This window comes from Solanum dulcamara, chromosome 10, assembly GCF_947179165.1.
Source record: "Solanum dulcamara chromosome 10, daSolDulc1.2, whole genome shotgun sequence".
Classification (NCBI taxonomy): domain Eukaryota; kingdom Viridiplantae; phylum Streptophyta; class Magnoliopsida; order Solanales; family Solanaceae; genus Solanum; species Solanum dulcamara.
Genome location: NC_077246.1, coordinates 58283070 through 58355158, shown reverse-complemented (window position 1 = coordinate 58355158; position 72089 = coordinate 58283070). Strand labels below are relative to the sequence as shown.

At 34.8% G+C, this 72089-nt stretch overlaps 2 protein-coding genes across 2 annotated transcripts in view; one reads left to right on the top strand and one right to left on the bottom strand.

Annotated features, from left to right (window-relative positions):
* Positions 1-42889: 42889 nt before the first annotated feature.
* LOC129869827 (L-lactate dehydrogenase-like) lies at positions 42890-62355 on the bottom strand. Its single transcript, XM_055944426.1, has 3 exons — positions 62280-62355; positions 61561-61705; positions 42890-43034 (listed from the first exon to the last, which is right to left on the bottom strand). Exons 1-3 carry the CDS (start codon positions 62353-62355, stop codon positions 42890-42892), a joined length of 366 nt encoding a protein of 121 aa, XP_055800401.1.
* Positions 62356-66155: 3800 nt separating this feature from the next.
* Positions 66156-72089, top strand: part of LOC129870312 (D-aminoacyl-tRNA deacylase) — a 9472-nt gene continuing 3538 nt past the window's right edge. Inside the window, exons 1-5 of the mRNA XM_055945046.1 lie at positions 66156-66516; positions 68040-68182; positions 68356-68419; positions 69449-69501; positions 69622-69677. Coding sequence (XP_055801021.1) covers positions 66231-66516; positions 68040-68182; positions 68356-68419; positions 69449-69501; positions 69622-69677 — 602 coding nt within the window. The 5' untranslated portion in view covers positions 66156-66230. The remainder of the gene's footprint in view (positions 66517-68039; positions 68183-68355; positions 68420-69448; positions 69502-69621; positions 69678-72089) is intronic.

Genomic DNA, 72089 nt, shown 5'->3' with positions numbered 1-72089 from the left:
TATGTTTGGTTTCAGTTTGACGATGTCTAACAGATATGTACATGAGTTCCCATCTCGGGCACTAGTCACAGCCTACGGGGTTGGGTCATGACAAATATGTAATGATCATGATTTTCAAGGATCTATTGTTATGATGTATTTTATGAATGTGGATTGGTTTTGCCTTTCCTAATGTTAATGATTTATGTATTCCATATGGATTAACTAAGCACCAAGAGGACGGTATGGTGGAGTCTTGGTAAGGGATTCTCTAGTAGAAACCTCTACTCCTAAACTACATTTGCACCCGAAGTTTGACTTGATTGGCTTAGCTAGTGGATCTATATATCCCATGTTATGTTATGATACGGAGTCTGCCTTGACAAACAACCTCTCTCTTCTTGATGTGGAAGTTACATAGGATTCCATGTTATAGATCGCATGATCTTAAATGTCGGTTAAAAGTTAATATTCCACATAAGTATATGTTCTTCTTATAAGCTCTTGAGTGATGTTTTTACAATGCATTGACTATTATTAAAAGTTTTCAAGTTTTACTTCATGCTTTCAAGTTATTTGATCACGTATCACATGTTCACATTGAATATGTCTGATTATTCATGTTCATGCATGTTTCTCACATACTTAGTAAATTTCATGTCATAATACATACTTTTGCCTAAATTGTCTAATAATGTAGGATCTAACTCTTATCCTCTTGCTTGTGTCTAGTTGACCATTATCCTACTTAGCTTTAATTGGTGAGTCCTCATGTTTTGAGGGCATATCCATTATGAATTCAATTTATGTTCAAACTATAGTTCTTTCTTTGTGTTTTGGTGAGCTAGGAACCTGTCCTAAGTCCCATCTATAGTAGTATAGGCATGTCTAGACTATGAGTATGTTTGGTCTATTCGACTTTTTATCAGATTCTCTTATTTGAGATATCTACTCGAGACTTCTTCCCTCATTTATGATTCTTTGAAATATATCTTATTTACCTTATGTACGCTATGTATGATAAGAGTCTTGGTTAGAGTCCTTTAGGATTCTAATCATCGTATTACGTCTAGGGCCTAGCCTGAATCGTGACAAATTTTGTATTAGAGCACAAGATTTAATAGTCCTAGGGTGTATGATATGCCGATTCAAGTATAGTCTTATTTATCGGTGTGAAGCATGCCACATCTATGAATTGGAGGCTATAAGAAATTTAAGAAACTTCACTTCTTTCATCATTCTTGAGTCGTGCGATAGAGTTGAACTCTAATGTTTTTTATTCTAATGACTTTCTTTGTGATTACAGAAATCATGACTTCACGAAGAGCTTACGCTCGAAGGAATGTAAATGATGAGCAAGAAGATCCCCAAGTTCCCAATGATCCTTTAGCCGAATAAGTCTCCCATGCTGAGTTTCAAGCGACGAGTGCTTGCCCAAGTCGTGGCAGCACAAGCAAATAAGCAAGTGGTTGCTCCGATGAATCCAAATATGGGTACGATAGCTAGCCGAGTTCATGACTTCACTTGTATAAACCCTCCTGAGTTTCATGGTTCTGAGGTGGATGAGAATCCATAAAAGTTCACTGAGGGTATCTTCAAGATTGTTGAGATCATGGGAATTAGGCCGGTGGAGAAGGCGGACTTGACTTCATATCAACTAAATGGAGTTTCTCAGATTTGGTATGAACAGTGGAAGAGTGAAAGGGCTAGATATGCTGGCCTTATTAATTGGGAAGAGTTTAAGGGTACCTTCCTTGATTAATTCCGTCCATTAGAATTGAGGGAAGCTAATGTCCAAGAGTTTATCAATTTGAGGCAAGGTAATATGAGTGTAAGCGAATATGCAAATTCACTCAACTATCAAAATACCCTCCTTTTATAATTGTTAATTCTAGAGCTCGTATGAGATAGTTCATATCGGGTGTGTCAGACTTGGTGGTCAAGAAATGTAGAGCCGCTATGTTGATCAAGGAAATAGACATTTCAGGGATTATGACACATGCCGAACAGATTGAGGAAGATAAGCTAAAAAAGAGAGCTAGGGAGTCCAAATGTCACAGCCCAAGAGGATACCCTAGACTTGGTCGGCACTCAGAAACCATTATTGGCTCCCAAACAAACAACTTAGCCTAATCACACATTCACTTACTCAGTGGAAGACTTAATTTGATCGAAAAATACATCTTAGTGGGTTATCTCAATCAACAATCTAAATCATTCGATATCTAAAGAATAGCTTTAAGTAAAACGGTCCAAGTCAACTCAAAGGATAATAGTTTTAAAGGAACAAATCCAAGGAATAGAAACATCAACTCCAAATCTATCACTGTCTAGTCTATGAAGCCTCTATCCTATTCGACTATATGGTGCTAATCACAAGTTAATGGCTACCTCAAATAAATAGAAACTACTAAACTCCAAAGAAACAAAAACATAAATGGTATCCTCCGAATACTGGGAGGACTCACCAACAACTGGAAGTAGAATGATCCTCAATAATATGCCTGTTGATGATCCCTAACATCTGTATCTGCATCATGAAATGATGCTGTAGCACCCCCAAAAAAAAATTCTACACCAAGACTCGAACCATTCTTCATAGGCATATAGGATCGAACTCGATGAAACTAGTTGTATTTATGAGTTAGGATCAATTCCTAAGTATTTGAAGTGTATTATAGGTGTTTTAGGGTCATAAGGGATCTCTAACACCAAGCCAAGTCCAAAAAATTTCCATCTGCTAAGTTTTCGTATGAGTCCGAAAAAAGGTCAACTTTAAATGCCTATATCTCCTATTATAAAAAAATTAGGTGTCTCATGACATATAAAATTAAAGGTCTTTAAGTCTTCTTTCCAACTCTACCAAGATTGCATTATTTGGAGTTCGAAGTAACATGTTATGTTCTCTTAACCAGAAGGGTGCGTGCCAAGTTCGCGTCGCGGACTTGGTCAATCTTGGCTCAAATGTTAATTTTGGAAAAAAATGAACTATGGGGGAACAAGTTTGCATCGTGGAACTGCTCCCAATTAGTTCAAAATTTAACAAAAATTTCCAATTTCAAGTAAGGGAAACTTGGACAATTACCTAAACATATATGGACGAACTTGGATGCATTTTGGGGTATTTTTTGCAGTCTTTTTGCCTCTCTAAAATCCTAAACTTCATCCTCTTCTCTCTCAAATCATCTCTAGCATATGTTTTCTCAAACTCAAGGATTCAAACTCCCCATTTAGGACATAACATCAAGATTTTTTCAAGTTCTACTCGAAGGTATGTGGGTTTTCATCCATGGACTTTTCCACCCATGGAGCCCAAATGTTTTTTCTCAACTTAGTATTTCAATTTTAAATGATGAAATCTTATAGGATTTTACATGATGGTTCCAAATGCATAGAGTATGGTATATTTTAAGTTTATTTACTCATATATATATATGTATGTATGTATGTATGTATATTGACTCTCAATTTCAAGTGATGAGTTTTCTTATGAATTTTTATACAACGATTCCAAATGTATAGATTCATGAATATTTAAAGTTTATTACCTATATTGACTTATGTTGATGTAATGACCCGTTAGGTCATTTTGAGAACGAGTCTTCTTTCCTTCATAAAAGACTCATTCCGTACATTTAAATTGTAAATTTTAGACTATTCGATAACTTCATTTAATTAATTGATGGGTGATTTTAAATAATTAATTTAATTGATGGGCTAAAGTGTTAATTTATTTAATACTTATACCACTTTTCTTATATTTAATAAATTAGGTTAGTAGGGTTTGTCATTTTAGTACATAATTAATTTAGAAAAGAAAAAGAAGGGAATAAATAATAATAATAATAATAAAAAAAAATTATATATATATACACAATCTGATGGCATTAAGCCATCAGATGTGCGGCGGCAAACAAGAAAAAAAACCCCGCAGAAACAAGAAAAAAAAATACGGAGGAAGAAAGAAAAGAAAGGGGAAAAGAAAAATAAAGGAGAAGAGAAAAATAGGGATTTTCATTCCAAAGCGTCAAGGTAATTATTCTCATCCTTTCCATTAAATTTTCATGTGATTATGAATATATTTTTAGGGTATATTGGTGGAGAAACAATGTTGAAATAAGAAAATATGACCCTAGGGTTCTTCATATAAAATCTTGATTTGGGGGTCGAATAACGATCCGTTTTAGCTGAAATTTGACATGTGAGTTTATTTTATCATGAGTGAACATAATCGGAAAGAAAATTTTAGATTTGACTTCAATGACATAGAATGAGTTAGTTCCTGAATTTTGATATATTAAAATAGATAATTAAATATTAGGTATATTATATTTTATGAATTACATTAAATTTATAATATTGAGGAAATTAGAACCTAACCCTAGGCTTAAAATTTGGAAATATGAGAGTTGACAGGTTATTTGACGTCAACATTAAGAACTTGATTATAGATTTGAGTAGGTTTTGGGTCTAGGCTAGACATATAATAATATGGGTGTTGTTAGTTTCAAAATCTTATTGTGGTTATTTATTTGACTAGATTACATTGATTTGAAGACCCAACGAAAAGGGAAGGCTCAAGTACCGGTGTAATTGCTTGATTAATTAAGGCAAGTGAATTTCTAAACCTCAGTTTAAGCTTGTAGATGCTTGTATTTCCGTGTTATGTGTACTAGGGGGTAATGAGAATTAGACTGGGTTATTGACTATATGATTGACCTTAAAAATGGAGATGAGGGATAGAAAATTGTGATCTAATGACATGTATTGGTGGAATTGATATGTTGTGATTATGGATTTATTTTGGGCATGTGAAGTGACTATGTTGATGTGAGATAGGAAAAAAATTTGGTTGTTATCATATTATTATCGTGAATTATATGAACATGAATTGCTTGTATTGGTTCTGACATATTGTGTTGAGATTGAAAATGATATGAAACAAAAGAGGTCGGGCCACACGCTCCGTGGCAGGTATTATGAACCAAAGGGGTCGGGCCACACGCTCCGTGGCAGTATATATATTGAGGGGACGGGCCACACGCTCCGTGGCAGGTTACATGGACAGAAATGTCCCCCATGGGTTCCGGACTGTGATTCAGCGGATGTGTACCGATAGGACAGACATGCATCATTTCCTTGCATTGCATTGCACCTTTCTGATGTCTGTGAATTTGTGTTTATCCCTACATCGATATGTATATGTTGACTTGACTTGATATGATTCATTGATGAGATTATTGATGAGTATTCGTGGACTATATTGTTGTTGTTATTGTACAAGTGTAGAGTTGGGCTGATTTTATGCAGGTTGTAGTTAAGGAGGTTCGGTTGGAAGGAAAGGAGTACTTGTATCTATTAAGCTTTGCTTAGTTTTAGTTATCCACTTGCTGAGTACCGTGTTGTTTGGTACTCACCCCTTGCTTCCACACTTGTGTAGGTTGTGAGCCCGGACCTGCTTGATCTTCTAGCATTTTCTACTACATCCGAGGCTATCATTCCGAGTGTCGAGGTAGCTGTTACATTCATCTAGCGGACACCTCTTGCTCTTTTCTTATGTTTTAGTCCTATTCTAGAGACAAAGACATTGTGACTGTATTTCTTTTCATACTTCGATAATAAATTAGTGGCTTGTACACGTGACAACCAATCTTGGAGGAAGTTTGAGTTTGTTTTACTTATTTTAGGTTAAGTTAAATTTGGATTTATTTCTTTTTCTTCCGCATCTACTTTTCGTTGGGTATTAGGCTGACTTATCTCGGTAGATTGAGATGAGTGCCATCACACTCAAATTCGGGTCGTGACAGTTGATTCTTATTTACATGAAATGGATGGTTTATCAAGGTTTTTATATGAAGGTTTGAAAGGTAGTTTTAAAGTGCATATGGTGGGTTGTTTTTAAAATATTTGATTTGATGCATTTATATCACTCTCATGCATACAAGTATTCTTTAAATGTATTTGAAGGTCTTTATGAAATGAACCCACCTAGTTTCCTATGATAAAGTAAAGTTGAAATTAAGTTTCACTCCAATAAATGTTATGAAGTAAATACTTATGAATGGGAGTCTTTATGAAATGATTGATTGACGAAAGGGCTTCTTAGCCAAAGTAAGATTTCAATGTGAAAGGACAATCCTCACATTGAATCAAATAAAATGTTTAAGGTTATGATATGATATGTATAACATCCCTATAGTCCATCAATGCTTTTGAACATTTTTCCAAAAAGGAAGGTCCAATTAGCATGGTACTTGGAATTCCATCACTGATTGTAAACCTAATTTTCTTATAAATCAAGGTTCATTAGTAGAACGGTAAATAGGGCATGACAACCATGATGATATTATAAACCAAAGGTTTTAATGAGCTATTCTACCGAATGTGATATTTGAATTCTCAAGCTATATGATATGACTATTTTGAAGTATTATACTATTCCATGGTATTTGACTTAGCAGCGAATGTAGCATGTAGATGGGGATTCAACCAATGGGGTCCTTAAGTAAAGTCTCAGGTTGCATTAACTATGTGCTACCATAGAAGCCCTTGTAGGTTAGGCCTTTGTAGCCACCAAATGTTAAATAAATGAATGTAAACTGAACGGAGTTTTGAAGAATGTAAATGTAAACTCTATTTTGATTTGCGAAACCTATGAGATTCTAGGTAAGGGTTTTAGTTACTCGTGAGGAAGGTATTAGGCATCCCTCAGAGCCTATCCGAAGATAGTCCTTAAATTTAGATTTAGAAAAAATAATTAGGGATATTTATTCATTTATTTGCTTTAGAAAATGATGATAAGAAAATATTCATTGATTCGAGAAATAAAGAGAAAAATACAAGATATGCCGTACATACGTCTATAATACGAGTGGAGCAAATTTAGTAGTAATATATTCATTGTATGGTAAAAATAAATATGCTTGAAATGTATGGAGATTTTATGTATTAAAATATAGATGTATGTTTAAAATCATATGAATAGATAAGCTTACTTAAATTTATGGTAACTAATATGACTGTCAAGTATTAGAATTCATTACTTTATTTATATATGCGATATAAAAGAAAATAAAATAAATGAGTAAATGAAATAATGGATAAGTGTAGATATATGGGTATGTAATATGTAATATATATAATTTGGGTGAAACTTCAAATAAAATTAGTGATGCCTAAAAAGTTGTTAAGTTTTTTTTTTTGAAAAAAAATATTAAGCTACCCAAAATATATATAAGAAAAAATATTTAAAAGTTGACAGGAATAAAAATATCTACATTCTTATCTTCTTTGGATCAGCGCCGACTTATTAATCGGAAGATAAATTATATAAAGTGTTGTGGTTTTTTTGCTCGGATCAACTTTCATCATTTCCGAAGGGCCTAACTATCCCTACCCATCCTATGTTCATTTGTTATTATAATCCTAATTCGACCTAAAAGAAATAAAAACTAACGTCCTAAAGCGTGCCTATCGTCCAACTTAATATTCAAGAGGCATTGAATTTACTAATTGGGTAGGTTCTAGACTAAAAGGAAATGTAGGTTTTCTAATTAGACACATCGTTAAACAAAACAAATAAGACGAGCAATCAACATGTAAAGTCTCAAATAAGCCTCTAGATTAATTAATTGGCATGCTTGAAAACACAAATAGATAGTGAATAGTCTTGACAGAATGAGTGTGTGCGTCACAAATCACAAGTCAACATTAAAATAAAAAAATTAAAATTAAAAGCATATTATTAAACATACAAGAATAATTTATAACTAATTAAGAATATTCATTTAGGCCACTAGATATGATCTTACACAAATAATAAGCTGTAATATTTATTAAATCCTATATGTATGATTTTCATATAAATTAGTATGTTTGAAAGTGAATGAAACTCTATAGACATGATATTATATGAATCAGTATGTTGAAAATGAATAAAAATCTATAGGCATGATTTCAAGATAACATGACATGCTGAAAAACTAATTAAAGTTGTATGCATTGTTTAAAATAGAGTGACATGATAAATATTTGTTAGAATCCTATACATGATTTCTATATATAACATTATGCTAAAAATATATATAATGGTCTGTATATCTATTTAATCGGCATGTTAGAATTATAATACCTATAAACATGATTGTTATATGATAAAATATGCTGAAAATATTAGTAGATCTCATTGACATAATAGACTCAAAATATTATTACCGACATGATTTTTATATTCTTGAAATAATATTAAATCCTATAGACATGATTTCTACATGACATAACGTTCTAAAATTTTTATTGAAAAAACCAATAGGCATGGTATCTATTAAAGTATCATACTAAATGTTTATTAAATTGTCACACCACGGGAGGGTACCCTAGGCGTGACCGGCACTCAGAAGCCATCGCTGGCTCCCAAGCGAACCACTTGTCCTGATCACACATTTACTCATTTAGCGGAAGACTTAGTTTAAGAGAAAAAACAATTCTAAGTGGGCTAACTAAATCAAAAATTTCAACGATTCCAATCGGAAACATAGTTTGAAAGGAAACCAATCATGAGTTAAATACATCAAAATAAATCCATCACTATCTAGTCTATGAAGCCTCTATATCTACTGTCTAGGTGGTGGCAATGACAAGTCCATGTCTACCCAAAAAGAAATACTCGAAAGAAAGGTAGCAAATCTAGAGTGCCTCCGGATGCAAGGAGGACTCACCAAGTCTGATAGTAGAAGTTATTTTTAACGATGCGCCTGTTGAGAATCTCTAGCACATGTATCTGCATCATGAAATGATGCAGGCCAAATGACGTCAGTACGTGGAATGTACGAATATGTAAAATGACAGAGTGAAAAATACATCAGGGTAGAATCAATCAACTCGAAAGAAGAAATAATCCAATCAAGATATCCTAAGTCTAAACAAGAATATAATTTAGACAAGACCAATCATGTACAATTCAATCCAATCCATTCCAATCCGACTCAGAGTACTATCAAGGCCTATATGGGAGTTTCTCTTATCCGACAACTATCATTTATAAGCCAGTGATAGTACAATAAACCGAAGTTGTTGCCACGTCCGTTCATACCTTACCAGTGTAGGAACGAATCAACAATCATGGATCCATAACCAATCAAGTCCTCTCATGTTAGGACAATAATTTGGGTAACATCCGACTTAGCGGTTCAATCCTCTCCTACATTTTATGACGTAGTTATTGGGTTCGAGTTATTACTTACTTTTACCCAATTCGGTGCTCGATACTCCTCCAATGACTCAATGCTCATAAAACTCTATCTAATCAGTTCCAATCACATATTTCATGACGATAATAAATTATGTTCCTATTTTATGCCATCTACATTCATAGCTATCCCAACTCATGCGTTTTGTTCCAATCAATACATATACATAATCTTTCAAAGTCAATATGTACAGCTGCAGTTCATATATGAACTAATTCGGAAACTTAGCCGATAGAGATTCTTTGGACTCGGCTTGGTTTTTGGGATCCCTTATGACCCCAAATCACATCTCATACACTTTAAATACTTATAAATTGATCCTATATAATAAATACAATTTGAAGTCTTCGAGTTCAAGCCTATGTGCATACGAAGAATGGTTCGAGTCTTGGCAAAATATTTTGGGGTGTTACATTATCTCCCCTTTGGGATCATTTGTCCTCGAATGACTGAGGAATGAATAACAATCAATACTCGATCAAATCAATCAATCAACCAAATCAAGCAATCTAGACGATCAACTATTTAGACTCAAGAATAAGCAAATCAGTTCAAGTCAAGAGTAGGGACATTTCCTTCAACATTCTCATCATTAGGAACGAATAGAACATAGGCTTCCAACTTATAAAGTATGAATTGTTATAAAATAAACTTAGTAAATTAAGAATAAAGGAGAAAGAAATAGTAAGAGAAAAAGAGAGATTTTAAGAGAATTCAGTGTATCTTTTCATTGCAGTAAAGAGTACCTTTTCATTACACCCCTAACCTTACTTTAAAAATCAACCCCCGCCCCCTCAAATTATTTTTTTCTTAATTGACTTTTTAAATATCTATTTTACCCTTACATTATCAACTTTTATCCTTTTTTATATATATTTCTACAAAATTATAATATTTTTGTTATTTAATTTACATAAAGAATTCCACTAAAAAAAATAATTTCGTCTAAAAAAGAAAAGTGAGAAATATTGATTGAGCTTATAAGCTAATGTCGTTCTATAATGAAACAGGTAAACATAATTTTAAAAAATAATCTTAATAATTATAACAAAATTTATAATCTGATAACATTATAAACATATTTCAAAGCAAGTCATACAAAAGTAATTAATAAAAATAAAGATATATTTCATAACAATTTCTTTTCAAAATATCTATTTTATATTGTAAATAAATTTAAATTATAATTTAAAAAGTATTTTACTTATGTCAATCAAAATTTCTTTATCTATATAGATAATAGAATAGAAGAGCTAGACATAATGCATAAATGGGTCCTTTTGTCAGGACCTGTAAGTCGTTGAAAGTTGGAAAATCGGAAAACAAGGTTCAAAAGAAGTTTTTAAGAAAATTTTAGCTTTTACGACAAGCGATCCCTCCCCACGAACTCAATTCACGATCCATGAAGAGGAGTATGGGTCGTATTGCCCATCATGGTGGAACCTCAGAATTTAAGTGGGTCAGGGGTAAGGTCCACGAGAGGCACCAAGTTCAGTGGGGTAAGGTCCATGAGAGGCACCAAGTGCAGTGGTGAGCACCATGAGCCGTGGTGGCCTCCATGGTGGACACCCTCATTAGACCCTAGGCTAGACTCCTTACCACTCTCACCACCACGGGCCATAGTGGCCCTCACAGACCATGGTGGATCTCGTGGAGGGGAACCTTGCAAGACCTATCATCCAAGCAACCAAGTCCATCACCACGGCCATGACCATAGCCCGTATTGACCTTCATGGGTCGTGGTGAAGTCCTGTCCAGGTGCCCGAAATTGGTTTTAAGTTGGGGATATTTTGGTCATTTCCTATGTTTTCATTAATGAATGTGGATGGTTTTTGAAATTTTATTCTAACCTATTAACTACCCTAAACCTTCATAACCCTCTCATTCTCACCTTAACTCCCTAAATCAAAATCTTCTCTCTAAAAGTGTGCTATCTAAGTCTCCTTCTTCATCAAGTGAATTCTAAAAATTTCTTTAAGGGCAAGCTTCAATTCTCTGCAATTTAGGGCTTCTAAAGGTCAAGGTATGTGGGAATTCTACCTTGGGCCTTTTCACCCATGGAATCCCAAAGATTTCTTCTCAAAATCTCTTATGTTTCTTCTTCTAAAGCCCTAATTTCATGATTTTCATTAGGTCTTCTTAAAGATGATATGTTTTGATGATGATAGCTTAATTATGCATAATTCACATTACATGGTATGATTTAAAGATGAATTTCAAAGACTTATGTTATATGTTAGTTTCAAGCATGATTTATGAGTTATGATCATGATTTTCAGGTTATCTCAATGAAAGCTTTATGATTGATGTTCAAAGATGCTTTAAGCAAGAAGTTGTGAATGTCTTAATGATGCTCTAAGCAAAGAAGTTATCGTGTGAATGGAAATTCTCACACAATCATATTAAAGAGGTGAAAGGACAATTCTCACAAATTCATGGATTCTTTACGAATCAAGCTAGTTAATGAGCTATTCTTATGATTTTACTATGATGATGATAAATGAGCTACTCTTATGTTATCTTTATAAATATGAATTAATATTTATTATTATCTTTCCTAATGATGTTAATGACTATGTCTTTATGAAAGGTCTGTTGGGATAAAGACTTAGTACCGAGAGGACTTTAAGGTGGACCAAGGTTTATTACGGTAGCCATTGTAGCTACCAAAGCGAATTCTAGTAGCAACCTTAGTCCCTAACTACATTGCCCGCATAGGTTTAAAGATGCCGATATGGTGAAGCTAGTGAATCCACATATAGCCCAGTTAAAAAAAGTACCATAGAGTATACTCTGGTAAGGTAGCCTCCCCCTTCTCGATGTGGGGATCATCGATTTCCATATAGTAGCTCACATGGTCTTAAGTGTCGGTTAAGTTCCTATCCCACATCAGTTAAAAAAAAGTTATAAAGCTCTCATGATGATGATTTGACGCATTGATCAATTATTATGATGTTTTAATGTTTTCATGGTTTTACTCATGTTTAAGATATTGGTCTTGCATCCCATGATTCATATTAATTATCTCTTATGTTTATTGTTCATGTATACTTCTCACATACTTATTGTATTGAATTTACTAACACACACTTTTGCCTATATAGTATCAATAATGTAGGGATGGACGATCATTGTGCACCTCTTATTCGTGAGTAGAATTGATCCTAGACTAGCACTTGTGGTGAGTCCTCATGCTTTGAGGAAAAAACACTTTATTCTCATTTGCGTAATTTGACTATTTCATTCTCTTATGTTGTCATGGGTGACCTAGGAGCTTGTCTTATGCCCCCATCTAGTAGTAGATACATGTTGGATGTTTTCGAGTTTATGTTGTCTTTCATTCTATATTTTGAGACTTATGCTCTACTTTCAAACTATGCTTCTATGTCTATGCTTTATCTTATTTGGTTGTTTACCTTATGTATGCTCATAAACGATATGCTAAGAGGGTTTATTGGGGTCCTACCAGATTCTAATTATCGTGTCGCGTCTAGGACCTAGCTTGGATCGTGAAAAACTTGATATCAGAGAACAAGGTTCAAGTATCCTAAAGATTCTAACTTGTCACATCGACTAGAGTCCAGTTCCTTAGTGTGAAAAACGTCATATCTATGAATAAGAGGCTATGAGGCATCTTAGAAAAAAATACCATTTTTTTCATGATCTCATTGTGTTTTAGAGTTGAACTCTAATATTTCCTCTTTTAATGCTTTCTCTTTGTGATTACTTAATTATGCCTCCTCAAAGATACCCCGTCGGAAGAAATGTTGAAGAAGAGCAATAAGCTCCAAATAATCCTTTAAATGAACAATTGTCTCATGCGGAATTCCGAGCCGCTTTTCAAGTTCTTGCTCAAGCCATGGAGGCTCAAGTGAACCATGAGGTGGTATCTTTGTGAAACCAAATGTGGGTACGATGAGTAGTCAAATTCATGATTTCACCCGTATGAACCCTCTCAAGTTTCATGGTTCTATGGTGGATGAGGATCCATAAGAGTTCATAGAGGTTATTGGTAAGATTGTTGGTATCATGGGTGTTAGCCCATTGAAAAAGCGCACTTGGTGGCATATCAACTCAAAGGGGTTGTCCAAGTGTGGTATGAGCAATTGAGGGGTAAGAAAGGTATAGATAATGGTCCTGTCAATTGGCAGGAGTTTAAAGATGCATTTCTTGACCTATTCTTTTCGTTAGAGTTAAGGGATGCTAAGGTGCAATAGTTCATCAATTTGCACCAAGGTAGTATGAGTGTGAGGGAGTATGCCCTTAAGTTCACTAAATTGTCCAAATATGCTCCATTCATGGTTGCGAATCCAAGATCTCGTATGAACAAGTTTATTTCGGGTGTGTCCAATTTAGTGGTCAAAGAATGTAGAACCATCATGCTCATCAAGGAGATGGATATCTCAAGGCTTATGACACATGACAAAAAAATCTAGGAGAAAAAGTTAAAAAAGAGGTCTAAGAGGGAGTCAAGAGGGCTTGAACCAATGGTGGTAACTTCTCTCATGGTAGGTCCAGAAATGGTGGTCGTCCTCAATTTTGTCAAAGGTATTTTGCCCAAGATTCATCTAACACTCCATCTCCAAAATTTGATAAGGACAAGGTGCCAAACCCTAAGCCACAAGGAGGAGCTCAGAGCGGTCAAGTTGTTTCTTTATGCAAAAAGTGTGAAAAAATACCATAGGGGATAGTGCTTAACGGGATGTGGACTTGTGCTATAGGTGTGGAAAGCTGGGTCATCATTCAAGGAGGTGTAGGAGTGGTGCTATACTCCAGAATCAGACTCAGGCTATTAGTCATCTAGATCAGCGTGCTATAACTTTGGGTGGCGGTCAGAACCAAAACAAATTTCACGCTCTTCAGACTTGTTAGGGGTTAGAGGATTTCCATGATATTGTGACTAGTATGTTGAAAGTCTTTGGCTTTGATGTTTATGCATTATTAGATTCGGGTACTACTCTATGATTTGTTACTTCATATCTTGCTATGAGATTCATTGTTAGTCCGAGATCTTGCTAGAGCCCTTTTTGGTCTATACTTCTGTTGGTGATTCAGTTATGGCTAAAAGAGTCTATAGAAATTGCCTAGTTTCAATTTTCATAAAATCACCTCACTTGATCTTGTAAAGCTTGATATGACCGATTTTGATGTTATTCTTATTATAGATTGGCTTCATGCATGTACTTCTATTTGTTGTATAACACGTGTGGTTAAGTTTTTGTTTCTAGATGAGCCAGTCCTAGAATGGAAATGTAATAATTGTGTATTTAAGGGTCAATTCATCTCATTCTTTAAAGCTTGAAAAATGATTTTCATCAGTTGAAGGATTTGTTTGATAAGGTTTCATTAGACCAAGTATCTCTCCATGGGATGCTCTAGTTCTCTTTGTTAGAAAAAAGGACGGTTCTCTCCATATGTGTATTGACTACCAGCAATTGAACAATGTCACAATTAAGAATAAGTATCCTATTTCAAGGATTGATGATTTTATCAATCAACTTCAAGGATCTAGTTACTTTTAAAAGATTGATCTTCGATCTGGTTAGCATCAACTCCAAGTAAGGGAATGTGACATTCGAAAGATGGCTATTAGAACTCGGTATGACCACTTTTAATTCTTGGTTATGTCTTTTGGACTACCGAATGCCCCTGTAGCTTTCATGGATTTGATGAACAGGGTGTTTAAGAAATATTTGGATATGTTCATTATTGTATTCATTGATGATAGTTTGATCTATTCTCAGTGTAAGGAAGAGCATGCCGATAATTTGAGGATTGTATTGCAAATTCTCAAGGACCATCAGTTGTTTGAAAATTTAGTAAGTGTGAATTTAGGTTGAAGTCGGTCACTTTCCTTGGCCATATTATTTTCATGAAAGTATCACGGATGATCCTAAGAAGATCGAGGCGGTTAAGAATTATCCTAGACCGTTGTCCATTTTTGATATTCAAATTTTCTTGGGCTTAGCCAGTTATTATAGACGGTTTGTGGAAGGTTTCTCTTTCATTGCATCACCCTTGACTACTTTAAATCAAAAAAGGTAAGATTCCAATGTCCGAGGCTTGTGAGAAGAGTTTTCAAGAGTTGAAGGACAGGCTTACCTCCGCTCTGGTGTTGACTTTACTGGATGGTTTCAATGGTTTTGTTGTCTATTATGATGCTTCACGAGTTCATCTTGGTTGTGTGCTAATGCAGAATGGTAAAATGATAGCCTATGCCTCTAGGCAACTCAAGATTCATGAAAAGAATTACCCGACCCATGACTTGAAGTTGGCGGCTGTGGTATTTTCTTTAAAGTTGTGGAGACACTACTTTTATGGATCACAAAGTTTGTAATATGTCTTCACTCAAAAGGACTTGAATCTTCGATAAAAGAGATAACTTGAATTATTGAAGGATTATGATATGTGTAATATACTATCCGGGAAAGGTAAATATGGTTGCCAATATTGTTAATAGATTGTCCATGAACAATGTTCCCATATTGAGGATGAGAAGAAAGAGCTAGTTTGGGACGTTCATAAATTATCCCCTTTGGGTGTTTGTTTGATTGATTTCGAGGATGGTGGTGTGATTGTTCAAAATGAATCAGAATCGTCTCTTATGGAAGATGTTAAGGCCAAGAATATAGTGATTCTATCTTGGTGGAGTTGAAGAAGGTGGTTGGTGAAAAAGCCATTGAGGCTTTCTCCCATGGAGGAGATGATGTTTTAAGATATCAAGGCAAATTGTCTCTTCCCAATGTTGATGGTTTGAGGGAAATGATATTGTCTAAGGCTCATAGTTTACAATATTCTATTCATCTGATTTCCACAAAAACATATCGTGATTTGAGGAAAATGTATTGGTGAAATGACATGAAAAGAGATCTTGCGGAGTTTATGGCTAAGTGTCCGAATTGTCAACAAGTGAAAGTTGAGCATAAAAAATCGGGAGGTTTGGCTCAAGATATTGAGATTCCTACAGGGAAGTGGGATGTCGTGAATATGGATTTCATTACAAGTTTGCCTCGTACTCAAAGGAAACTTGATTTGATTTAGGTGTTAGTGTCATGCCCTGAGAAGATACCCTAGGCGTGACCGACATTTAGAAACCATCTCTGGACTCCGAGAGAACCACTTGGTCTCATCACTCATTCGTTCATCAGCGGAAGACTTAAGTGAAAATAAGAATACTAATGTGGGCTGGCCATCATCAACATCAAAGGAAAAAAAATCCTTAGAAGAAGTAGTTTCAAAGGAGAACTACTCCGATTACATCATCAAACTTTGTCTACGAAGCCTCTAACATTGTCAGACTGTGCCAATGACATGTCCATGGCTATCTCAAAAGAAACATAATACTCAACAATAATAAAAAGATAAAGAGTTCCTTCAAATACAAGAAGGACTCACCAAATAGCTGAAAAATAATGATATTCAATGATGAATCTATTGAGGATCTCTAACACCTGTATCTGTGTCATAAAACGATGCAGGTCGAATGATGTCAGTACGTGGAATGTACGAGTGTGTACAACGGTAGGAAAGTAAGGAGATATCAAGAAAATCCTCTTAGGAAAACTCAGCTCAGAACTCATCATCTCAACATCAATTTGTAATGCAAGTTTAAAATTAATAATAAGCAACACTTACTCAGTTGAAAGTTTCTCTAATCGACAACCATCACTTATAAGCTAGTGATGATACAATGAAGCGATGTCGTTTCCACATCCATCCAATATCTTGTCGGGGTAAAGGACGTCATCATTTTGGATCCAATCATCAAAATCCTTTTTGGGGGATTTAAGAGGCATAGCCTCCATCCTACGCTGGCTACGTATTTTTAGGGTTTGAGTCAATTAAACTCTTACCTAACTCGATGCTCGATGCTACTCCCAAAATATGTGCTCATATTAACATCATCATCTAGTCTTATTGGAATTTTATTTAAAACATCAAACTCATCTCATTACCTTTCATCAATCATTATATTTCAAGTCATTATTTACATCTCATCAAAACATCTTGCTCAAAACATCATTTATTCAAATTCATTTAAACTCAATTCTTTTGCTCTTTCAAAACTCAATAAAATACATATATAGTATTAATTCAAATCACTCTTTTTGTCAATGAATATTAAAAGCCAATATATTTACTCAAAACACGTATAAAAATATTCATGAACATCAAATCAATTAGGGTTCATGGGAAAGTAGCCACGAATAATAATTCCAATAATATGAGAGATAAAAATAATAATAATCTCAATGCATAAATCTATCTAACTCAATAGAAGAAGAATTAATTTATTTAGAATTCAAGATTAGGGTAAAACCCAATTATAACTCAATTATGATGAATTTAAATATTGGGAGCATGGATGAATTCAATCCAATCCTATGAATAGCCTTACATACCTGGAATCTGAAGCTTTAATCCGAATTGAAAAACTCAATGAACACTCTTGAACCCCTAGCTTTTTCTCCTCGCCGGAGCATTTTGTGTACTATCTAGAGTATAAGAATCACCAGAATAGTATTTCTACACTATTAAAAAACTTAACTATAGTTGAGAATATGTAAAGAAGTGTATAGAGAGAAGAGTTGCTTGAGAAACCTTGATGATTAAAATGAGGAGATAAGGTGGGTATTTATAGGTGTGGAGCAAGGACCTAATAATAAATAAAAATAATTTCAAAGGATGATCTTGAAATTTCAATGGAATATTGTGATGTAATGGATGATGTCAAATGGAGGACTATTGATGTCATCGGTGATGTCAAATGGATCTAGATCTTTCCATGCTTGGTGAGATGAACTTTCTTTTAATGAAATACCCTTTTCGGAGCTACGTTTGAACAAGATAAATTCTTTATTAGGATTTGGTGTCTTCATATGAATTGTAGCTCTAAAAGTCTAATTTTATGTCGTGTAAGAATCAACGGATTTGGAGCATCCGATAGTGAGATATGATTTTTCTTCTACAAATACTCAATTTCATCACAGCATTATGTCTTGTAAAATTTAATTTATTTGACCTACATATCCTCCAAATATTTAGATATGATCTACATGAAAGTTGTAGGTAACGATATTGGGGTTATTCAAAAATTTGAATCACCTCATATGGACCATCCTATGAAAAGGTATGCCAAAAATACAGATACAGTATCATTTTCATCGACAATTGAAACAACACATCCAACGTTTTAGGGGGTGTTACAATATCTCCCAGTTGGGATCATTCGTCCTCAAATGAAGATGAAACTAGGAGACATCAATAGCGAATATCATCAAGACATCAATTTCTCAAAAAATCTGATACTCAAATGCTCAAACAACATATACTCAAATAGTCAATGACTCAAACCAAAGTCTATCTCTCTATCAGGAGGGATTCCGGGTAGATCCTTATGAAAGACTTCAGGAAACTCATTCACAATGGGAACTGACTCAAAAGATGGAGCCTGATCATTAATAATTTTGACTCAGAGTATATGATATATACATCCCTTGGAGATTAACTTTATGGCCTTAAGGTAGGAAATAAATTTACCCCTAGTCACTACAGAACTCCCCTTCCACTCTATGATAGGCTCATTCAGAAATTGAAACTTTGCAATTCGGGTTCTACAATCAACTGAGGCATAACAAGCATAAAGCCAGTCCATGCCAAGAATCACATCAAAATCAATCATGGCCAACTCAACTAAGTCAGCCATGGTATCCCTATGATAAATTGACACAGTACAATCTCTATAGACACTCTCAGCTAAGATAGACTCACCAATAGGAGTAGACACACTGAAAGGCTCAAGAAGACACTCGAGAAGGATTTCAAATTTACTAGCCAAGTAAGGAGTCACAAAAGATAATGTAGCACCCGGATCAAGTAATGCATACACATCAAAATAAAGGACTCGGAGCATACCAGTAACAACATTGGGTGCATTCTCTTGGTCTTGGCGACTACCCATTGCATACAGATGGTTTTTCCCCCGCCTGCACCTCAAGCTGCACCTCTCTGATTACCTTTATTCTGCGTGCTGCAGAGAAAAAAACTGAGCTCTACTACCTCCATCTCCCTCTGTCTTTGAAGGACACTTATTCTAGAAGTGACCTATTTTTCCACATCCGTAGCAAGCATTGGTTCCCACACAACACTCTCCCAAATGGAGCTTCCCATATCTAGCACATAGTGGCTTTCCTCTAAAACCTTGAGCCACACATAAAATTGAAGATTGTGATGTAATGGATGATATCAAATGGAGGACTATTGATGTCATCAGTGATGTCAAATAAATCTAGATCTTTCCATGATTGGTGAGATGAACTTTCTTTTAATGGAATACCCTTTTCGGAGCTGCGTTTAAACAAGATAACTTCCTTGTTAGGATTTGGTGTCTTCATATGAATTGTATCTCTAAAAGTCTGCTTTCATATCGTTCAAGAATCAATCAATTTGGGGAATCTAATAGTGAGATATGACTTTTCTTCTACAAATACTTTATTTCGTCACAACACTATATCTTGCAAAATTTAATTTATTTGACCTACTTATCCTCTGAATCTTAAGATATGATATTCATGAAAGTTGTAGGTAAAGATATTGGGGTTATTCAGAAATTTGAATAACCTAATGTGGAACATCTTATGAAAAGGTATGCCAACAATACAGATGCAGTATTATTTTCATCGATAATTGAAATACCACATACAGCGTTTTAAGGGTGTTACAATATCTCCCCCGGGGGATCATTCATCCTTGAATGAAGATAAAACTAAGAGACATCAATAACGAATATCATCAAGACATCAATTTCTCAAAAACTTCGATACTCAAATGCTCAAACAACACATACTCAAATAGTCAATGACTCAAACTCAAGAATACTCATCGACTCAAAGCTAGAAGTAAGGAATATTACCTTGAACATTATCATCGAAAGCTATGAATAGATGAGGATATTTAGCCTTCATATCTTCTTCAGGTTTCCATGTAACCTCTTCAAAAAATTGATTTCGCTATAGGACTTTAACAGATGCCACTTCCTTAGTTCTTAATTTGCGAACTTGACGCTCAAGATTCTGAATTGGAATCTCTTCATAACTCAAACTCTCTTTCACCCCAATACTCTCATTCAGGAAAACAAGTGAAGGATCTCCCAAACACTCCTTAAGCATAGAGATGTGAAACACGGGATGAATAGCAGCTAACTTTGGGGGCAACTGCAATTCATAGGCTATATTACCAACCCTCTTCACAATCTGATAAGGACCAACGTATCAGAAACTAAGCTTTCCTTTCTTCCCAAATTTCATCACACCCTTCATGGGTGAAACTTTCAAGTATACCCAATCATACGCTTCGAACTTCAAATCTCTCCTCCTAATATCAATGTAGGATTTTTGGCAACTCTGAGCAGTCCTCAACCTCTCTTGGATGGTTTTGACCTTCTCCATAGCTTGGTGAACTAAGTCTGGTCCAATCAACTCAGCTTCACCAACTTTGAACCAACCAATTGGTGATCTACATCTCCTCCCATACAGTACTTCATAAGGAGCCATTTGAATACTCAAATGGAAGCTATTATTGTATGCAAACTCAATAAGAGGTAAGTGATCATCCCAATTACCTTTGAAGTCGATGACACATTCTCTCAACTTATCCTCCAAAGTTTGTATGGTACGCTTTTCCTGGCCGTCTATCTGTGGATGACAAGCAGTACAAAGGTTCACTCTTGAACCCAAACCCTTCTGAAATGACTTCCAAAACTGAGCAGGGAATTGAGCTCCCCTATCTGAGATGATAGACAAAGGAACTCCATGCAAGTCTAACAATCTCTCTAAGATAAAGGCATGACTTTTCTTATCTAACAAGTATACAAAATTCATTAGCAAATGAGTCCATAAACACCCATATTACTATAATCAAAGTCATGCCTTTATCATCCCATTAATTTACAGCATAACACAACATATTATGATCTATGATAGTGCCACAGAATATTTTTACGCTTATGTTGATAAACGAATACTAATTCATATCTATATACCTACATTTAAAACATGTTTCACATCTCATACGATATATACTAGAAAATACAATATGATTCCACAATCTGCATACACATATATATATATACCACCAAACTCACACATCAACCATCATGTAAACATGTACCAGTTTTACTCAAACCACTATGTTCTCATACTTTACATTAATGATAACACATAGCACTATTAAAACTATACACTACTTCTCAACTTTCATATATCATGCTATTTATAATTCCACATGTTAACACTACAATCGCATCACAATAAAATTCATATTTGTAACCTAAATTCATTAATCACGCCAACCAGTAAGAGGAGACGAAGAAACCAATCCTTGCCAATCATTTAAATTTTAATATATTGCTACTCTTTATCACATATGCATGCATACTATCATTTAATCCTAACTATTTAATGGAGGAAATAGAGGTACTCTTACCTGAGTTCCTCGCTATCGCCGCACGTTCGTTCACTCTCTTTTCTTTTCTAATAAAATTAATTATGTATTACAAATAATAAATTTCACTTTTTCATTTTAATAAATATGGGACAAGTGGTATAATTTATTAACTAAATTATTAATTTAGCCCACTAATTAAATTAGTTAACTAAATTTACCCCTCAACTAAATAACCATAGTTATCAACTAGTCCAAAATACTCATTAAAAATTTACGGGATAAGTCTTTTATGAAATAAGAAGCTCTAGTACTTAATGAGTCGTTACTCCTTTAACTTGGCTTCAACTATCATCTATAATATCTAACTTCATGTATGCATAAGTAGACACTTAACCTTGTATAAAGTTGAACAAGTAGACATACGACTACTTAAAAATTCGCGTGAAATATGTAAATTTCATTTGTGGCTCACGTAATAAGTCACTTTCATAAATATTAAACATCTAAATTAATTGGATGTTATGGAGAAATGAATTCGTATTGTAAATCTTTTTTCCTTACATGATGGAGAGTGGTTAAAGGAAGTTGTAACTCCCATACAATTTATTATGGGTCCTCTCTCTCTGCTTTTAAAAGGAGAATAGTGTACTTCATTATTCTATTCATTAAGAAACCAGAAAAAAAAGAGCGAGAAAAGAGTAAATAAAAATTAGAGTAAAGAACAATTAAGAAAGAACACCTCCGCACTTAAGTCAAGAAATAACATGACGGATTCAGGTATTTTTCTTGACTGAGTTATTGTAGTTTATTTTATGTTAAAAGTATGTAGTTCTACAATCCTGAATAATTGATAGGATTCATTATTAGATTATTTATGTTTTCATAATTATGTGAAATCCTTACATGTGGTATTAGGAGCCAAGTTGAGGAACTAATAATTTTTCATAAAAGTAATGTCATTCTTCAATTAGAAAAGATGACGATTTTGGGAATATGAACTCGGCAAGTTGTTCTTTTTTCTTTTATTTATTACTTATGATCCTTTTGGGTTAACAATGAACATGTGACTTGTTTGAATCATATATGAACTACATGTCTCTGTTTTTAATGAATGTAATGTATTATTTGGAGTATATTGTGATTGTACTTGATGGACTCATAACTCAATTTAAATACCTTTTAATTGGACTATTACATTCCTAAATGGATTATACACATAATATGCAATGACTTAAAAAAATGAAAATTACCATTTCAGTGGAATTACATATAAGAGATTTGTTAATTGCCAAAACGGTCAAATCTTTATGAATACATAATTTCAAAATAATGATTAAACTTAAATTCAATTACTCATTAGTTTTGATGCTTATAACCGATATAACTCTTATGGGTAAATTGAAGTTCTTTGGTTATAAGACATTTATGGATCACCCAAAGGTTGATTGTTTGTTTTTATAATCATTTAACATTAAAGAGATAATTTAGATGCATCGTTAGTTTTATTTATTTATTTCTAACGACCTAACCCATCGTTACTAAAATATCTGCGGTAAAGATATACAAATCTCATTCACCATAAGGTTAGGATCAATACCTTTATATGTGAGTGCATTAGTTGTGAATTAAGGCCGTGCTATGCTTCTATCTCAAAGTTGAGCTGAAAGCGTCTTTCTAATTTAGTTTTGGACTTGAATTCAAACTAAGGTCAACTTCAAACAATCATACCTCTCATCCTGTAAAGAATTAGGTATCCCATGAACTATAAAATTAAATATCTTTGAGTCTTCTTTCCAATTCGATCAAATTTAACTCATTTGGAGTTTAGAGTAACAAGTTATGCCCATTTTACTGGATATTGTCCAGGTTAGGCCGCTAGAGCGGGATTGAGGCCGCTATAGCGGGATCCATGGGCCAAAACTTAAAAGTGGCATTTTATTATTATCTCATTCTTCTCTTAAGTGCCAAAATAAATGAGGGTTAACCTAGAAACCCCCAAGAAGCTATTCTAGGCTTGGAGAGAAGGGGAGAAGAGATTTCTAGCACAAGGAAGGGTACAACCCACGGATTCAGGCCCGTCTCCATGGATTCTCCTTCCAAAATTTAAGGAGTGTGGTATATTACTTCTACAATTGCTTGGCGTCCAGCTAGGCTAGGTTTCTCTAATTGATTAGTAAATCTGTTCCATGCATTCTATATTGTAATTGACAGGAAATTTCATGCCTAGGCCTTCGGGCACGGAGTTTTGATGGCTGGATGTATTTTTATTATTGTTTAGGATAGGAATGTACCATGTGGGTATGATTATCCTATGACCAGTGATGATATTCTAGTTCTTGGTTGTAACTATAATACTGCTTGTTGATTATCTGAGTAATGTGAATCATGAAGTAAAGGGAGAAGGTAATTGATCTAGTATTGATAAATCTCTTGAATGAACCTATTAAATATATTTGGTTATAGGTTATGGTTGTTCTATATCATAGAGAGACTCTCAATAGTGATTGAGAAAAGTTATGACGTCTTCTATATATTTAATTGTTGTGGTTGAATATTTGATATATTGTTGTAATGGGTCTATAATCCCAAGGCTGTGAAATCCATAATCTTGAACCTTCTCTACCAAAAGTGATGCCTTAAATAAGGAAGGCCTGATGAAATATTGTTAATGAAGGGAAAGATAAAGTATAACTAATGAAATGACTATTGTGAACAATTACATTCAATGAACTTGTTCATTGATTGTGCAAGTATATAAACTATTCATTGTGGACTGTGATTCTGGTTGTGATTATAATTTTGGATCGGGTGTAACATATCGATACATATATTGGATAGATTGTCATGTTATAACATATATATATATAGGATCGGGTGTCATATTTTGATAAATCTACAGGATCGAGTGTCATATTTTAACACATATATAGGACCAGGTGTCACATTCCAACACATATATGGTTTGGGTATGGGTTCCATGAGAGAACCAATGTGTGACTATCATCTGTGAATTGATCTTGACTATATGTGTGATGATAGAGAAACTTATCAAATTATAATCAAGCATGCCCATCCTGCGTAATAACTAATATGGAAGGATCGGAGGTCCTAGTGTTATCATGTTGACTGTTGTAATTAAGATTTACCTTGTGAAACTGTAGAATCCTCCTGAAATGGAAAATTGATAATGTGTTCATGTATATGGCTGATTGGATTATGTTATAGATGCTAGATGTATCCGCATAATAGGTATGAGGTTGTGGGTAAATCAGTGGAAAGCGGTCAGTGTGTTTTAAATGGAGATTAATGACTTAAAAATAGTTATTATTGATGTCCTGTAGGCACATGGGTTAAAAAGAGGTTTGGCAGGTTTTCGGAGATTCTGTCTCTGGGTAGGCCGCCCTAGAGATAGGAATCTCGCTATGGCAAGGCCGCCAAAGCGGGTACGATCTCGCCTTAATGGGGCAGTAGTAGTTAGGAGGTGAGATTTAGTTCCCATAATGTTGTCCTCTTCCAAGTAAGATGTTAATTATCCTAAGGCCATATGATGGTGTGAAACTAAATATAGTAGACAGATTAGACGAAGTTAGTACTGGCCCGTAGTTTGGAAACTTCTCTATGTGATAGAAGAGCTACGCCTTGATTTGTATTAGAATTGACAGCGGACCAACAAGGAAGGATGAAAGTTAGGCTTGAACGACTCTAATGAGGTTAATGAGAATGATAAGAGTTTTGCATAAGGTTTGGCAGTGAATCTCTTAAGAGCATATTATCTTCTTGTCGATTTGTTTATATTATGCGGTGGGTATTGGGTTGATTGATGATGCCTACTAGTATGTATTATTTGTATTGATACTACTTTTCCTATGCAACTTGGCATAGTCCGGTTACAGGGTCAGTGATGTTTCATAAGTGAAAACGAAGATGATTCTCTAACAGCTTCTACTCTTCATTCTTTATGGTGGGAGTTGTGTCTTGCTTTTATTTATATTCTATATCTTTAGAAACGCTTGTACCTATTTAGACTAGTATCCTTGGGGGTGTTAACTGTTTCTTGTAATAAAGCTTGGAGTTTTAAAAATTTATTTTTTGGTGTATTTTTGACTTTTTTAGGACTTATAATGGTATTTTGTTAAACTTCCACAGGATATTTTGTAAGGGTTCTCCTATATAGGTGTTAGAGTAGGTATCCGTATGGACCGATGGGATGGGTTATGAAAAGTTGGTATCAGAGTCCATCTTATCGGTCTCTTAGTACATGAGTGAGTATGGAATAGACTCTTGTGGATTGGTGTGTTGACGTCCACATCTAATCTTCAGAAAGCTATGAAGCATTCTAGAAAGTTGTTACTTTTCTTCTCTTATTTTATGCAGTTTGTCGCTTGTGGTATGGGTTGAATCCAACTGGTATCTCCAGATTCTAATTGGTATCTCAATAAAGTAAACTTGATGCCGTTGTTGTGGCCGAAAGGACACAAATAAGAGAAATTGGAACTGAGAAGGTTTCAATTGTTTTCTGTCGTTATAATCTGTGTAAGTGCATGGATGATCAATTGAATGTCATCCATGAAGCGAACTAATTAAATAAATTGACTTGCTTGTTTTTTGTAGCCTTGAATTGTGATTATGTGTAGAGTGTTGCCTAAATAACTGCTAAGGTATGAAGTGTACTTCCCTGATATGATGTGATTATGTATATAGTGTTGCCTGAAGTACCTGCAGTATGTGAAGTGTACTGGCCTGAATGGTTAAAATTAAGTGAGACATGATTTCTTAGGTTTCTGTTAACTTATTGTCAGAAAAAGGGTTGTAACTTGGTTATGTGCAATGGTCTAGTGATAAACTATAATGTGATTAATGGATGAATTTCTGATATGTTAAATGAGAAACTCATATGAGGGAACAATATTAATTGTGCATAGACTTACCATTGGTAAAGACGGTAAGGGAAAAAAATAATATATGACTGTAGAGAAACTCTGATTTCAGGGTAGCCAGAATTGGTTGGGAACCAGGTGAGAAAAAAGGCTATTGTTGCATAATAGCAAAATTTGTTGTTGTGAAAGATCACCTTACCATATTTCATAACTAGTTTTAAATAATGTGATGCTGGATTTTGGTATGTCCATTGCTTGAGTTGATCTTGGAATTATGTTAAAGGCCTTAATGTGGTGTCCGGTGCTTATTAAGTCGATACTTGAGATTGAGAGTTTGAGTTATATTGCACTTGTGATCATGATTATTTTAACTATTAGATTGAGTTTATAGGGACTCAATGCTTTAGTTGTTGCTTGATTATATTTCTATCTGTGATAATTGTTTGAACTACTGGATTGAGTTTATGGGAACTAAATGCCTTAGTTGTTTCTAAATTGTGCTCCTATTTATCATGAGGTTATTGGTTTAATGGGGATTATGAATAGATCTTTTTGGTGTGCATGCTTGTTGATGCTAAGATAATGGGGATAAATTCTTGTGTGTTTAATGTTGGGTTCGATCTTGGAGTGAATTCCGCTGAACCTATCTAAGAGAGATTTAATCTTTGGCTAAATTGCCACCCCACAAGTCAAGAGTGATCTTAAGAAGCAGGGAAGAAGGGGGAAAAACCTTCAGGAAATTATTCCCTAAAGATTGACTTTGTAAGGGCCTCCACAGCAGGATGATCCCACCACGGCAGACCCACTAGAGCGGGATGGGGCGAGACAGAATCTCATCCCTGTCTTCCCTATTTTGCCTTGTCCCAGCCTTCTACTCTAGAATGAGTAATAGTTAATTCTCTTATTTGAGTAATTAAATCTATAGCCATTGTGTAGTATAGAAGGAAATTTAATGAGAATTTATATAACTAAGCTACAGGTCATGGTCAAAAATTCGATTATCTTAGTTGTTTAATTTGAAGTGACCTGGGTAAGAGGGTGGTATAATGATTAGGGAGACATTGATTATGATATTATTGCATACAAACAGATGAAGTTGTAATGGACACAGTAGCATGTATGGAGATGTAAAATATGTGGAGTTTGATGATAATCCTTAGGGGTTGGCAATGTAAGTGGTGATTTTATTTCCCATAGGTGTTTTATGTAGTTGTTAAATTGCTTCATGATATGAATATGTGTATATAAATTGGGAGACATGCTAGAATATACGTAAAATGATCACCTGCTGACCTATTTTGTGATGAACATGTTCTTGGTGATATAATGCTGAAATACTGAATGTAATTATGGTTGTCTATATATTGGGATTGAGTGTCACGTTCCGACATATATTTAGATTGGGTGTCATATTCTGACGCAAAGCTTAGATCGGGTGTCATATTCTGACACAAATAGGTGGTTGTAGGTCCTATGAGAGGACCCTTTATTAAAAATTCCTGCTATTGATAGGGGTGGAAATCTTATGGTATGCCTTGATAGTCCTATTATGATAGTGAATTGCTTGAGCTTTTCATTCTTCATTAATGTGTGAACATGCCAAATTTCATTTGTTTTTGGATTATGTGATGGGATGGAGAGTGTGATGTCGGGATCATTGCCGACAAATATAATTGATGCTCGATTATTGATTGTGAATGAGCATCCTTATAAACTTAATCCTAATCTATTGATTATTGTGTTAGATTTGTGATATGCCTTGTGGTTACTACTCTTTGAGTGGGGATGATGTGCTAGTTATAGCATTCGTTAGTGTATAAGTACCCGTGTAAGATTTTGCCTAAATGAGAGTTAAGGTTTCAATTAGTATAGAATCCAATGAACCTTATTAATTGGGTGGTTTAGAGATATTTGACAATCTCGAGGTGTAATGTTTGAGAAAAATTTAAGATGGTATCATGATATACGAGGGACGTAGTATCCCATAGAAATTTTTAGAATGGAATTCGGATTGGTAAAATGTCGGGTGTAGTAGTTGACGTAAAGGGGTTAGTCTGGGATATGATCCTTTCCCTAAGTTGTAGTGGTTTCTCACCATTTCTTTCATAGGAATCTTAGATCGGCTTGTTCCTTCTCCTCCGTGTTGTTGTTTGGGGATGAACGAGAGGTAAATTGGTATCTATTATAATGACCTAGCCCCTCGTTACTAAAAATATTTGTGGTAAAGGTATACAAATCTCAATAATCATAAGGTTAGGATCAATACCTTGATATATGAGTGAATTAGTTATAAATTAAGGTCGTTCTATGCTCCTATAGCAAATTTGAACTGAAAGTATCTTTCTGATTTAGTTTTGGACTTAAGTTCAAACTAAGGTCAACTTCAAACGGTTATATCTCTCAGCCTGTAATGCATTAGGTATCCCATGACCTATCAAAGTAAAGGTCTTTGAGTCTTCTTTCCAACGCTGTCCAATTTTCCTTATTTAGAGTTTGGAGTAAAACGTTATTTCCATTTTACTAGACACTATCCTAGTCAGGCCGCCAGAGCGGGATTGAGGCCGGTGTAGCGGGATCCGACAGGCTAGAACTTAAAAGTGGCATATTTTTTATTATCTCCTTCATCCCCTAAGTGCCAAAATAGATGATGGTTATCCTAGAAACCCCCAAAAGCTATTCTAGGCTTGGAGAGAAGAGGAGAAGAGATTTCTAGCGCAAGGAAGGGTACAACCCACAGACTCAGGCCCGTCTCCATGGATTCTCCTTCCAAAAGTCAAGGATCGTGCTATAATACTTTTATAATTGGTTGGCGCCCAGCTAGGCTAGGTTTCTCTAATTGATTAGTTATAAATCTGTTCCACGCATTTAATATAATAATTGACAGGATATTTCATGCCTAAGCCTTCGGACACGGAGTTTGGATGGTTGAATGTATTGTTATTGTTTAGGATAGGAATGTACCATGTGGGTATGATTATCTTGTGACTAGTGATGATAGTCTAGTTCTTGGTTGATAACTATAATATTGCTTGTTGATATGATTGATGGTTCTATGTGAATTATCTGAGTAATATGAATCATGAAGTAAGGGGAGGAAGTAATTGATCTAGTATTGATAAATCTCTTGAATGAACCTATTAAATATCTATGGTTATAGGTTATGGTTGGTCTATATCATACAGAGACTCTCAATAGTTATTGAGTAAGGTTATGACGTCTTCTATGTATTTAATTGTTGTGGTTGAATGGTTGATATGTCGTTGTAATAGGTCAACAATCTCAGGGCTGTGAAATCCATAATCTTGAACTTTCTCTACCAAAAGTGATGCCTTAAATAAGGAAGGCTTAAGAAAATATTATTAATGAAGGGAAAGATTGAATGTAACTAATGAAATGACTATTGTGAACAATTACATGCAATGAAACTATTACTTGATTGTGCAATTATGTGAACTATTCATTATGGACTGTGATTATGGTTGTGATTGGGATGTTGGATCGGGTGTCACATACCAACACATATATTGGATTGGGTGTCACTTTCCGATACATATATATAGGATTGGGTGTCACATTCATATAAATCTACAGGATCGAGTGTCATATTCTGACATATATATAGAATCGGGTGTCACATTCTGACACATATTGGTTTGGATATGGTATCTATGAGAGAACTAATGTATGACTATCATCTGTGAATTGATCTTGACTATATGTGTGATGATAGAGAAACTTATCAGATTATAACTGAGCATGCCCATCCTGTGTAATAACTAATATGAAAGGACCGAAGGTCCTAGTGTTATCATGTTGACTGTTGTAATTGAGATTTACCTTATGAAACTGTACATTTCTCCTAAAATTGTAAATTGATAGTTTGTTCATGTATATGCCTAATTGGATTATGTTATAGGTGCTAGATGTATCCTCACAGTAGGTATGAGATTGTGAGTAAATCATTGGAAAGCTGTCAGTGTGTTGTTAAGGTAGAATAATGACTTAAAGTTAGTTATTGTTGATGTCTTGTAGGCACATGGGTTAAAAAGAGGATTGGAAGGTTTTCATAGATTTTGTCTCCGGGAAAACCGCCCTGGCAGGAGGAATCCCATTGTAGCAAGGTTGCCAGAGTGGGATAGGTCTCGCCATGGCGGGACAATAGCGGTTAGAAGGTGAGATTTAGTCTCCCTAATGTTGTCCTCTTCCAAGTGAGATGCTAATTATCCTAAGGCCATGTGATGGTGTAAAACTAAATATAGTAGACGGGTTAGATGGAGTTAGTACTGGCCCATAGTTTGGAAACTTCTCTATGTGATAGAAGGTCTAGGCCTTGATCTGAATTGGCAGCAGACCAACTAGGAAGGATGAAATTTAGGCTTGAACGACTCTAATGAGGTTAATGAGAATGAGAAGATTTTTACATAAGGTTTGGCGGTGAATCTCTTAAGAGCATGTTTTCTTTTTGTCGATTCATTTATATTATGTTGTGGGTATCAGGTTGACCAATGATGCCTACTAGTACGTGTTGTTTGTATTGATACTACTCTTGGTATGCCACTTAGCATAGTTTAGTTGTAGGGTCAGTGATGTTTCATAGGTGAAGACGAAGATGAGTCTACAACAGTTTCTACTCTTTATTCCTTATGGTGGGAGTTGTGTCTTGCTTTTATTTATACTCTGTATCTTTAGAAGCTCTTGTACTTATTTAGGCTAGTATCCTTGGGGGTGTTAACTGTTTCTTGTAATAAACCTTGGAGTTTTAAATATTCAATTTTTGGTGTATTTCTGACTCTTTTAGGACTTATAATGGTATTTTGTTAAACTTCTGCATGATATTTTGTAAGGGTTCTCCTATCTAGGTGTTAGAGTAACTACCCGCACGGCCCGATGATATGAGTCGTGACATTATCCAAAGATAATGAATAGTATTAATTGTTGCATTTAAGCTTATCGAATTATGTTAAATTTACTTTTAAGCATTATTATGTCTAAAGTTATATATTGATGATTTACCTAAAGGAGGACATCAATATACATTGAAGAATACATAAACCATTTTTTTTGAATCTGATAGTATGTTTAAATTAATAACTCAAAATATTAACAAAAGAGAATGTTCTATGTGCAATATTTGCTCTTCATTCCCACTCTGCCTCTGTTACGACATTTAACGGTCTTAACTTTCAGATTGGTGCGAATAGATCAAATTCCACCTCGGGGTTTTAGATCTTGATGTTGCTCTTTATATTGAGAAGCCAACTGCTATTAATGAAACTAGCAGTGCTGAACAAAGGTCCCATTATAAGCACTGGGACATGTCTAACAGATTAGACCTAATGTTCATCGAATGAATATTGCGGACAACATTAAAACTACTCTTCCCAAAACTGAGAATGCAAAAGAATTTCTTAAATTTGTGGAAGAGTCCTATCAAACTGCTGATAGGGATCTTGCATGGACATTAATGGGTACTTTGACCACCATGAAGTTTGATGGTTCACGTACCATGCATGAGCATGTCATTGAAATGAAAAACATAGCAACAAGACTAAAGTCTTTGGTAATGAAAGTAGAACAAAATTTTCATGTACAATTTATCATCAACTCATTACATTCTGAGTATGGTCCTTTCCAAATGAACTACAACACCAAGAAAGACAAATGGTGTTGACACCCAATTTTGACTGACCTATAATTACTTTTCGGATTGTTGTTTTAATAAATAGGCATTTTTCAAAAAATTATTTCTTTACTAAGTAAATGAGTTTATATTTAGTTTTACCCAATAAATCGTATATTCTAACATTCATAATCTACGACATTTTGTTATTATTATTATTACTCTTATATTTATTATCGGTATTCTTAATTAAAAAATTGAAATAACAAACTTCATACGTTCAAATATTTTTATACGTGTATTTAGTATATATCATGTATGTGTATATTTTTACATATATAAAAACGTATTACTTAATTAAGTTTATTTTATAATTTACTTATTTATATTAATATATATTACACATCTATTTTAATACACCTTATGTGTGTACGTATATAAAAGTTATTACTTAATTAAGTTTATTATATATTTTACTTATTTATGTTGATACATATTACACATCTTTTTCTCTGCGCATAGCGGGAGCTTTAGTGTACCGGGCTGCCCTTTATATATTTACATTGTATGTGCATGCATATTTACTTTATATATATAAAGTTATTACTTGATAAAATTTATGATTTTACTTATTCAACATATATTATGATTATTAATTAGATGACAATCCATTCAATTTTCCTCCAATTTATTTAAAGCATAGTCTTTTATCCAATTTATTTAGACATTTTCTTGACAATTATTTATAATTCTAGTCTAATTAATTGAGCCAATCTTTTGGCCTAATCCTAAATTCCCTAATTTTAATTTCATTTTTCTACCAACACCCAAAACCTAAAACTCATTCACACTATCCCTCTCTTTCTCTACCATCTGCCTCCCTCTTCTCTCTAAACCCTCTCTCTCTCCTCATTCTTCCTCTACCATCAACTGCCACAACCTCTCTACTCTCTCTTCCTCCAAACTCTTTCTTCACTTACTCTCTCACGCACCACCACACAAACATTCAATCAGTCACTTCTCCCTCATCTCTCTCAACAGCTCCTCACCTCGTTACCATTTCCCTCTCTCCCTCGGCAGCTGAACAACCACCATCACTGCCATGTCACCACATCCCTTCATTATTGTTGCTTCTCCGCCAAACAGCATGTCCATATTAGCCCTGAAACTCCACCAACGAACCACCTAAGCAGCCATGGCGGTTGCTTTGTCTCCTTTTGTTTGATTTTTTGTTACAGATTTGAGCCTTTTGAGAAAGACCCTTTGGACAACTCCTGTTTCTTCACTTGTTGGTGCTGTAATTCATGATCATCCAGTTAAAGATGGATCTGTACAGATCCGTCATGGGTATGTTAATCGAATTTATTTATCTCTTTATTACTTACTTCTTCTATGAATTAGTTCTAAAACATGTAATTTTTTATTCAAGTTTAACCACTATTTTTTTATAAGATTTAACTTGTTTGCAGGTTGTTTATGCCTTTAATGTATCTCTATTTATTTGAATATAATATGTCATTTTATGATTTGACATGTCCTTGAAATTTTAACAACATTAAAGTTATTGATTCTTGACTTTGTATGCCTTGATTGATCATTAAATTGTTAATTCTTGATTTAATTCAATGAACTTGGATATGATAATTGTAGTCTTAATTTGTTATTTCCTCTAATAGTTTCTTATCAATTATTGGTAGTAGACCCTTTTTAGCATGAGTTTTTAGACTTTTTGGCAATGTTGGTTGTCTTTTAGCTTGACCTTTTTTCATCATTTTGAATTGGTGATGGATGAATTGACAAGACAAATACAAGGTGAGGTACCTTGGTGTATGTTGTTTGGGGATGACATAGTCCTAATTGACGAGACTCGCAATGGAGTTAACGATAAGTTGGAGGGCTGGAGACAGACGTTAGAGTCTAAAGGATTTAAATTGAGTAGGACCAAGGCAGAATATTTGGACTGCAGGTTCAGTGGTCTGCCATGTGAGGCTGACGGGGAAGTGAGGCTTGGTACCCAAGCCATTCAAAAGAAGAGAAGCTTCAAGTATCTTGGGTCTATTATAAAGAAAGATGGGGATATCAACGACGATGTTTCACATCGTATTGGTGCAGGGTGGATGAAATAGAGGCTCGCCTCCGGAGTGCTGTGTGATAAGAAAGTGCCACCAAAATGCAAAGGCAAGTTCTACAAAGTGGTGGTTAGACCGACTTTATTGTACAGGGCAGAGTGTTGGCCAGTCAAGAAATTTCATGTTCAGAAGATGAAAATCGCGAAAATGCAAATGTTGCTGTGGATGTGTGGGCATACTAGGATGGATAGAATTAGGAATGAAGATATCTGAGATAAGGTGGGACTGGCATCGGTGGAGGACAAGATGCGGGAAGCGAGACTGAGATGGTTTGATCATGTGAAGAGGAGATACACAGATGCTCCAGTGTGGAGGTGAGAGACGTTGGCTATGGACGGTTTCAGGAGGGGAAAAGGGAGGTCGAAAAAGTATTGGAAAGAGGTGATTAGATAGGATATGGCACAGTTGCAGCTCGCCGAGGAAATGATCTTAGATAGGAGGTTGTGGAGGACTTAGATTAAGATAGAAGACTAGGTGGCTTATCTTTTTACCATATTAGTTGTAGTTTTTCTCATTTGTCTATTACCAGTTGATTTCTTCATTTGATTGCTGCTTATATTTGTTGGGCCGGTATACTTTGGTTAGCTTATTTATCTATAGTAGTTAATGCTCCTTTCTTTCCGAACTGTCCTACCATGACTTTCTCGCTCTCATTATCCCTTATTTTTATATTATTTTCGATATGCTTGGTTCTATTTGACCTTTGTCCTGTTTTCCTTATTTCCCTCTATTGTTCTCCTCTCTTGAGCCGAGGGTGTTTCGAAAACAACCGTCCTACCTTTCAAGATGGGGGTTAGGTCTGCGTACAATCTACCCTCCTCAGACCCCACATGGTGGGATTATACTGTGCTTGTTGTTGTTGTTGTTGTTGATTTGATTTGGTTGCTGAAAATTTTGATCGATTGTGTTGTTAAAATTCTTGGTTGATTTTATTATTGAAAATTTTGTCACCTCCCTTTGAAATATATGTCCTTCCTATGACTTATTTGGGAAAAAAAAGCCTAACTAAAATGGAGCTGAGCCATTTTTTCTTAATTTTCTGGATTTTCTTGTTTTTCTTGATTGTCTTTTTATCACTATAAAAGAAGACCTCCCATATTCATAAGAAAAGAACACACACACACAAACAGAGAAGAAAGAAAACATACACACAAAGAACAACACAAGAACACAAACATAGAGAGTAGAGAAACAAAAGAAAAGAAAAGAAAATATTTTTTACTTTACATTTCTTACACCTCAAATAAGAAAAGTTTTCTTGCATACTTTAATATTCTTTTTCTAGTTCTTGGCATCGCAGTTCAGAATTTATTTATTTATTCTCCCCAACTGAAGTATCCAGGTTAGTCTCAACCTTTTCTTTATATGTGTGGGTCTATTATTTTAAATGTGTTCTTATTTTTGTTTGATTATTTTGTATTTTTGTTTGATTGTTTTGTTGAGATAAAAATTATATAATCATGATATATCTCTATATTATTTGTATATTGCTTGTATTCTTCTTTATGATATAGCAGGTTTGAACTTCAAAGTTCAAAGTCATGAAGAGTTATTTGGACATGGAAAGTTGGGATGCCACTATTTCTCTTTACATTTGTTCATTTATATTATTTTATTTACTTACTCTTTTTATCTGGTTTGTAATAATCTTGTAAACTATATTCTCTATAATAATAAATTAATTGGGGACCGTCTAAGGGGAGGGGAACTAACGTGCTACTTGAATCTATTTTATTTTAATTTGTGTATGTGTGTTAAATAATATGCTTACAAGAGTTTATTGTTTGAACATAATTATCAATATCATGCTACTAGTATCATGCTTAGATCTAATTTAAAGTGATAGTTTTTAATGAGTTAGTCTACCAATTCAATTTTAATTAAAAAGAGATCATTATGTATATCAGTTAGAACACTGAGTCTTAATTTTACTATCATCATTGTGCATTTAAAATATATCATTTAGTTTTAACTCCTTGAAACATCTTTTAGCATATATTAAATAATAATTTTCCCCAAACTGGTGCCTTGTTTAAGTCAAATCGTCGATTGTCATATTATTAAAATTTTAAGAATTTAGTAGATAGATTTGTACTAAAGCATATTCTTAGCCTAAAGGAATTTAATTACAATATTTTCATGCACTGTAATCTATTATAAAACTCAGTCTGAGCATATCAATGTGAATTGTCAATATGTTATTAGTATCCTGCCTATAGAAAGTAAGTTTGTTATATCTTCATTTAGATATTATAAACAATTCTTGTCATGTCAATTCACATAGAAATCTTGTCTATAGGATTCATTTAATATTTTTAACATGTTAATTTATATAGATATCATATCTAGGATTTATGTAACACCCCAAAATTTTTCGCCAAGACTCGAATCATTCTTCGTATGCGTATAGGCTAGAACATGAAGACTTCAAATTGTATTTATTATCTAGGATCAATTCATAAGTCTTTAAAGTGTATGAGATGTGGTTTGGGATCATAAGGGACCCAAAAACCAAGCTAAGTGAAAAGAATCTCTATCAACTAAGTTTCCGAATGTGTTCGTATAAGGGTAAACTTCAACTATCATATATCCCATAATATAATAATTTGAGTGGCCCACGACCTATAGAATTAAAGGTCTTTAGAGTTCGGAGTAGAAAGTTATTGACGATTTACCAATTGCATGTTTGGACGAGATAATTAGGCGAGCTAGTTCCATTCGGCGACACGCCGAATTGCTCGCCAAATGATGCCTCAAACATCCTTTAAGGCTTTTCCAGAGATAAAAAGAAAGGATCGGCGACTTGCCAAATGGATTGGCGATCCACGACGCAACTCACCAAAATGGCTCACCCAAAACCCCTCAAGAGCTGTCCAAATGTGCGAGCAAAAGTAAGGTTAGGCGACTCGCCAAAATGGTTCAGCGAGCATGACCTACCTTGTTGAAATGAAGTCCAAAATCACATCCTAAACTGATCAATTAGGTGAGCTCAGGTGCCTTCTGCGAGTCGTCGAAATGGCTCTGCGAGGCGACCTGGCTCGCCAAGAGTAACGCCGAGGAACGTTTTTATTAATAGTTAGTGTTTTCTAATATCCCTGAAAGGGTATTCTCGAACTTTTACCCTCAATTAACTTCCCTAGGTCTACCTTATAGTCTTATAACTCTCTACTCATTCAAAACTCTAAAAAAAATGAAATCAAAATTTTCACGATCAAAGTTAGTTTTCAAGAGGAGAAATGGTTTAGTTTTCAAGAGGAGAAAAGGGCAGGGTTCCAAGAGCATTCGTTGAGGTCTTCAAGGTCATTGAAGAATCTAATTCTTCCAGGTATGTAACGCTAACTAAAACATAGATTTGTGTTCTTCCATGTGCCCCTTAGACGTGATTTATAGAATCGTGAAAGACTTGAACCTTCCATAGATGGTTTTCTTGAATTTTCCTAAAACCCTAGAATATTTTTACATACTATTAATTGATTGATGATCTTCATGACTTGAATTCTTGAAAAATTAATTTTCATACGTTATTTCATGAACTGCAGCTGTATATATTGACTTTGAACGATTATGTATATGTATTAATTGGAACGAAACGCATGAGTTGGGATAGCTATGAATGTAGATGGCATAAAATAGGAACATAATTTATTGTCGTCATGAAAGATGTTATTGGAACTGATTAGACAGAGTTTTATGAAAATTGAGTCGTGGGAGGAGTATCGAGCACCGAATTGGGTAAGAGTAAGTAATAACTCGAACTCAATAACTACGTCGCCAAATATATGAGAGGATTGAACCGTTAAGTCGGATGTTACTCAAATTATTGTCTTGACATGAGAGGACGATTGGTTATGGATCCATGATTGTTGATTCATTCCTACCCTGGTAAGGTATGAATGGACGTGGCAACAACTTCGGTTTATTGTACTATCACTGGCTCATAAGTGATAGTTGTCGGATAAGAGAAACTCCCATATAGGCCTTGATAGTACTCTGAGTCGGATTGGAATGGATTAGATTGAATTGTACATGATTGGTCTTGTCTAAATCATATTCTTATTTAGACTTAGAATATCTTGATTAGATTATTTCTTCTTTCGAGTTGATTGATTTTATCCTGATGTATGTTTTGCTCTGCCATTTTACATACTCGTACATTTCACGTACTGATGTCAATTGGCCTGCATCATTTCATGATAAAGATACATGTGCTAGAGATCCTCAACAGGTGCATCGGTGAAGATCACTTTTACTATTAGATTTGGTGACTCCTCCTTGTATCCGGAGGCACTCTAGATTTGGTGCCTTTTTTTCAAGTATTCTTTTTTAGGTAGCCATGGACTTGTCATTGCCACCACCTAGAGAGTAGAGATAGAGGCTTCATAGACTAGATAGTGCTGGATTTGTTTTGATGTCTTTAACTCATGATTGATTTCCTTTCAAACTATGTTTCCGATTGGAATGGTTGAAATTATTGATTAAGTTAGCCCACTAAGAATTGTTTTTTTCTCTTAAACTAAGTCTTTCGCTAAATGAGTAAATATGTGATCAGGATAAGTGGTTCTCTTGGGAGCCAGCAATGGCTTCTGAGTGCTGGCCACGCCTAGGGTGCCCTCTCGGGGTGTGATAAACTTGGTATCAGAGCATAGAGTTCAAGAGTCCTAGGGAGTCTATGAAGCTGTGTCTTGTAGATTCTTGCTTTTGGGTGTGCTGTGCACCACACTTATAATCAAGAGGCTATAGGACATTAAGAATTGTTTCACTTTCTTTTTATTATTTGAATTCGTGCGATAGAGTTTAACTCTATAAAATTTCCGTTCTAATTCATGCGTTACTCAAATCCGTCTGACTAGCCCACATACTCAAGGTTGTTAGAACAGTAAACCTCATATTCTTGTTGATGAGTTACTCTCAGATAAAGTTTTGAGAATGTGAAGAGACTGCACAAGGCTTGTGAGGAGCCGATCAGTATGCTTAAGTCTATTAATTTGAAAGAATGCACTCTTATTCACACGAATCTTATGTTGAGCCATAGCAAGATATATCCCTATACTCCATTCTCTAAACCTTTATTCAGATGTTATCCTTGAGAAGAGAGTTATGTCTCTAAATGATTAGTGTCACCATCTGATGCAATGTGATTTGAAGTATGGTAAGCTATGATTCGTAGAATGATCCTAGAGCTAGAAAGATGGAGTTAGAGGAATAGAAAATGAATAGTGAGGACAGTAGTTGATTGAGGCATGTACATAGAGTTAGGTACCTATATGGTAAGCAATGGGGCTAGAAGTCGTCCCTTTTGACTTTGATTAAAGATGTAATAAGTATCGTGTAGCTTTCATGATGGGAGGTAGAGAAGAGTTGTTAGTTAAAGATGAGTTAGAGTACACTCGAGCCATGAGAGTAGTTTTATGTTTAGGTGTCTTTGTATTAGTAAAAGACCTAGTATATGTGTTGAACAGAAGGGAGTAGTAGTCATAAGGTGATAGATCTAAGCTAGGCTTATGATTTTGAAGAAAGAGACCCATATTATTTAGAGGAATATGAATATAACTAGGCAATGAGGTGTAGTGAATGGGTAAATAGTACTTAGGTTATGAAAGAAGACGAGGTGATAAATTAAAATTAGATAAACGGTGAGATGAGAATTGATTACTTGTCATGAGATCTTAATAGGAGAGTGTTTCATAATTTCACCTAGTAGTGGTAAGTTGGTATAGTATGCGAGTAGTGTGTGATAATGCTAGTTGTAAGATTTGATCTAGTAGGATTGACATAGCTTATTCGAAAGGTTAAGATGTTGACATGCAAGAAGTGTGAAGCTATGAGTATGGTGTATGTGACCTTTAGAGGGAAATAGTGAATTGGGGCTAAGTCATTAGGTAATAAAAGTCCTAAGATGTGTATCCGAGATAGTATATAGTAGTGTGAGGCTTTAAATTTATGATTTGCTATGGATACTTAAATAGTATAACTAAGTTGTCAATTTGGAGAGGGCTAATGTAAGCATTCCTTATTATCTTTAGGAGTTGGGTCGAAGGAGGTTATGTATAGATGATGATGAGTCTCCAACTATAATTCAAGTTTTCTTCAGTCAGATATATGAGAGCCTAGAAGTTGAGTGTTGGCAGACTAAAAGAAGAGGTTAGATCATAAGAGTTATGGAAAGAGGCTATGTATGCTAATAATAGAAGCAAGTATAGAAAGATGCCTAAAAGATAGAGGAAAGTTAAGGAAAGTATCTTAGAATGAGGACCCATTAGCAGTTTGGTATGTTCGAGTATAGTATAACTGGAGAGTTTAAGTGTTCTTGTGAATAGTGATACTCTATCGTGTGGAGCAGTGTGCTTATAATTAAATGTAGAGAATCGATTCGCAGACATAAGGAGGTGACCTTTGAACTAAGGGGGAGATGATAAGGTAATGAACCAAAGTAAGTCTTGAGCTTTCGATAGTGATGAGTTGATCAGGATGAGGCATCATTGTTTTTTCATCTCGCATTTTCCTAACACTTCGGTCGAGGTGATACTCTATTCCTGTTGTGTGTATGAGCACCATGCCCATGGCTTAGACCCATGTACCCCCCATGATTGATGCATATCCATGATAAGTTCGAGGATAAGAATTAATAATTTCATTCAACAATCCTAATTTTATCTCATGAATCTAAGAGTTTTCAGTCCTATGTGACACAAGACATGACTTAAGTTTCACAATATGTATAGCTCCATAAACTCATGATAGGCCCTGAAAGACTAGAGAGATCATATTAGTTATGGATGTTCCCAGATAAGACTTTCTTGAATGAATCGTGCTTATGACTTTTTGCTCTAAAAAATTTCAGGGATTCTTCCTTTGCAGTTTTGATAATAATGTTGGTGATAGTAGACTGAGTTGAGTGAGAGCAGATAGGGGAGAGTGAGTGTTTCCTGATTGTGATAGTTGTGTTGTACTTTTCTTGTTAAGAATAGAGGTGTGGAAGAGGAGCGAGATGAAACCCTGCAATATGCAATAAATAGGTAAGAGTATGTCTTTATGTAAGAGCTCATGAAATAATGAAGGTAGAGGTGTTAAAGTAGGCTTGATAATTCTTAGATGTGGTTGAGGTGGTTAGAGTGAGAGGCTTGAGTGTGTGGTTGTCACTATTAGAGTGAAGGTAGTAGGCTATTGATGACTTTTGGGTAATGATTGTGAGTGTTTGTATGAAGTGGTAGGGAGGAGTAGTATTCTATAAGTAAAAGGTCCTTATGGAGGTATAGAGTATGAATTCGAGGGTTAGATTTGTAAAAGTATGATCTTCTTAGGACTAGCACCTCGGGACTTAGAGCTAGGCTTGAACTTGGTAAGTGGAATGTTGAGGGGAGAATTCGAGGTTGTAGTTCTTTTCTCATCCCTGGTATTTTGTCTTCTAGTGAGTAAGTTCTGTATCTTTGAGTGGGTTGGACCAGACTTAGTTCACCAAGTTAGGGAGGAAGTGAAAACCATTTTAGTGAGTGTGAGAATTGAGGTGAGGGGAAAAGACTTGAAGTTTGAGGTGAATGATTGGATATACGTGAAGGGTGTTATGAGGCTTGGAAAGAAGGGGAAGATTGGGCACCGATATATTGGCCTTGCTATAGTGTGAAGAGGATTGGAGATGTCACTCGTGAATTGGAGTTACCTTGTGAGATAGTCGTCATTCGTCCAGTGTTTCATGTCTCGATGATCAAAGGAGTGCTTGGGAGATCCTTTGTTGGTAGTTCCCATTGAAAGTGTTAAAATCAAGGATAGTCGGTCCTATAAGGATGAAATAAAGATCAAATATCCACTTCTATTCGTACCATCAACGATGATGTTGAAAGTAACTTCTTTTTTCCTTGGTTCGAGTTGATGTTTTCTTTATTGAGTTCGACTGTTGAAGATCTAGATGTTGGAATGATTCGAATTGAATACCCAAAATACCCCACCCTTTAATTTTAGAATAGTGCCTTTAACATTATTGTAGGAAATTGTAAATATACGTTGTACAAAAAAGCAACAAAAAAATAAGAAACAAATTTATATCTTCTATCAACGTTTCTACTTTCATAATAAGTATATATACTTGAACAACGTTCACATAAAAATAATGTGTATAAAAATAATGTTAAATAGTGTGTTTTATTAATGCTTGCATTAATAATGTTTGTATTAGTTGTTTTTGCATTAATTATACATAGATTATTTCTTATGCATTGTTTAGTTTGATGTATTAAAAATAGCATGTATCGAATAAAAATATTTATTTGCAAAGATATCCTGCACAATTATGGTTGAAAAGATGCAAAAAGGGTTTTGAAGAGTAATTGAGTCTTTAACCATGCTAATGCATGCATTATATTCTGTTACACTAAAATATCTAAAAATTCATGATATTAGTAATACACACCTTAATACATAATAGACTGTATAACTAATGCAAGCATTAGTTTGTTAATGCATTATATCAAACGACTCCTAATACATGTCATTTTGCTACACTCTTAGGAATTTGAAGGGATACACATTCAAAGGATCTAATTAATATGAGTACAAATGAAAAGGTTGTACAGGGAAGCTCAATAAGAACACATCGCCTCAATCAATGCCATAGAATCCCTTTGCAAGAACCGAAACAGGGTGAATCCTTCGTTGATTGCGAAGGATCGTTCGAGCCAAGTTAGCAACAGAGTAGTCAATTGTCCATGATGTGTAACCTTTCAGAAAAATCACTCCATATGCACTGTGCACAACACAAAAAGTCAAAAATAGTCCATTAATTACAGGAGTAGGTCTAAAATGGTCCCTTAACTATGTATTTACTGAATTTAGTCCTTTAACTATTCAAAAAAATTATCAAGTTTGGTCCATTAACTATGCACTTACCGATTTTAGTCTCTTAACTATACACTTATTGGTTTTAGTCTTTTAAGTATTTAAAAACTTATCAAATTTGGTCTTTGTCCATTTGTTTAATACAAATAACTTAGGTTTATATTAATGGAACTTATGTCTTCCTAAAGTTAAATCTTTAATCCATTTTTTCAATTGTTTCTCTCTCCATGCTTGTTATTCTTCAAATTCAAATTACTCTTATGAAAAGAACAATAACTTCAACGATTCAAAATAAAATTATTGAAGAAGAAAATATAATTAAGTCCTAATTTTATTCAATGGATGATAAAATGAATCATATTATTGTTGCTAATGACTTGAATATGTTATATTTCCTTCTTTAGTGGTTGACGGTTCATAATCAACACGAATTTATTAATTTTATTTTTCATACCATAAAAAATAAAGATTTGATCTCATTACTCAATTTTTTCTACGTAAAATAAAATAAACAGAATAATAAAATCAATCTATTTGAAAACTAAAAAAACAAAAGTTGCAAATCTACCATTTTATAAAGTTCACCTTCTGAAAAATTAAACAAACTCCCTTCAATAAAGTCGTCGGAGTACAAGATTTGGAATTAAAACATGCGAGAAAAGAACTTTTAATGTTATTCTCATTGCCATAAATTTCTATTAAATATAAATAAACCTCTCCCCACACATAATGGATAATAATTTTTTTCTTTTTATAATAAATTTTAGCATATTCAAGCCATTAGTAGCAGTTATATACTTCATTTTATCCTCCATTAAAAAAAGCTATGACTTATTTTTTTCCTCATGAATTTTATTTTGAATCATTGAGGTTAAGCTTTTTTTCATAAGAGTAATATGAAGAAAATGTAGTGGGGAGAGAGAAACATCTGAAAAAATTGGTTAAGATTTGAATTTAACTAAGGTATGAACTCCGTTAATATAAACCTAAGTTATTTATATAAAAGTGGACAAAGACCACACATGAAAAGTTTTTAAATACTTAAAACGACTAAAATCGATAAATGTATAGTTAAGGGACTAAAACTGATAAGCTAGGGCAGAGCTACTGCCTAGAAAGGGTGTGCAAGTGAACGCCCTTCCTTAAAAAATTACACTATTTGTATAAGTCAAAATTTATTAAATGTTAATATATAATCTGTTTTGCACATCCTTAAAAGCGGTAGTGCCTTTGGCGGAGTAGAAATAGTGCTCAAACGTGTTGAGGGCGGGAGTTTGAATCCCCCCGTCATGTATGATTTTTATTTCTTTTCTTTGTCTAATTCACTGTTATATTATTAACACAATTCTTTCAGAAAGAAATTTTGTGGGTCCACCTAATCTCACATCACTCTCTCAAATCAAAGTTATATTTTACTTTTTTTTAGGAGTAATTTGATAATGTTTATTTAATAGTTATTTTCTCCATTTCAATTTATATGATATTATTGAAATATTGAGAGTCAATCAAAAAAAGTTAAAGATTTTTTTGTCTTTGAAATATGTTACATTGTTAATTATTGTGATTTGTATTATTTTTTAAATAATTTTCTAATATTTAAATTTTGTTTCAAAAGCTATTATTTTCTAATTCACGATCTTAATTTAAAAACTTGAATCTCAAAATTTTAACTGTGCTACATAAATCAAAACAAAGAAAATATTAAATTTAACTAAAATCTTAATTTAGATGTATATTTATATCAAATATAAAATAATATGTCAAATTAATTTCTACTAAAAGAATTAGAAGAAAAGGTTATATGCAATTACACTTTTTCATTTCCTCCTAAGTAGGTTAGTAGGAGATTTGAGAAAAAAACAGTTCATAAAAGGTTAATTTTTCAATAATTTCGTAAGTGAATCTAGAGATTTGAAACTTTTGGTTAGAATTCTTATACATTTTCTATCAAAACAAAAGAAATTTAACGTACATCCATTGAAATATAGAAGCAGCAAAATAGATAGATTGAAAAATAACTTTAAATTTAAGTAAAAATTAATACTTTTTTTGACTGTGTGATATGTATTCGGTAAAATCTCGGTGCATTCATTATAAAATTATTATTTCAATTGATATAATTTATCATGTATTTTTTAAAGCAAATCAAATTGGAGATTAATATTTTTTTCAGACATTTTGTGTTTAATAGATTTTTTTATTGACGATATTGATAATAAAATCGCTAGGTTGAGCAAGATGGATATAAATCCTACTCACTTAAAAAAAATATTCGTTACTTTTAAAAATTTTGCATACCCATTGCAAAAAGTTTAGCTCCGCCACTGCCGGTAAGTATATAGTTAAGGAACCAAACCTAATAAGCTTTTAAATAATTAAAAGACTAAATCCGATAAATATATAATTAAGGGACCATTTTAGACCTACTCCTATAGTTAAAAGACTATATATGACATTTTCTCCTGTGCACTTCTGAAATATCATATGATGTTAGATATCTGTTATATCTCTTAAGCAGACATTTATATCTTATCAAGCAGACATTTACATCTTACGTTCATACATGTTAGCTCAATAAGATATATTATATATGTTAAGCAGACATTTATACTTGGCATTTTCGTATATCATCTTGTCAGGTATAGCAAAAATAAATTGGAAATCGAGAGAATATGAAAGGAGGGAATATGAAGCGTTCCTTTTTTCTTTAGTAAAAAACTTTTCTTTTTCATTGGTGGTGGAAAGAAAAGTTCAAGTGTTTAAATAATGAAACACTTCTACTCGTTAAAGTTAAAAGGATTAGAAAGAGTGACCCCCTTGCACCGTCGTCGTTGCTCACTTGGCTTCAACTTCTCTAATCATTTAATTAATTAATTAATTAATCATTAAATATCCAACCCGAAATGACCCAGTTCCGAATCGGATGCACATAACCTGATTCAGCTTCTTTCCCGTTTTATTTAAACTGTCTTTACTGTTTTATTTTAAAAAATTCCGCCGATTTTAATAACTGTTTTGAAGGGTTGCAAACATCCCGAAACATTCATTTTTTAAGTGACTGTTCTGAAAGGTTGCAAACTTTCAGAAACAGTACTTCGTGGCTATAAATACATGGGATTCCTTAGACTTTTCACTACGAAATTTTTTTGAACTTCTTATTCTTCTACACAACTAAATCTAGTATTCTAGTGTACTTTGCTCCCATTGAGTGGTTTGCGGACACAATTGTTATCGCTACACTGGTGAGTAAAATTATTCTATCCTGCGAAGATATATTCCACTAACATCGGGTACTTGAGGGAAATAATTTTCTTAAGGACACACTGTGCATTCAGTGGGTTCAGTTTATTCTTTTCTGATATAGTTTATTGTTACAAATTCTGTTTCCTTTTGTCACACATTGAGTCTACACCTTAGGCGTGGCCGACACTCGAAAACCATTGATGGTCCCAAGCGAACCTTGATCAGGATGACTACTTAGCCGAAGACTTAAGTTGATAGTAAAAGCTTTGAAAGAAGTGAGCACTTAAAAAAATGTAAACTCATGAACTTTTCTGAAATATCTGAATATAATAAGCAATAAACATTATTTTCAAAAAAAAATCAACTGCGAGACTAACTGACTCGAACTCTATCTTTGTCCATGAAACCTTTAAAAATGACTACTAATCCTAAATGAAATAACTGTAAAGGAGCTCCTCCGAAAGCATGGAGGTCTTACCAAGAGTTGACGAAAAGTGATCTTCAATGAAGTGCTTGTGGATGATCTCTAACACCTGTGTCTGCATCATAAAAATATGAAGCATCAAATGAAGTCAGTACATGAAATATATGGTATGTAATATGGCTGAATGTGACAAATAACTGAACTAAAAGACTGAACATAACTCAACTAAAATGGAACATAAACATGAAGTAAAAACTATTTAAGCTTTCCCAGTAATATATGCAACAGAAGCAACTTTAAAATAAGGTAACTTTACTTTCTTGGGGAGTTTCTCTAACTGACAACCATCACTATGAGCTTCGTGATGACAAAATGTCTTGCCCATGTTGCCAGAGACATCATATACCTTGTCAAGGTATATGACAACAACTTTAACTTGTGAATTTATCTATAAGCCTTCTCAGAGGCAAGTTAGGAGTTACCTGAATTACGGTACAATCCTATCCTATGATGCAATGTAGTTTATGGGACTTGAGTTTTCTGAACTCTTACCCAAATGAATGCTCGATACTACTCCCAAAACCTACAATAAGTGCTCATACTATAACTTTGAGTAAAACATGCAAAAATGCTTCTCTTAACTTTCTTTGAAACTTAACTCTGACTGGTTCAAACTCATCCTCAAAATAAAAGTAATACTTAATACTGAAACTTAACCAACTCTGAAATCATGTACAAAGTCAGTAATGCAAACTTCACGATTTAAACAATGCACTTGAAACACTTGTGTTCCCTCAAAAACACTTCCTTTACTCTTAGTTTTGAAATACTCTTTCTTTTAAATCTGAAAATTAATACAAAATAACAAGCAATGAAACAACTCAATTTGGGTTCATGTGAAAATAATCATGAACTACAATTCAAGGATTAGAATTATGTAATTAAGAACAATCTTGATAAACGTACATAAAACTCAATGAAAGAATCATAACTTATTTGAAAACTCAATGTGAATTGAGTTGAAGCCCTAACTTAAACTTTTACTGACTGAATTTAGATGTAGAGCATGAGGACGAACTTAGTCCAACACTCTGATTAGCCTTATATACCTGGAAGAATGATGTTCTTGACAAAACTTGAAGAACTCAAAGAATATGCTCGAAACCCTAGTTTTTGACAAAACTTGAAGAACTCAAAGAATATGCTCGAAACCCTAGTTTTTTACCACTTGAATCAGTGTTGTAAGTCTTAGAAGTGATTATGGAAACAAAAGGGTTGAATGATACTAATAAGGGGCTTATTTTGGTCCCTAAACGTCAAGGCTTGGACTTAGAAAGTGTGGGAAAAGATGGAAATAACCTTCATTAAAACTGACTGGGGCCATTTATGAATCGACCTACATATCGTAGAAACTTCTACGGGTCATAAAAGACATCCCGTAGAAGTTCCTTTGAAATATGGGGCTTAGGAAATTTTCCTAGATCACCTACATAAGAATGAAATTCATCGGTAAATATAGAGAAACAAAATTTCACGTCCTCAAAATATGTGGACTCACTAACAGGAGAAGTAGTAATCAATCTCGAGCCACAAGTGGTAGGTGCGTGATGATCGTCGGACCCTATATTATGATATAATGTAGACAAAAAGTATGTGTTAGTACATGAAATTCACTAAGTATGTGAGAAGCATGCATGAACAATGATAATTGAACATAAAAAATATGAACATGTGATGCAGGCTCAATATCTTTAAAGCATGAGTAAAACTTGAAAACATTTGAATATCATAATCATGTGGTCAATGCATCATAAAATTATTATCACAAGCTTGTAAACATAGCATATAAATATTAGGGATAGGACCTTTGACTGACATATAAAATCATACGAGCTATAACATGGAATCCGATGTTACTCCCTCACCAAAAACAGAGAGACTACTTGCCAAGGTAGATTCCGTGAGAACATCATAACATCATGAGCTATATGGGGATCCAATATCTAGGCCATAAAAAAAACCTATGGGGTGGGAATATATTTTGAGACTAGAAGTTGCTAGTAGAGTTCTCTTGGGGCGCTTCTTGAGCTTCCGGATCGAACTCCACCTCAAAATCCTCTCGGTGATTAGTCAATATCCCAACGGAAGTCATAATTTATAGTCATTAACATCATTAGAAAAGGCAATAATGAATACCACTCCACATTATAAAATAGTTATAAGAGTAGCTCATTAACATGATGATTCACATAAGTATGAGAAAATTTTTCATCTTTATGAATCCATGAGTAGGTAAGAAAACTTTTCACCTTTTATCATAAGTGTGTGAGAAATTCTTTCATAACCATCGATATTTGCTTCATCATTCATCACTTTTCATGAGTCATTCATAAGTCCTTGATATTCATTCATAAAATTCAATCATAATTCCATAAATTCATACTTGAAAATAGCATGAGGCATGGTCCATAAAATCTCAATTGAAAACGTATAATTATACTTGAATCATGCATAATTTGATCAATGACAATGAAATAAATCATAATTGACTTGACAAATACAAATTCATAAGAATTGGGGCTAGAAGATAATTCATGAAAAGAGAATTAAAGAAAAACATTAGGAGTCCATGGATGAATTCCCACATATCTTGATTAACTCAAAGCCTTAAATGCACTTGAATAGGAGACTTGAACTTGACCTTGAAAATCCTTAGCTTGGAAGAGAAGAAATTCCTTGAGGAAGAGCTTTAGAGAGAGAATTATTGTATTAGTGATTGAAGAGGGAATGAGGAGAATTTGAAGGGTTTGGGTTGTTATAGGATTAGAAATAGGTCCAAAATGACGTAGTCTAGGAGTTAAATGATGAAATTAACCTTAATTAAACTGACGAGGGGCCTTTTTGGCGAGGTTGGTTGAGCTCTCTGTCTTGATCGGCGAGTCTCTGACCTCTAGATCACCTTGACAAATGGTATTAGGAACCTGATCAGAATCTTTAAATAATTTGGCGAGATAGGATTGTCTCGCCGACCCATTCGGAGAGTCACCGATTTATTATTATCTCTCGCCTAATTTCTCCTTTTCCTACTAACTCTTCTGAACATTTTGGAGAAGTATCTTAGCTCGCATAACACATTTGGCAAGTCGCCAACTCCACTCTTAATCACCAAACCTCCCTCCTTCTAAGCATACTTTTTTTAGTAACTTTAAGTGAGCTTACCTATCTCTTGGCGATATGCTGATCCCACTCGGTGAGTCGCTGAACCAGTTTGGCAAGCCTCAGGCATCAGGTTCTCAGTTTTCCTTTTTAACCTTCAACATTTCGAATTTTAAACTTTTGTGGCCTTACAATATCTCCCCCTTGGGAACATTCATCTCGAACAGGGACTAAACGAACATGAAAGGAGTAGAAAAAGAGATATAGCAGCCCAACATGAATGTAATAACATAGTAAAATACATAAAACATGGAATACTCAATCCAAAGATAAATCAAGATTCTTAAAACTCATTTTATAAATATGTATGCATATGAAAGCTCGAGAATGACTTAGATACATGATTTCGAAGGAATCATCATAAATGAACTTAATACCTCAACTTGGAATGGAAGGGAAAGATGAGGATAAAGTGACATCATATCGGCTTAGGCCTCCCATATTGTACCTTCAACCTCTTAGTGCCTCCATGAAACCTTAACAAATGCAACTTCTTTATTTCTTAACTTTCGAACATGTCGGTGTAGAATCCCAACTGGAATCTCTTCATAGGATAAACTCTCATTCACACTCACACTATCTAAGGGTACAATTGATCTAGGATCATTAACACACTTATTCAACAAAGACACATGAAATATCGGATGGAAAGATGCTAACTGCGAATGCAAATCTAACTCGTACGCCACCTTGCCAAACCGTCTCAAAATTTGGCATGGGCTCACATATCGAGGACTAAGCTTCCCTTTTTTGCCAAAATGCATTACACCCTTTATGGGTGAGGTTTTTAAGTAAACGCAATTATTAATCTCAAACTCAAGTTCCCTTCTTCTTACATCCGAATAGAACTTTTGTCGGCTTTGGGAGGTCTTCAATCTTTATTTAATGAGTCTAAACTTCTCCATATCCTCATGCACCAACTCGAGACCTATCAAGGAAACTTCACCATCTTCAAACCAACCGATAAGGGACCTAAATATCCTACCATATAAAGCCTCAAACAGATCCATTTGAATACTAGAATGGTAGTTATTGCTACAAGCGAATTCGATCAAAGGCAAGCGATCATCCCAAATACCCTTGAAGTCAATTATAAAGCTCTCACCATGTCTTCATATGTTTGAATAGTACACTCGGCTTGACCATCGGTTTGTGGGTGAAAAGTCATGCTAAGCTTAACTTGAGTACCAAGACCCTTTTGGAAAAACCTCTAAAATTGAGATGTAAATTGATTACCTCAATCCAAAATGATAGATAACGGAACTCCGTGAATATTAACCAACTCTCGAGTATAAATTGTAGTCGAGTCCTCAGCTGGATAGGAAGTTTTAACGGGAAGAAAATTCATTGATTTAGTCATTCGATAAACACCACCCAAATCAAATCATGTTGCCTACGGGTACAAGGCAAACCTGTAATAAAATTCATATTCAAGTGTTCCCACATCCAAGTAGGAATCTCAACATCTTGAGCTAAACCTCCCAATTTTTTATGCTCAACCTTTACTTGTTGGCAATTTGGGCATTTTGCCACAAACTCCGTAATATCCCTTTTTATGTCATTCCACCAATACACTTTCCTCAAATCTCTATACATCTTTATGTAATATGGATGAATAGAATACCGTGAACTATAAGCTTCATACAAGATCATTTCTCTCAATCCATCAACATCGGGACCATACACAATCAGCCTTGATATCTAAGTACACCATCTCTCCCTTGAGAGAAAGCCTCAATAGTTTTTTTGGCAACCGCTTTCTTAAACACAACCAAAGTAGGATCATTATCTTATTTTGTTTTTACAATTGCCACAAGGTATAATTTGGAACCATGTTGAAACACTACAACATCATCCTTTGAATCAACCAAGCGAACACCCAAACGAACTATCCTATGAACATCATGAACTAACTCTTTCATTTCATCTTCAATATGGGCAATACTATTCATAGACAATTTTCTAAGAGCATCAATAACCATATTTGTTTTATTCGAATGGTACACCATACTCATATCATAATTATTCAACAAATCAAGTCATCTCCTTTGTCGAAGGTTCAAGTTCTTTTGGTTGAACATATATTGTAAACTCTTATGGTCAGTGAATACATTAACATGGACACAATAGAGATAGTGTCTCCAAATCTTCAAAGCAAACACAACTGCCACTAACTCCAAGTCTTGAGTCTGATAGTTATTTTCATGCACCTTAAGTTGCCAAGAAGAATAGGTCATGACCTTATCATTTTGTACCAAAACACAATCAAGACCAACCCTTGAAGCATCACAATAATCAACGAATCCATCGGATCCTTCTGGTAAAATCAACACCAAAGAGGAAGAAAGCCTATCTTTCAACTCTTCGAAACATTTCTCACATGCCTCGGACTATTGAAATTTTACCTTTTTTGAGTCAAAGTAATCAAGGCGATGCAATAGAGGAGAATCAATCCATAAACCATCTATAATAAATGTCTAAGCGCAAGAAACTTCAAGTATTAGAAGGAGACAAAGGTCTAAGTCAATTATTAACCGCTTTAATTTTCTTAGAATCCACCATAATACCTTCACCAAAGACAATATGGTCAAAGAAAACAACTGACCTCAACCAAAACTCACACTTGCTTAACTTAGGAAATAACGATGTTCCTTGAGGATTTTCAAGACAATCCTCAAATGATTAGCATGCTTATCCTCACTCCGAGAATAGATCAATATATCATCAATGAATATAATAACAAATATATCCAAATATTTCTTGAACACCCTACTTATCAAATCCATATAAGTTGTAGGAGCATTCATTAATCCAAAAGACAAAACCAAAAATTCAAAGTGACCATATCGAGTTCTAAAAGCCGTCTTCGAAATGTCATATTTCCCTACTAGAAGTTGATGGTAACCCGACCAAAGATCAATCTTTGAAAAGTAGCTTGCTCCTTGAAGTTGATAGAACAAGTCATCAATCCTTGGAATGAGATACTTATTCTTAATGGTGACTTTGTTCATTTGTCGGTAGTCAATACACATTCGGAGAGAACCATCCTTTTTCCTAACAAAGAGAATTGGAGCACCCCATGAGAGATACGTGGTCTAATAAAAATCCTATCCAACAACTGATACTTTAACTCTTTAAGTTTCATCAGGTCCATTGGTAAGGAGGAATAGAGATAGGCTGGGTGTCAGGCAGAAGATCAATATCAAAGTCTATCTCCTTTTCAGGAAGGAGACCAGGGAGATCATCGGAAAATACTTTTGAAAAATCAATGACAACCGAAACTTACTCAAGAGTAGGATCTTTAGAGTTTGTATCTCTAACCCAGACTAGATTATAAATGCAATCTTTGGAAATTATTTTTTGAGATTTAAGGCACGAGATGAATTGGCCTTTAAATATGGAATTACAACCTTTCTATTCTAGGTCTGACTCATTAGGAAACTGAAGCCTAACCACAGGAGTTCTATAACGTATGGAAGCATAAAATCCATGAAACCAATTCATACCAAGAATAAAATAGAAATTGATCATATGAAGCTCTACAAGATCAACTGAGGTGATTTTATGAAAGACTGAGACTGGACAATTTCTGTAGACTCTTTAAGCCAAAACTGAATCACTAATAGGAGTATGATTGAAAAAGGCTCTAACAAAGTTTCAAGACTAAGAACAAACTTTATAGCAAGAAAAGGAGTAACAAATGATAGAATAGCACCCGGATCTAATAATGTATAGATATCGAACTTAAAAAATTTGACATATCGGTAACCACATCGGGAGATTCCTCCAAATCCTTCCTAGTCTGAAGAGCATAAAATCAGTTTTGGCGTTGACCGCCATCGAAACCTATAATAGCAGCCTGCTGAACTTGTCGGCTTGTAGTCTGAGTTTGAGCCTGGTTCAACCACCACCTCTACAATCCTTCGATGATGACCCGGCTCACTATACTATAGCATGCACCCGATCCCGCCAAGCATTCTCTTCTATGGTTCCTCCCACACTTCTTGCACGGGGAAATGGCTTGACCACTTAGATCACCTCTTTAAACCTTAGGGTTGGACACCCTATCCTTATTGAATTTTAGAGCTGGATTGTTTGAAGAATTTTGGTCGGAGTACTTTTGACAAAATTTAGGACGACCACCATTACCGGACTTATCATGAGAAAACTCTCCACCATCAGTCTAAGCCCTCTTGAACTCCCTTCTAGACCTCTCTTTCATATTTTACTCTTCTATATGTTTGGCATGTGTCATAAGCCTAGAGAGTCCATCTTCTTAATTAGCATGGCAGTTCTACATTCTTTGACCACCAAGTATGACACACCCGAAATGAACTTACTCATACGAGCCCTTAGATCAGCAACCATAAAAGGAGCATATTTTGACAACTTTGTAAACTTGAAGATATACTCCCTCACACTCATGTTACCTTGCCACAAGTTTATGAAGTCTCAAATTTTAGCCTCCATTAGCTTAAGGGGAAAGAGATTGTCAAGAAATACCTCCTTGAATTCTTCCCAAGCAATAGGACCCGCTTCTCCAACTCGCTTACCTTTCTATTAATCTAACTAAATTCTAGCAATTCCTTTCAATTGGTAAGCAACCAACTCTGCCATATTCACCGGTCTTACCCCAATAATCTCCAATATTTTGTGAATGCTTACCATAAATTCTTGTGGATCTTCATCCACTTTTGACCCATGAAACTTCGGTGGACTCATCCTCATGAAATCACAAACCTTTTTTGTTGTACAACCACATTTGGATTCACGAGAGAAACTACCTCTCTGTTAACTTGAGCCACCATGGCTTGAGAAAGCACTTGGAAAGCACCTCAAAACTCCACATGAGAGACTTGCTCATTCAAAGGGTCATTTGGAGCTTGTTTCTCCTCCTCAACATTATTTACTGTAGAAAATCTTCATGGAGGCATGATTCTATAATCATAAAGAGAAAGCATTAGAAGGAAAAACCTTAGAATTCAACTCTATCGTATGATAAGATAATGAAAGAAGTGAACTTTCCTAAAACACCTCATAGCCTCTCATTCATCGATGTGGCACGCTTCACACCCATGAACTAGACTCTACTCGACGCAGCATGTTAGACTCTCTAGTATACTTTAAACCTTATGGCCTGATACCAAGTTTGTCACAACTCAAGCTAGGCCCTAGACATGACATGGTGACTAGAATTTTGAAGGATTCCAACCAAGCCTCTTAGCATATTATACATAAGAATACATAAGGAAAATGAAACAAAAAGACTAAATCATAAATGCAAAACAAAAGTCTCAACATGAATATCTCAAAAAAAGAGAAATTAACTCCAAAAGAACATGACAACATAGTGTCCATGAACATCTAACATGTATCTACTACTATGGATGGGGGTTGGGATATGTTCCTAGCTCACCGACATAAGAATGAAAGTCATAAGGAAATATAGAGAAATGAAATGTCACATCCTCGAAACATGAGGACTCACCAAAAGGAGAAGTAGTACTCAATCTCTAGTCATGAGTAGTAGGTGCATGATGATCGTTGAAACCTATATTATGATATAATGTAGGCAAAAAGAATGAGTTAGTACATAGAATACACTAAGTACATGAGAAGCATGCATTAACAATGATAATCGAACATAAACAATATAAACATGTGATGCATGATCAATATCTTTAAAGCATGTGTAAAACTTGAAAACATTTGAATGTCATAATCATGTTGTCACTGAATCATAAAATCATCATCACAAGCTTGTAAACATAGCATATAGATATGTGGAATAGGATCTTTAATTGACATATAAGATAATGTGAGCTATAACATGGAATCTGGTATTACTCCCACACCAAAAAAAGAGAGAACTTGCCAAGGTAGACTACGTGAGAACATCATAACATCATAAAATATATGTAGATACACTAGCTAGGCCATAAAAGTAAACCTACGGGGTAATATAATTTGGGACTAGAGGTTGCTACTAGAGTCCTTTGTGTAGCTTCTTGTGCTTTCGGACCGAACCCCCCTTGGTGCTTAATCAATATCCCAATGAAAGTCATAATTCATAGTCATTAAAAACATTAGAAAAGAAAATAATAAATACCAATCCATATCATAAAATAGTCATAAAAGTAGCTCATTAACATGGTGATTCATATAAGTATAAGAAAACCTTTCATCTTTATGAATTCGATGAGTAGGTGAGAAAACCTTTCACCAAATTCTTTCACAACCATCGATGCTTGCTTGTAACATCATTCATTATTTTTGATGAGTCATTCATAAGTCTTTGATATTCATTCATAAGTCATTCATAAAATCCTTTATCAATCCATGATCATAATTCCATAAATTCATACGTGAAAATAGCATGAGGCATGGGTCCATGAAATCTCAATTTATAACATGTAATTAAACTTGAATCATGAATATTTGATCAATGATAATGAAATAAACCATAATTAAATTGACCCAATGCAATTTCATAAGATTAGGGTTAAAAGATAATTCATGAATAGAAAATTGAAGAAAAACCTTAGGACTCCATGGATGGAAGGATTCATGGATGAATTCTCACATACCTTGATTAAATCAAAGCCCTAAATGAACTTGAATTGTAGATTTGAACTTGACCTTGAAAATCCTTAGCTTGGAAGAGAAATAATTCCTCGGGGAAGAGCTTAAGAGAGAGAATTATTGTAATTAGTGATTGGAGAGGGAATGATGGGAATTTGAAGGATTTAGGTAGCTATAGGATTAGAAATAGGTCCAAAATGATGTAGTCTAGGAGTTAAACGAGTTGAAAAGGACAGAAATAACCTTACTAAAATTGATGGGGGACCTTTTTGGCGATGCCGACCTCTAGCTCACCTCGCTACTTAGAATCTATAGAATAATTTGGCAAGATAGGCTTGTCTCGCCAACCCATTTGGAAAGTCACTTGATTATTCTTATCTTTCTCCTAATTTCTCCTTTTCCTGCTAACTCTTCTGAACATTTAGGCGAAGTAGCTTAACTCGCATAACATGTTTGGCGAGTCGCCAACCCAACTCTTACTCACTAAACCTCCCTATTTCTAAGCATAGTTTTTTAGAAACTTTAAGCGAGCTTACCTACCTCTTGGTGATATGCAGATCCTACTCGGTGAGTCGCCGAACCACTTTGTTATGCCTCAAGCTTCAGTTTCTCAGTTTTTCCTTTTTAATCTTCAACATTTCGAATTTTCAACTTTTGAGGCCTCACATCTACGTGTTGTAGACCCTTCTATGGGTAGTAAAGGTGGTTGTCCTGCACACTTGAAAATTCTAAGTTTCAGGACTTGATCTACAGATCAGGTCTACGGCTCATAAAAGCTTCTACGATCAGTAGAATTGGTCTATAGTTCCTAGTTTAAGTTCCAATGTCTAATTTTCAACCCCACGAGACCATCTATGGTCCGTGAAAATTCATAGGAACCCTAAATAGTGCCCATACAAGTCAGACTTCAGCAAAATTTTCTAACTTTTTCTTGGGCTTTCTAGACTAAATTGAGTTAAGATTTTTTAAGGTGCTATAATATCTCCACTTTAAGATAATTCATCCTCGAATAATGACCAAGTTAAGAATTTACACAAGGCACGAAATAATACAAGAATTTAAAACACTCAACCACACGAATAAACATGGAATCCGAGATGGGGAAAAGAATATTACCTTCAAAATCAACACTAGGAGGAATGAATGGATGAATTTATCTCACTTTTGATGTCCTCTTCAGCTTTCCAGGTAGCCTCTTCAACTATGACATCCCAAGATAGGCCCTAGGCACGACACGGCAATTGGAATCTCGGAGGACCCCAACCAAGGCTCCTAGCATATTATTCAAAAGCATTCATAAGGTATTTAAAGCAAAAAAGGTAAGTCGTAAAAGCAGAAGGTCTCAAAATAGAGCATAAGTCTTAAAATACGAAATAAAAGACGACATAGAATCTAAATATCCAACATGCCTCTACTACTAGATGGGGGCATAAGACAAGTTCCTAGCTCACCCATGACAACATAAGAGTAATGAAGAAATCAAATGACGTAAATAAAAATAAAGTGTCTTATCCTCGAAGCATGAGGACTCACTAGAAGTGCTAGTCTAGGCTAAACTCTACTCACGAATAGGAGGTGCGCGATGGTCGTCTGTAGGGATATTATGATACAATGTAGGTAAAAAGTATGTGTTAGTACATGGAATGCACTAAGTATGTGAGAAATATGCATGAACAATAAACATAGGACATAATTAATATGAATCATGGGATGGAAGGTCAATATCTTAAAATATGAGTAAAACCATGAAAATATTGACACATCATAATCATTGGTCAATGCATCAAAACATCATCATCATGGGAACTTATAACTTTTTGGTAACAGGTGTGGGATATGACCGTAACCAATACTTAAAGACCATGTGAGCTATTAAATAAAATTCGATAATACCCACTTCGAGAAGGGAGAAGCTACTTGCCAAGGTAGACTCCTTCGTGCCTAAGTGGATCCACTAATCTACTAAGGAATCAAGCCTCAACTAATGAGTAACCATTTCTAAGGAATCAAGCCTCTACTAATAGGTGACCCTTTACAAGAAATCAAGCCTCTACTAACGGGGTGATCCTTCTTCCTATGGTGGTACGTAGTTATGGGACAATAGGATTTCTGCTAACGATCTCATGCCTCTTTTAATGGGTGAGCCTCTTATCCAAAGGTCCACTCAGTGCTAGGTCAACTCTCAACGGAATATCATATATAATATATCATAAACTTTGAAGATGGTAAGAATCTAGTAATACAAAGTTCATCATAAATACTTGAAAATCATAAGAATAGCTCTTTTTACATATCATGATCATACATCATTCATATAGAATCTTGGGAAAATCATGATTGTTTTTCATATCTTGGGAAAATATTTACTAATTAATGGCCACTTGCTTAAAACATCATTGAAAACATCATTATTAACTTTCATGAGTCATTTATAAGCCTTTAAACATTCATAAAACTTTCATTAAATTCCCTTGAAATTCATGATAATAATTCCTTGAAAACATAATTGAAAATATCATATAACATTGGTCATTGAAATTCATCTTGAAATCATGCAATATAATGTGAATTATGCATAATTTGATCAATAATCATAAGATATACCATAAGTAAGACGAACCAATGCAACATCATAGAATTAGGGATTTTTGAAGAAGAATTCATAAGAGGTTTTGAGAGAAAAACTTTGGATTCCATGAGTGAAAGGGCCCATTAATGAATTCTCACACACCTTGGTAATTCAAATCCCTAGGCATAAGCTTCTAGCAATGGAGACTAGATCTTGACCTTGGAACCCTAACTTGGCTTGATAGAGAAGAAAGATCTTTGGAGAGAAATTCTTAGACAAATGATTTTTATGTTGGGTGTTTGAAAGAGAATGAAAGGTTAAAAAGGGTTTTGGGTATTTTAAGGTTATGGGGAAGGACCTAAAAAAGTCCAACTATTAATATGAAAGAGTGGGTAAAGACCAAAATACCAGTAAATAACTGAACCAAACCCTGGACGGAGGAGCCACCAAGGATTCTGAACCCAACTATGGCCCATGGTGGGGGTCATATTGATGAAGGCTCAATTTTGGGTTGGAGGGTGACTTCCACGGAGGCCACACAGAGTCATGGTCCCTCTCTTGGTCCTTGCCCATGATCTAATATTGCACCAGGCTAGACCACGGGGCCTTTTCATGGCTCGTATTCCTCTTCACTGCCCGTGAAGGGCAACCGTGAAAATACGACTACCGAAAGGGATTCACTAAAATGGTCATACCTTCTTACTCAAACATCCAAATGAGGCAAACTCGGTGGAATTAGAAAGAGGACTCAGATTCTTTTAATTTAATAGGTCATGGGATACCTAATTCTTTATATTCCAGGAGATATGATCATTTAAAATTGACCCATAAAAAATCTTATATCAAAACTCAATCGGTAAGAAAGCTTTCAACTCAACTCTGTGCTAGAGGATTCTTGTAACCTTAAAACATCTCCAAATCTATTCCTACACTAAAGAATTGAGCTTAACACCCATTCAAAATTAAGAATCACCCCGTTCGACCCTGTAGGTATATGAAGAATGGTTCAGGTTATAGCTTAGAATTTTTTGGGGTGTTACATCAACAAACTGATTCCTATATAAGACTTTGATTGATCAAGAATATGAACTGGAATCTCCTCATTAGACAAGCTATCCTTCACACTAATGCTTTCTATATTAAAATGAGAGAAGGATCTCCTAAACACTTTGTGAGCATAGAAATATGAAATACTGGATGAACTGCCGCTAACTCTGATGGTAGTTCTAACTCATAAGCTACATAATCTATCCTCTTTGTAATCTGATAGGGACCAATGTAATGGGGACTGAGTTTCCCCTTCTTCTCAAATCTTATAACACTCTTCATGGGTGAAATCTTTAAATACACTCAATCATTTACTTCAAACTCTAAATCTCTTCGCCTAACGTCAGTGTAGCTTTTGATGAATTTATGCGGTTTTCAATCTCTCTTGGATGATTTTACCCTTCTCCATATCTTGATGAACCAAGTCTGGCAGTATCAACTCAGTTTAACCAACTTCAAACCAATCGATAAGTGATCTACATCTCCACCAATAGAGTGCTTTATAAAGATCCATCTGAATACTTGAGTGATAACTATTATTGTATGCAAACTCTACAAGAGGCAAGTGGTTATCTCAATTAACTTTAAAATCAATGGCACAAGCTCTCAATATATCCTCTAGAGTATGGATCGTATGCTCTGCTTGACCATATGTTTGAGTATAAAATACATTACTAAGATTCAACTTTGAGCCATGACCTCTATGAAATGAATTCCAAAAGCGGGCAATGAGTTGAGCACCTTTATCTGAAATAATAGACAGAAGAACTCCATGAAGTGTGACTATCTCTCAGATATATAATTTGGTGTAGTCCTCTGCTGAATATGTAGTCTTAACCGGTAAGAAGTGGGATGATTTAGTCAGTAGATCTACAATTATCCAAATAAAATCATATTGTCGGTGAGATCGCGGTAAGCCTATGATGAAATCCATATTGATCATCTCCCACTTCCACTCTGGAAGTTTTATATCCTGAGCTATACCACATGACCTTTGGTTCTCAACTTTGAATTATTGACAGTTCATGTATTTTGAAACAAAGTCCGCTATATCACTCTTCATACCACTCCACCAATAGACCTCTCTCAAGTCATGGTACATCTTTGTGGAACCCGAATGAATAGAACATCTAGATCTATGGGCCTTTTCCATGATCTTATCTCAAAGTCCATAAATATTTGGAAAACATAATCTATTTTGATATCTTAAAACACCATCTCTCTCTTGAGAAAAAGCCATCACTTTTTTGATTATAAACATCTTTCTTTAATTGAAATAGGATGGAGTCTTGATCTTTTTTTTCCTTTACTTCAACCACTAGTGTTGATTCACCCCATTCTGAACAATGATACCACTTTTCACTTGAGTCCACAAGGCGAACTTCCAAACATACAAGCCTATGCACTTTCTTAGCCAACACTTTCCTTCCTTCCTCAACATGAGTAGTACTTCCCATGGAAAATATGCTAAGAGCATCAACAACAACGTTAGATTTACCTGGATAGTAGAAAATGCTCATATCATAGTCCTTGAGCAGCTCAAGCCATCTTCTTTGTCTCAAGTTTAGCTCTTTCTAACTGGAGACATACTGAAGACTCTTGTGATCAGTAAACACATCCACATGTATGTTATAGAAATAATGACACTATATATTTAAAGCAAAGACCACTACCGCCAACTCAAGGTCATGAGTCAGATAATTCCTCTTATGAATTTTAAGATGTCTTGAGGCATACACTATGAGTTTACCTTTCTACATCAATACACAATCAAGTCCAACTTTGGACACATCATAGTAAACCACAAAATCATTTATTCCCTCGGTAGGAATAACACTAGAGTAGTAGTCAATCTGGTTTTCAATTTCTGAAAGCTTTTATTGCAAGCTTCAGACCATTGAAACTTAGTCTTCTTATGGATCAACTTAGTCAATGGAGATGATATGAATGAAAATCCCTCTACAAACTTTCTATAGTAGCCATCCAAACCCAAGAAACTCCTTATCTCAGTCGGAGATGTGGTCTGGTCCAGTTCTTTACTGCCTTAATCTTCTATGAATCAACTCGTATACCTTCACCGGATACTATATGGCTCAAGAATGCCATAGATTCTAACCATAACTCACACTTCGAAGCCAGTTCCTCCATGAGCTTAAGTCTAATCTCCTCCTTTTATATGATAGCCTTATGAAGCACAAGGAAGATTTTTAGAGGATCAAATCAAGGATGAACTGGCTTAGTAATGAGATGCTAACACTAAGTTTTCCACACAACCACCATTAATAGGAGAAGAAAGAACAAAATCCTTTTCATGAAGGATGAAATAGGAAATGAATACCATAGTCAGAAGGAAGTTAAGGAGCATATCACTTTCTTTTTCATCAAGCTTTACACCACAGACCGCTATTCCTCTAAAAGATTGCACCTGGTATAACTTAACACTACTAACTCTTTAACTACAAGCATGAAGGATTACTTGGATTCTCCACTAAGCAATAGAGAGATCTTGAGTTCCCTAAATTCCTTCAAGCCCTTAAAATCCCTTGGACCTGATGGACTCCACCCTATGTTCCTACTAGAAATAATGTGACTCCGTTAGTGGGAGTACCACAAAATTCTATAAAATCACCTTTGATTCCCGCACCATGGACCCTTCTATGAACACTTTCTTACTCTGTCTCATCCCTAAGTGTAACAATGCTAACATAATGAAAAACTATAGTCAAATGGCTTTGTAACAATAGTTATAAGTTTGTCTCTAAAAATCATAGCCATGAGAATCAAAGTTTCATTGCCCCACATTATTGGGCCTAATCAAGCTAGTTTTTTGGGAATAGTGCCGGACCAATGCTATGAGCTTCCGGAATCCAATGAAATCTTCGTAGCTGGGGAAGAGCCTCTGATAATACCATCATTATTCAATAATATATTAACCACTTCAGGAAAATAAAAGGAAAGAAGTCTAGAATGATCCTAAAATCTGACCTTAAAACTTTTGAAAGATTACAGTGGTCCTTGCCTACTTCAACTTCCCTCCTAAGTTGTCTAATCCTACCATGTATTGCATTACCTCCTCCTCTATGGCTATTATTTTTAATGGGGCAAGAACTGATTACTTTACTCCTTCCAGGGGCATAAGACAAGGGGACCCCATCCCTCTATATTTTCATCCACTGTATGAAAAGACTCTCAAGAAAGATCGAGGAAGTAGTGCACTTGAAGTATTGGACCCCCATTAACATTTTTATGTTTGGGCCTAAAATTTTTCACTTTTTCTTCGAGGATGATTTGACCTTGTTCACTAGGGAAACCCCCAAAAATTTTACACCACCAATAACATCCTTGAAATTTTCTGCAAAGACTCTTGACAGAAGCTTAATCTGGCCAAATCTAAGGTCATCCTGTCCCAAAACTGCAGCCCTGAAAACAAAGCCATATGCTCTGACATGCTCAATATAAATGCTGACAATTCCTTTGGGTGGTACTTGGGCTTCCCCATATTCCACTCTAGAACTATCCATGGTGATTTCTAATACATCATTGACACCATACATGCTAAGCTTAGTAAGAAAAACCAACTTCCTTAACATGACATGAAAAACTGTTCTAGCTAAAGCTTCACTAGGAAGCATTTCTTCCCATCTCATGCAATATAACCATCTCCCTACAAAAACCCTCAATACCATCAACAAAATCGAAAGGAATTTTTTATGGATAACTACCTTCGATAGGAAAAGACTGCACCTTATAGGCTGGGATACTGTCATTAAGGAGGGAAAGGATGGGGGATTAGGTCTTCAGAAAAGCAAGGTTAAGAATAAAGCTCTCCTAGCTGGCCTAGCTTAGGGAATGTATAAGAACCCTAAATCCCTCTGGACTAGGGTCCTCTATTACAAACCCTTCCATATCAAGAATTTCACCTGTGGCAGAAACACTGTTTCTAGGACTTGGCATGGCATAAGAAAAGGATGAGAAATATGTTTAAAGGGATCTATATAGGTAGTGAATAAAGGTAGCAGTGTTAACTTCTTTGATAGAACTAGATTCCTAGTTTGGAGTCATTAGGTAGAACATCTCTAGGCCTCTCAGCAATCAAGACCAATCAATCAAAGTAGACTCTATCTTTAACAATGGAACCTAGAACCTCAGCAACCTTTCCATGACCTTTCCTAAGGATCTTCCTATCCCTTTAGCAATAACAAAAGAGGATAATCTCATCTGAAATCTTGTTAAAATAGCACGTTCGCAACCAGAAGTGCTTACAACCTCATTGATTCTCCGAACCACTATAAGACTAAGGCTCAAAGTACATAAGGCCTATGCATTGACTTCTCTAGGATTTGGAGGATAGAAACGTCCAATAAAATCAAAATTTTTATCTGGCTGCTTACCCATGGTCGTTTACCTATTAGCCAGTACCTTCACAACATTGGGATTAATGTTGACAAAATCTATAAGTTTTGTGAGAATGGGATTCAAAATATAAACCATATTTTTTTTCAATGCCAAAGAGCCACCTCCTTCTGGCAAAGGATTGCCAATGCTAGAAACTCCATCATAAGTTTTGACTCAATCAGGATCAATGCAAGAAATTGGAAAGACACTTGGGATGCTATCAAAGACAAAGACTTTAACAGATGGATTTCCTGGGAAACTATCATCCCCTATTGCCTTTAGGGTCTTTGGGTTAATAGAAATGACAACTTGTTCAATAATAAAAAGCATCATGTCCAGATTGACCACATTATTAAACAAGCTACTGAATTTAATTTCATTGTAGCTAAAAGTAAGATGCTTAAAATTAGAAGGAGGGCTGTCCATATCAAGTGGACCCCCCTCCCAAGGAACACTCAAACTTAATACGGCAGAACCGTTACATTGGACCCTAGAAGAAGGGGGGGGGGGGATATTTATGGGGTGTTTAGAGAGCACACAGGTATCCTTCACGCACACTATTAGTACTCAAGCGGAACTGTTGGCTATCCTTCACATATTAAGAATAGCTAACACAGGAAAAATTACCCCTTGAAAATTAACTCTAATTTAGTCCAAGCTATTTTTATGCTTATCTATGTTTTAACAACATTATTACTGAATGCAGATACTTGATGAGGAAGTTGAGATAAGTCACCATCATACATGTATTCAAAGAGGAGAATAGAGAGGCAGATATGCTGGTGAAGGAAGGTGCTAGGACTCTCACTTTTGAAAACTTAAAGCTAATGAAAGTTCCTCCAACGTATGTGTTAGATGCAATGGAAGCTGACGCAATAGGAACTTGTTATGTTAGGAAAATTCTTATATGTAATTCGAACATCAATGAACTGTCTATGGTCATAACCAAAGTATCAGTACTAAGCCGAAGTGAAGTCAAACTCCAATGCCAGTTTAAATATTTATAAAAATATCTTGTTTACCAAAAAAATTGACATATGACCCTCTTGTTTATTTCTTTTAGTTTTTATATAAGTTTTTGGGTCCATTTTGGACACTAAAAGATAACGAAGAAAAAGAAAAATTGGACTCTTTCTCACATTTTTTTATTGTTAAGTTTTATAAAAGATAAATCTTTGTTAATTTATGGTTCATATTTAATACCAGAAGAGTTTGTTGAATTTTGAAAATATATATTAAGCGGTTAAATATTCTTTAAGACACTTTCATAAGCATGTATCAAGTTATAAGAATTTTTCGTGATATTAAAATTATCCAACAACATTTTACAGAAAAATTTTAAATAAAATGAAATAGATTTTTGATTTTGATTTTACTGATGAAAGAGAAAGGAAAATTTCCCACAAAAGTAGACCAGTGTCATATGGGTCAAAAGTCACATTTTTCTTCAAATATTTTGTGAAAATCCCGTCTTAAATTTTGACACGGCAATAAAAAGGGCCTAACTACTGCCAGTGTGGCGCCAGCAGGACCGTCGATCATTTAAACCCAAACTATATAAATACTCTGCCAAAAATTTCCCACAGAAAATACCCACAGAATCTTCAGTCTCAGAAAAGCCGGTGAAAATGGTGAAGCTAGTTGTGGCAACGACGACGGATCCGGCATCCATTTGCCCGGCGAAGAAGCTGTTAGCCATGCCAGGGTGGCAACCGGGTCCCACCTTAGATCAAGGTATCAGAAGTTTCAGCAATGGCGATGTCAGACTGTTGGAGCATGACAAAGGCATTGTGGAAGAAGATGATTTGGATCAACGTTGGGAGAATTCTACTGGTCAGCCCGTCGATGAGGTTATCTTCCTTAGTAAACACACTGCTGTCTCTAACCGACCCGCTCTTACCATCCACCCCATCGGTATGATTCAGAATTTAAATTCTATGAGATTAATTTTAAGGTTATTAGCATTTGAACTTATTACTATATTTTAAAAGTTATGAGTTCAGACCTATTAATTGTTCACAATTTTAGTGAATTTTTACACATGAATTTAGACGAACCCAGTGCTGTAAAGATGCATCCGCCTCTGTAAGTAATAGTAAATCTCTTGTCTCATTTTATATGAGGGTGTTGGATTGAATATACTGTGTTTAAAATTAATTGTGCTGATGTATTATATTACCACATTGGAGTAACTGGTAAAGTTGCTGCCATGTGACCAGGAAGTCACGGGTTCAAGCCTTGGAAACAGCCTCTGGCAGAAATGCAAGGTAAGGCTGCGTACAATAGACCCTTGTGGTCGGGCCCTTCCCCGAACCCTGCGCATAGCGGGATCTTTAGTGCACCGGGCTGCCTTTTTTTTTTATAGTGGTAATGGAACAAAGTATTTATCACCCAAATGTGTGACCTAGTTATTAATAAAGTTGGTGGTAACAACATAGTTCAAATTACAGTATAGGCAAAATAAAGGTTAGGTGATTCCATTTGTCTAAGTTTTGGTGAATAGAGTTATCCTCTATATGTGCTGCTAGGAGGTAGAAAGTACACAATTGAATTAGTTTAAGAGCGACAAACCAGCCAAAACACTACCTTTTTAAGAAATGAAGGAAAATATTAAAGTGTTATAGGGTTATTCTGCTTGGGGGAAAATGTTTTCAGTGGTAATCGATTTATGTTGAAAATGTTTAACCTTGTGAAAATATTTTCTGGATCATTTTCCATGTTTGATTATCTATAAAACTGGTGATATACGGAAAATGGTATAACGGACAATATAGGTATACAGTGTTTCTTGTGATATTATTAGTATTGAAGGTTGACAACAACATTTAAGTATTGGACTGAAGCATGTTATATGAAGCAAAAGTTGATATATGTAAAAGAAAATGACATGCATTCTACTATATTACTGTAGAAGAAATATCATAGGGTTATAGTTAAATGAATAAGTTTAATATTCATTGGACTTATGCAATAATACTCCTGAGTTCATGCTTTATAGCGAAAAATATTTAATTAATAGTTAAAAAGTTATTTTGATAGATGAAAAATCACTTCAATGTTTAAATTCAAATTTCAATATAATTTTTTAAAAAAAAAACTGTGAAAAAGGGGTATAAAATAATATTATTAGTTAATGTTGCAATCATTTTGAACATCCCAAAATTGAAGAGAGTGGTATATAAGTTGGTATGGATGGAGTATTATATTAGTGGTACTGAAAAGAAATAATTATAGTACTAGTACATTTAAATGAATTCTAAAAGTTGTAAAAATTGTATAGGATAATATCATTATTTGAATGGTTATCAAACGTTATGAGGCGTCCTAACATGGAAAGAGTGTTTATAAATTGGGAGAGAGTATGGTACATTTGATGTGTAGAACTTAGATATTTGCAGCACCTTAATGAGGTCCTAATTATGTTCAATGTTTGTTAGGAGTGCCACATTTGAAACAAGGGGATATTCCACCACAAGGAGGGAGGCCAGGGTGGGCGGCACCACCAAATCCAAGGATGGGACTGTGGATGATTCTTTTGAATAAAATTGCTGAATCTCATAATCTCATTCCCGAATTTGAAGTATGGCTCTTTTCTATACCAGTTCTATGATCAGTCTTTTTTGACTCTCAAAGAAATCATTCTTCTGCTATCCTGGCAATTCTCTCTAAATAGCTTCTTTCTTTTGTTTTCCATTTTCCCTCTACTTGACATGTAATATGGAGTGTAATACTATTGTTTCCTTGCTGGTATAGATTACCTTTGAGGCTACTCATCATGGACCTGTGACAACTAAGCCAACAATGTTTATTGAGATAGGTAAGCTACATGAAATAATGTTTTTTTTGTTTACTTTTAGTTCCTCCTTAAAATTGGAGTTCGCACCATAAAGAAATAGTCTAATGTGCTCTATTTCATGTCTTATGCATTCATGCTATATAGGAATTATGAAGTAGAATTAAAGCTCCATAATTTCCAGGAGGTCCACAAAATTCTGCATTTGTCTGATAAATAGGCCATAAATGGAATAGAAGGGAGATCTAGAAGTTTACTACACCAATTGCAGCAGAGTTGCTTATAATTCAAGTAAAATCTAAAACCTGGAAGAAGAAAATGGTACCAGCACTTATTTTTCTTTCCCCCTCTATAATTTTAATATGAAGGAAGATCACACTATTAAAATGGGGAGGAAGTAACACAAGATCAAGGACAGAAAGTTCTCACAGAGAAAAAAATGTAAGGATGAGGGAACAAGGTAAATCTCCTAAATTTTAAGCAAGCAGAGGTGTCCAACCAGGCTCTAAGTCAGTTATAAAGTAGATTACTAAGCCACTACCTTGGTTCTCTTTAAGCTGTCTTTTTACTATAGTGTAGACACTCTTTTTTCTCTTTCTGGAGTATTCTTTGGCATAGTAACATAATAATAACCAAAATATGCAAGACTCAATTTAATAGTTGAAACAGATAGGTTCACAAGACTTTTCCTTAGGCAGGCATTGGATTGATTCAATTTTTTTGTGTGTGTCTGTTTCTTGCTTCTAGGATAGTTTCCCTTTTATATACTTAGGCTGATATGGACTAACTCTGTTTTTAGATTTCTCTTTGTTCATCTTTACCCTTTTACCTTTGTTAGGTGGTTCTTAATTTTCCTTTTTCCTTTTTATATTGGGTTGGAGAGGGATGGCGTTCATCTTGTGCACAATTAGCATACTGAGTCTATATATTTATTTTGTCCCCTTCTTCTCTATTATTTCTCTCTTTGCTCTTCTTCAACAAGAGCACAACTTTTACTCCATCTCTTACTTCATCAGCTATGTTGTTTTGAAACTAATTACTTGCTTGATCTAGGTAGCACTGAGGAGTACTGGAAGAGGCCGGATGCTGCTCAAGTTGTTGCTCTAGTGAGTTTTACTTTGTTATTGGCTGCTTTACTGTTTTTTTATGTAACCCATCTGGTATATCCAAAAACATCATTGCTTACGTATTTTGATTTCTCAAACACATATATGTTCTACTCACAGTTAGTCTGGGAAGGACTTGGACTAGGAGGCGCTCCTCCTGTTGGAAACTGGAGCAGGTATCATTTACATCTGCAAGTTGTTCCCCTATATCCCTAAAAAATCCCAGGCTCTTCTTTTTTCATATTCTTTTGGCTGAGCATTCTCTTCTCTGAACAACAACATACCTAGTGTAATTCCACAAGGGGGGCATGGGGAAGGTTGTGCGTACGCAGCCTTACCCCCCTACCTTGTGAAGATAGAGAGGTTGTTTCCAATAGACTCTCGGCTCAAATAAAGCATATCAAAAAATCAATTATGTAAAGAAAATATAGGAACAGAGAATTAGCAACAACACATAATGCGATAATGGAAGCAAAGGAAATAACAATGTGGGAAATATTGGAGAAAAATATTGTTGAATTTTGTCTCTACATTATTATATTGAGACCCTATTTATAGACACTACAATACAATCCTTTACCAAGTAGGATACTACATACTATTCCTATTTCTATTCTAAGTAGGATTGTACATTCCTATTTCTATTCTAACACTCCCCTCAAGCTGGTGCATACAAATCATAAGCAGTTAGCTTGTTACAAATGTAATAAATATGAGGACCGATGAGGGACTTCGTGAAGATATATGAAAGTTGATCACTCGACTTCACAAAATTGACAGTCAATCTCAATGTGCTTAGTCTTTTTATGAAATACTGGATTTGATGCAGAATGTGATAAAACACATAATGATCATCTCCACTATGAGTCATGCCAAACTCTTGAATTACTGTGCTGAACTTTCCAAACCAAGCTCGAGAAGACTGTTTTAGTCCATAGAGTGACCTGCATAATCGACATACAAGACTACTAAACTCCCCCTGAGCAAAAAACTAGGTGGTTACTCCATGTAGACTTCTTCATAGTGCACCGGTCGTCGGAAAATGCTCAAAATCTGGTATAAAATATATGGATCATCTTGGAATCAATAGACGAGTTGACATTAAACAAGAAAGTCATCGAAAAATTGAACTGAACATGCTCATGCGTTGAAGTATTAGATTTGATGGCTAATAATGGTTCCAATCTTAGAAATAAAATAATATGGTAGGGTTGGAATGATGGCATGACCCTACTGAGAAAGAGAATTATATGAGTAGGGTCAAAAAGATGGCACGACTTGGAAAATAAAAATTATATGGGTAGGGTCGGCGGATTGACGACACAACCCTACTGAAGAAATTATATAGGTAGGGTCAGAATGATGGTATAATCCTACACAAATAAATAGTTACCGAAAAGATGGCACGGTGCTACACAAATTGGATGTGAAAAAGTAGTCGCCTAAAAGATGGCACAATGCTACACAAATTGAATATGAGAAAGTAGTCACTAGAAAGGTGGCACGATGCTACACAAATAATATATGAGAAAGTTGTCACCGAAAGATGCACGGTGCTACGCAAATTAGATATAACAAAGTAGTCACCGGAAAGATGGCATAGTGCTATGCAACTCAGATATGAGAAAGTAGTCTGAAAAAATGCACGGTACTACGCAAATTAAATATAACAAATTAGTCACCGAAAAGATGCACGGTGCTACATAAATTAGATATGAAAAAATGATCACCGGAAAGATACATGGTGACCCAAGTTTTGCTAACATAATCATTGGCCAGATGGGCAGCATATATGAGTAATAGCCGCCTGGCGGCAGTGGAAACTCTTTGATTCTCTACCAAGATCGTAGAGGCTCTGATACGAAGTGAGAAATATTGAAGAAAAATATTATTGAATTGTGTCTCTACATTATTACATTGAGACCCTATTTATAGGGGTGTACATCGGTCGGTTCGGTTCAGTTTAATGCATTATCGGTTTTTGGTTTTTGATTTTGAAATATGCTAAACCAATAACAAATCAATAAGATATTTTTTTATTGATTTTGGTCCTTAACGGTTTGGTTTTCGGTTTAACCAATAAGAAAATGCTCATGAAATAATTATATGACTTCTCCAACAATTTGGCGCAACAAGACAATAATATAACTTTACGGAATGATCATAAAATAGAAACAATAGTGACTAACATGAAATAACTGTACAAGTGCAACACAAATAAAAGAACTAGGATAATAATGTAAATTGAAGCCTAAAGGGAAAATGTAGTAACCAATAAGGAATTTGTATTAATATTTAATATTTATTTAGGGGTAAATTAGTAAATTACTATTGTTTTAATGGGTTATCGGTTTACCCAATAACCCAATATTAAAAACCAATATTGAACCAATAACCCGATAATTTTTATTTATAAAACCATTAAAAACTCATTAACCCAATAACCCAATAGCTACAACCCAATAACATTTTTTCGGTTCGGTTTTTGCACACCCTTACCTATTTATAGACACTACAATACAATTCTTTACCAAGTAGGATACTACATACTATTCCTATTCCTATTCTAAGTAGGATTGTACATTCCT

Coding starts and splice junctions, on each gene's coding strand:
- LOC129869827 (XM_055944426.1), bottom strand. CDS start 62,355: ATGGAGGAACTGGCTTCGAAGTGTGAGTTATGGTTAGAATCTATGGCA. Junction 61,706..62,279: donor CCATATAGTATCCGGTGAAG/GTATACGAGTTG, acceptor TCTACTATCCAG/GTAAATCTAACGTTGTTGTT. Junction 43,035..61,560: donor GTGGACTCAAGTGAAAAGTG/GTATCATTGTTC, acceptor TGTTGTGCACAG/TGCATATGGAGTGATTTTTC.